The sequence below is a fragment of the Oratosquilla oratoria genome, chromosome 12, assembly GCF_046742065.1.
Source record: "Oratosquilla oratoria isolate Oo_2021 chromosome 12, ASM4674206v1, whole genome shotgun sequence".
Taxonomy (NCBI): Eukaryota; Metazoa; Arthropoda; class Malacostraca; order Stomatopoda; family Squillidae; genus Oratosquilla; species Oratosquilla oratoria.
Genome location: NC_134788.1, coordinates 69283927 through 69335731, shown reverse-complemented (window position 1 = coordinate 69335731; position 51805 = coordinate 69283927). Strand labels below are relative to the sequence as shown.

At 38.1% G+C, this 51805-nt stretch overlaps 1 protein-coding gene across 1 annotated transcript; it reads right to left on the bottom strand.

The window, feature by feature from the left end:
- Window positions 1-10777: 10777 nt before the first annotated feature.
- LOC143031984 (uncharacterized) lies at window positions 10778-21304 on the bottom strand. The gene is made up of 2 exons (XM_076196408.1): window positions 21207-21304; window positions 10778-14290 (listed from the first exon to the last, which is right to left on the bottom strand). The coding sequence occupies exon 2, from the start codon at window positions 13908-13910 to the stop codon at window positions 12642-12644; it is 1269 nt and encodes a 422-aa protein (XP_076052523.1). The 5' UTR covers window positions 13911-14290; window positions 21207-21304; the 3' UTR covers window positions 10778-12641.
- Window positions 21305-51805: the final 30501 nt, after the last annotated feature.

The window sequence follows — 51805 nt, the reverse complement described above, 5'->3', positions numbered from 1 at the left end:
CATGAGGGGGTGACCTAGGATGAGATGAATGGATGGGGTAAAAGGGGCTTTGGAGTAGAGGGAAATGTCTGTTGAGGAAGGACAAGAGAGGACAGAAGATAGGGGTGAATGGAGAATGGCTGTATATGGATGATGTTGTGATGTACGAGGTGGAATTGATGGGGGATGGGGGTGAGGGAGTATGTGTGAGAAAAATTTGACGCAACCTGAAAGGATTTCTTCCCGTCTTCTACTTTTCTGCATGAGGGGACAGAGAGGGGGATCGCCGATTTAATGAAGCGGCCTTGCTGTGTCTTGCGACACTGCTTCTGACCCAGGGCAATGGACAGGATACAGGGATGACCCGTCGACCAGGAGGTGCCAAGATATGAGGGAGGGAAGAAGGTGGTGGGGAGTGAAGTGTGATAGGGTTGAAATGGGTTGGAGTGGTTTTTATGTTGTTGGTTTTTTCTGCCTCCCTTATAAGGGGGGAAAAGCTTTTGGTATATATATGTGAAGGAGGATAGGGAGGGAAAGATAGCTGCAGTGGGAAATGCGAAGAAAATGAGAGTGATGAGTGAGGAAAATGGAAGAGAAATAAGGATGGATGAGGTGAAGGCAGCAGTTAAGATGATGAAAGCAGGTAAGGCACCTGGTCTGGATGGATGCCATGCAGAATGTCTGAAGAAAGGAGGTACAGTGATGGTGGACTGGTTGGTGAGGTTATTTAATGTCTGCTGGAGAGAAGGTAGAGTGCCAGAGGACTGGAGGAGTGCTTGTATAGTTCCATTTTACAAGGGAAAGGGGGACAAGTGTGAATGTAGTAGTTTCAGAGGGATTAGCTTGTTAAGTGTAGTTGGGAAGGCTTATGGGAGGATCTTGATTGAGAGGATTAGGAGAGGAACAGAGGGAGTAATTGGTGAGGAACAGTGTGGATTTAGGACAGGTAGAGGTTGTGTAGATCAGATTTTTGTGGTAAGACAGATATGTGAGAAAGCTATAGGAAAGGGGAAGGATGTTTTTTGGGCCTTTATGGATTTGGAAAAGGCTTACGATAGGGTAGACAGAAAGGCACTGTGGGAGGTTATGCGGATATATGGGATAGGAGGAAAGCTTTTGGGAGCTGTCAAGAGTTTTTATGAGAGTAGTAGAGCTTGTGTCAGGATTAGAAATGGAGAGAGTGAATGGTTTGCGGCAAATGTGGGACTTCGTCAGGGATGCGTTATATCACCCTGGCTGTTCAACTTATACATGGATGGGGTAGTGCGAGAGGTAAATGCAAGGGTAGTGGGTCAGGGATTGGAGATGGTTAAAGAAAATAGAGAAAAGTGGGAGGTGAGCCAGCTGTTGTTTGCGGACGACACTGCGGTTGTGGCAGGATCGGAGGAGGGATTGTGGAAGTTGGTGACAGAGTTTGGGAGAGTGTGTGATAGAAGAAAGCTGAAGATAAATGTGGATAAAATGTGATGAGATGTACAAGGGGTGAAAGTGGCAGTAATCTGGAAGTGAGTATTAAGGGAGAGCAACTGGAGGGAATGGATAGTTTTAGATACTTGGGTACAAATGTGGCAGGAAAAGGTGGAGTAAAGGTGGAGGTAGAAGGTAGATTGAGGAGAGCAACTGGAGGGAATGGATAGTTTTAGATACTTGGGTACAAATGTGGCAGGAAAAGGTGGAGTAAAGGTGGAGGTAGAAGGTAGATTGAGAGAAGCGAGTAAATGCCTTGGTGGATTAAAAAGTGTTATGAGGAATAGAAATTTGGGAATGGATGCTAAGAGGAGACTGTATGAAGGAGTGATTGTGCCAACAGCACTGTATGGAGCAGAAACATGGAACATAAGAGAGGAGGAGAGGAGTTTGAATGTGTTTGAGATGAAGTGTCTGAGAAGTATGATGGGGGTTACTAGGCTAGATAGAATGAGAAATGAGGAGGTGAGGAGGAGAACAGGGGTGGAAAGGGAGTTGGGAGATGGGGTTGATGAAAGAGTATTATGATGGTTTGGACACATGGAAAGAATGCGTGAAGAAAGACTAGTAAAAGAGGTATGGAAGGCAGATGTGGAGGGAGTGAACATGAGGGGACGTCCTAGGATGAGATTGATGGATGGGGTGAAGGGGGCTTTGGGGAAGAGGGGAATGTCTGTTGAGGAAGGACGGGAGAGGACAGAAGACAGGGGTGAATGGAGAATGGTTGTATATGGAAGATGTTGTGATGCATGAGGTGGAATGGACGGGGGGATGGGTAGTGAGGTAGTGTGTGTGAGAATTTTTTTTGACGCAGCCCGAAGGGATTTCTCCCCGTCCTCTCCTTTATATGGGGGGGACGGAGAGGGGGGGGTCGCCGATTTAATTAAGCGGCCTTGCTGTGGATGTGTTGTGTCTTGCGACACTGGTTTTGACCCAGGGCAGTGGGCAGGATGCAGGGATGACCCGTCATCTAGGAGGTGCTAAGATGAGAGGGAGGGTGGAGGGGTGGGGAGTGTATTCAGGGATGGAATGGGTGGGAATGATTTTATGCCTTTTCCTTTTTGGCTACCTCCCTAGTAAAGGAGAAAAAGCCTTGGTATATGTATATGTATGTATGTATGTTTTTATGTAACTATATATATATATTTTTTTTCTAATTTCAAGTCTCTACTTTTAATTCCTTTGTGGATGTGCGGCCGAACAAACCAGGGAAATGGAACCAAGGCACATAAGATGTAATGTATGCATGAATTAAATGTATACTACAGGGCTAGAAGGTCCGGCCGGGTGAGAGCCTACGAGTGTCGTCGTGGGCTGGGAGTGAAGGGAGGGCCACTTGAAGCCTGGAGATGTCGTGCCCGAGCCGACTTGCTGGAGAACTGACTGTCTCGGCAAGGCGCCGTCCTTTCAAAGGAGGCTGACGGGTCAGAGGAGTCCCCGGAGAGCTTTTACGAGTTTCTGATTGGCTGCTGACTGGGGCTAGTCGAGACCTCTTGCTAACTTCGGCGAGTATATAGCCCTAGCTCGGGTTGTGTGACGGCCAGTCTGGTTTTGACCAGCGCCGCGTCACCACACTATATCTATGTTTTATTTCTATCTTCTATTTCTATTTTCTACTTTTATTTTCAATATCAATTTTCTATTTCTATATGTGTTTTTCTATGTCTATTTTTACTTTTATGGTGCAGTTGTGATTGCTGACACGATAGAACAACTGCAGGTGGAGAGACGGAAGACAGGAGTAGAAAGAAATGGTCTAAAACGAAAAAACAACAACTAAAGTGATGTATGTAGGGCGCATAGAAGGAGGATATAGATATCACAGCTGGGATACTTCAGTGAAGGGTGACATGTGACTTGAAGAATAATGTCAAATTATAATTCCCAACTTCAAGCTTTATTCAACATTTTCCAACTTTAATGGGAGTGCTGTACTACTTGTAACTCACCTGATTTCTGTGGTTTCCCGTTTCTTTGGTTGTTTCTGCTTCACTTTTCAATTCCCCGACGCACTCACTTCTCTCACTCTACAATCTACCTTACCTAAACCCACTAGCTCTGCTAATCCTAATCATGCTAGAGTTCCACTTGCATCTTTTCGTTCCACACACACACATTGACGCACACACCGTCGTGCACCCTCCTTCCTACACCGGCCGTGACCTTTTGACCCCGTGCTAGGGGTGCCAACTGTGCACTCTATCTGCACTACATTTCACCACAAGTACCCAATCTGCAAAACGCGAAACAACGCCAACATTACGGAACCCAAGACATTTCCATTCTAACATTACAGTACACAATCTACAAATGAAACATTACCGTTACATTCCATAACCTAATGATTACAAAGGTGTTCCATTATTGTCATAGCATGCTCTCTCACAAACAAATCGTTACAGAGGTGCTTCATGATCATCATAATACATGTATGCATACATACTGTCATGGGTGCTTGCTTGGTTTGGCCTGAGTTAATGAAAAGTATGGAATTAAATTCGAGTCTAGGGGTAAATAAAGTTCCAGATCGGGAGCAAGGCCCATAACAATAAAGTGGAACGTATAGATAGTTTAGATAGATAAAGGTACATTCCGAGGAAAAGCTCTATTTGAGACTGGTTTTAAGTAAGGATTATAAAGATTAGGTAAGATAGAAGTCTGCACGAAACTTAAATAAACTATATTTACAACAAACGAAAATAAAGCTTTACTGTTTAACATTTACGAACATACACTTACAGTATTCTGAGGAATAACATAAATACACTCTCCAAATAAAGAAAACATACAATTCACAGATCACCGAGTCTTAACAAACATACATAATTCACACAAAATAAGAAATAACCCTATACAAGTTCGAAGAATCAGTTAATACTATACTTGAGAACAAAACTGCAGTACACCGATATTACAGCGACGAAGGGGTGAGACTAGGGGTTGAAGTCCACAAAGTAAAGGGTCAGAGTCCGTGTGTGAGGGGGGGGGGGTGGACAGCCGTTTTCCCTTTATATGCCCAAGGAAGGCGTGGCCAAGTGTTTCATGGCAAGGTTTGAACCCCAACATTGTGAGAACGTATAATGGCCACGAGTCATGTTCGAACCCGTTAGTAGTAGGCGGGCGATTTGAAAATGGTTCGATTCACGGTTGGCTATAACAATACACACAAAGTACCTCACACAAACACAAACTTCACATGAGAAACCTGGAAACACTGCACACCACACACAAATACCTTATACGACACATCACACCTAGACTTCACCGCATAGACTACTTGACAACTGCGCATCTCCCTCGGGTAGTGTACACGGAAAATCGTGTATGGCCGCGCAAATTTACAACGTATCGTTGTACAAGCTATGACTGATCGTGACCAGACGTGTCGCGATGTGTTGGATTCTGTCTAAGTACCACGGAAATGAGTTCGTCTATATCCAGTGGCAAGTGTAAGGAAAGGCAGCAGATTCTCAGTAGAGGTGCTATGGCTGGTCGGGTTCAATCCTTACTGTTTTTTTTTTCTGTAAACATGTTACATGCAGTTTTAATGTATATTCACATCTCCACCGAATGTATATAATGTTACCTGTTCCCCTCTCGCCGCCAAAATGGTTCCGCTACTCCAAGGAGTGTTTCGTCGCCCGGAACCAGAACAGGTCTCGTCCCTTATCTATCCAGTTGAATGTACATCCGCTTAGAGGAAACAACCCTCTATGCGTAATATACACATACAAGGATATCGCAAACAAAAAATACGACTACACGCACAAACATCTGCATAAGCTTTTTCTTGTACTGAAATTATTTTCATTTGTAACTCTTTCCTACTGCATCTTCTCATTTCAGTTTACCTGGCTTAACTAAAACTCCAATTTCTCTGTCAGTCCCTACGACTAAGCCTCCTACTCCCTTTCTAACTTTGTTGATTAAGTTGAATATCCCTGTGGTGTGAGTGTGAGTGTATGTGGCGCGGACGGGGACGGGCGGTTGGCATCCCCTCCCCCCATTGGGGGGAGGGGGTCAAAGGGCACGAGCGTTGGTATCCCCCTTCCCCGCAGAGGGAGGAGGGGGGGGGTTGCCCTCGCATCGGCGTAGGTGGACAGTGCCTGGGAAGGACTATCTAGGCTCCGCCGAGATTACCGTATCCACGAATGGAGACGAGCTGTTCAAGATGAACAGTATCACCCTAAGGCCGTTTGACGGCAATTGAGATGTCACTGTGTGGCTTCTGAAGGCGGAGTTGGTCGACGGGAGGGAGACGAAATGCGAAGGCGACCAGGAAATTGAAATGATAGTAGAGGGTATCCCGATACGACTAAGAGTGCTCGTCATCAGAACGATTCTAGAGGGAATTGATGTGGTGCTGGGAATGGATGGAATTACCCAGCATTGAGAAGTCACGCTCATCGATGGGCTCATAAGGATTGGAATGAGGCGGGACTCGGAAGGGAGGATGAAGACCCGACCGAGGCCGGGTGTGGACATAGGAGTGGCAGTGGGAGCCGCGGAGGGCGGTGCTGCCCCGAAGCTCGACCCTGTTTGTGAAGTGTCATACTGGCGACGATTTTGTAAACGTGTGTAGCGAGACCCTACGCAGGTGGCACCGAAGGAGGGGGGGGGGGCGTCCGCGGTTGTAGACTTGCGTGCGGCTTACCTGCAAATTGACGGGGGGAAGAAGCTATGGAAGTACCAGCTAGTAAAATACAAAGGGAGAACTTACTGCTTGACCAGACTGGATTTTGGGCTTAGCTCGGCCCCGAGGATCATGACGAGAATCCTGAAGACGGTACTGGAGAAGATTGAAACGATGAAGACGGGCACTGACTCGTACCTCGACGACGACATACTGGTGGACGATAGCGTAGTATCGTCGTCGAGCATTTGGCTCGGTACGAATTGTCAGCAAAGGAGCCGGAGCCGTTGCAGGGAGGAGCAGTGTTGGGACTGCGACTGGAAGGAACGGGGCCGGAAAGCTGATGTTCAAAACAGGGAACGAGATTCCGAAGGTGGCGGATGAAATGTGCAAATGAAAACTTTTCTCCCTTTGCGGTAAATTAGTGGGCCACTACCCGATCGCCGGTTGGCTCCTTACGGCGTGCAGCTACACAAAGAAGAGGTCGGGGTCGAAAGATTAGGGAGAGAAGATTGGGGGGGGGGGGCACATTCATATGCTTAATTCGACTTTCGTATAATTTATTTTTGATATTTGGAGTCAGCTTTGTGGCTCGCCATTGTACTGTTTCCAATCTGTCAATGTCTTTAATGAGATTTGGTGACCATACGGAAACAGTATATTCCAAATGTGGACGAACTAACGATTTATATAGTTTGTTAATGAGTGATGGACTTTTGAAGTAAAAAAAAAAATAGTGCAATCAGTCCTAGAATATTATTTGCCTAGATGATTTGAGATCGTTCCTGATAATTACGCTGAGATCCTTTTCTTTATGCACTTTTGTTAACGAAGTTCCAAATAATATGTAATCGTACCTACTGTTATTCTTAACTATGTGCATTACCTTGTGTTAAATTTCATTAACCATTTTTCAGACCATTGCTGTAGTTTATCTAAATCTTCTTGAATGTCTAATTGGTTTAAGTGGTCATTTGCCATTCCGCACATTTTTGTATCATCAGCAAACTTGGAGACAATAGGTTTTTGTCCGTGGTCTATATCTATATTTACTATGAATAGAAGTGGCCCAAGAACGGAACCCTGAGGAATTCCACTTATAACATTTTTCCATCTAGAAGTTTTGTTATTTAGAACAACTCTGTTTTTGATCATTCAATCAATTAATAGTCCAACTTAATAGGCTACCACTAATTCCGTGTGAAGCTAATTTAGTAAGTAGTCTTTCGTGGGGGACAGTATCAAAAGCTTTTGCAAAGTCTAGATATAATAAATCTACATTGTTTCTTTTGTCATAATTCGAGAGTATATTGTAGATTTCGTGTAAGTTAGTCACGCAAGAACGTTTCCATCTGAATCCATGCTGGCTATCATTTATCAAACAGTTACTTTCTAAATGATGTTCGATAGCATCTCTGATGATAGTTTCCATCATTTTTCCTACAATTGAAGTCAAACTTATAGGACCATAGTAATTTGGTTTCTTTTTGTCATTTTTTATATGGGAATAACATTAGCTAATTTCCATTCTCTTGGAACATCTCCGGATATTATGGATTTCTTGCAAATAGTTTCTAATGGAACAACAATCTCATTTTTCATTTCCTTTAAGATTCTTGGATGCCAACCGTCAGGCCCTGATGTTTTATTAGCTTTGAGTTTCTCGATACACCTTTCAATATTTTCTTTTGTTATATTTATCGTAGTAAGTTCACCCTAGACTTTTCACAGGTCTCAGTTTGGAGTTCATTTTAGTTTGTTTCGTTTAAGAATACTGAGCAAAATAGTTTAAAATATCACACTTTCTTTCATTTGAATATTCAAGTTGACCATCAGCAGATGATAGTGGGCCAATGTTATTCCTAATAACTTTTTTTTTTTTTATCTCTAATGTAACTATAAAATTCTTTGGGGTTCTCTTTGGATTTATCAGCCAAATTCATTTTGTATTGTTATTTACGTTTTTTTATTGTCTTTTTTTAATCTCTGTATTATTACATAACTTTGGTAGTCATTAGGTGCACCCGAGCACTTGTATTTCTTGTATGTCGGTTTCTTTTTAGCAATACTTTTTTCAGTTTCTTTGTCAAGCCATTTTAGGCGAGCCTGATTTGGGGGGCGTCTGTCCTTAAACAGGATGTAGGTATGAATTATCTTAGTAAGCGTATTTTGAAGCATTGCCCACATTTCATTTACAGGTCCTTCACCTAATTTTCCTCCCAATCTGTAAACTGGAGCTCCTGACGTAGTCCTATGAACCGAGCTTTACTGAAATCGGGAATTTTAGAAACTCAAGTATCTATTTTTCTAATTTTTTCAGCAGTTTGAATCTAAGTTGTGATCGCTACTTAAGATGATTTCACCCATTTCTACATCGGTTATCATGATTTCATGGCTAATGATCAATAGATCGAGTAAGTTTCCATGTCTTGTGGGTTCTTTTACATGCTGAACTAAGTAATTGTCTCCGAGAAAATCTATCAAGCGACTATTTATATGGCCATGTTCAAGAGTTATCCAATCAATGTCAGTAAAATTGAAATCATCCATTATCAATAAGTCCCGGTTGCAGAAACTAGACAGTTCTTGAAACAATATTTTGTTGTCTGCTAATGATAATGTTTTTGGCCTATATATTACACCTATGTAAATTTTTTGTCCATTTGTTTGGGTTAATTCTACTCACAAACTATCATATATCCTGTTTCATTTTCTCTATAACACATTGTTTTTTACGTGCAACAGAACACCTCCACCTTCTGGTTTCTATCTTCATAAAGGTATTTAACCCATTCAACTCCGATGACAAGATGTCTTGTCATTTGGTCAAATAAAACAAAAAATCATAAAACACCAAAATGTTTGATCAAACACCAGAAAAATATGACGTCAATCCTCGCTTCGCTGCGAGCGAAGCGAGGACTGACGTCATATTTTTCTGGTGTTTGATCAAACATTTTGGTGTTTTATGATTTTTTGTTTTATTTGACCAAATGACAAGACATCTTGTCATCGGAGTTGAATGGGTTAAATTCCGCAATATTAGATTCAGTTTCAAACTCTCCACCATTTAACCATGTCTTGGTTATTCCTATCATATTGAGATTTTCGCTTTTGACATACATCTGGATTTCTTGCAATTTGATCCTAATACTACGAGCATTAAAGTATATGGTTTAAAGAAACTCATGATTTTTCTTTTTGACATATTTTGTGTTTCAACATTGTGCCTTACATTATAATATAGTTCTTTATTGACATCTTGCTCTATGTTGACACTTGATCCTTCATTGACATTCAATGCCTCATGGACATTTGCCCCATCATTGGCATCTGGTCCCTCATAGTCATCCAATCTCTTATGTACACCTTCCCCCCTCCCACACTGGCCACCCTTTGTTCATTGGCATTCTGTCAGGCATCACTTCCTAAAGTGATCCTGTGCTCCAGTGACATTATATCCTAGAGTAATATTTTGTCCTCCGCTATCATTACATCCCTCGTGATATTTTGTCCTTTGATATTACGTCCTAATGTATTTCGTCCTCTGCCGACATTATATCCTAAAATTATATTTTGTCCTATATTGACATATTGTTCTACATTATTGCTATGGCCTACTCTGTTTCCCCAATACATTATTTCCCTTCCCTTTGAAGTTCTACACCAAAAAAGGAACTAGTTCATTACAAACTCCAACTGTACTCAAAAAGTTATAAACTAATTTTCATTAAATTTTGTGGAAAGGCATATCTTAGGCCAAGAAATGGGTTATTAGATTTTGAGATAGATTCGGATATGTATGAGGATATATATATATTTTTTTTTGTATCCCTGGCATTAATAGTATACAAATTTAGTTAATTTGATACAAAGTGGGCCCTGCTATCAAATACTGTATAATGTGGGCATAATCGTCTTTTTCGACTTTGTGACTCTTGACACTGGCATGTGTTCTCTAAATGCCATTTAGTGTAATATTTTATTGTGTATTAGGAATACGGTACCTCCTAAATTTGGCCTTTCATAAATAAGAAAAATTATTAGGGATACAGTGGAACCCTGCCATTAGTCTGCCTCTCTACTCGTACAACTCGTTATTCGTCCAACTTGTTCAAGTAAAATTCAACTCGTCATTCGTACGCTTGCCCCGCGATTCAGACAGCATCACCTTCTTGTTACTGGCCGCGCCACGCGGTCGCTTCAGCTCAGTCTCATGCTAGCTTTAACACGGTCCCTGTAGTGGTGGAAGATATTGTGTCCCTGGGGAAGTCCATGGGTTTGGATGTAGACAGTGATGATGTGTAGGAGTTGGTCGAAGACCACAAATTTAAAAATAGCTACAGATTACAACCATATCTGTGTGCACTACTTACCGAACATAGTTGTTGCCTTGTTTTGTTTCCTGTTACTTACTTTTCAATTGAAGCACAAAGTTGGGATGGATCTTTCCAACAGCTCCCTTTTATCTTAATTATTATGATTTTTTCTGCATTGCTTCAATGTTCCTCTACTATTCCAATGACTTTTAGTAGCCATTTTTTCATCAGTATATTCATTGCTCCTTTTGTTATTCTTGAAATGTAGGTTTCTGCAGGAAATAACAATGATTTTCTTTTCCAAATGCAATTTGAAACATAAAAAAAAAAACATTGAGATTGTATCAAGTATTCAGACTTTTTAATTTGAGGGTACAAAACTAATAACATGTTTCTTGATTTATTTCATTGGACTGAACTAGTACTGGTGAGCACACAAAAGATCTCCAAACTATGTGTAAAATTATGAAATTGTACACTTACATTTCAAAGGTCATTGACAGATTCTCAAAATCACATTCCTTTTGTTTTGAATTCATTGTTATGAAATTAAAGGATTAGTATCTTAAATTACAATATTTTGATTTAATTTTCAAAACCTTATGCACACACTTTTTTCCTTTGTACGCTAGTTGTGAAATGTGTGCACAAACGCATGCACAAATCTTATAGGGAATATTTTTCATCACGCAGGTCACACTGGAATGGCTTCTTTCCAGTATGAGATGATTGAGACCTCCTTTGTGAGAAAGCACAATCACACAGGTCACAGTGGAAAAGCTACTGTCCTGTATTTACCTAGTTGTTTTTTATGGGAGGAGAGCTATGCTTATAGTGACCTGCTTTTGTATCTTTCAGCATCCAGTTTGATCTTGTATAGTTTGAAACTTGTATAGTTTTTGCACTGTTTCTTTCATTGGGGGAAACCTGTCTCTCTGTCCTTGTTCCCAATTTTGTGAGTTTTCAATTGTGGGGGGATCACATGATATTTGAGGTGATTCTTTTGTGAGAAAGTTGCAGTGCACAGGAATGGCTTCTCTCCATTGTGGGTCCTCATAAGCATTGCGAGAGAACCCTTTTGTGAGAAAGTTGCACCACACATGTTGCACATGAGAGGCTTCTTTCCTGTGTGGGTCCTCATATGTTTTGTGAGAGATCTCTTCTGAAAGCTATATCATACAAGAATGGCTCTTCTCCATTGTGGGTCATTATGTACTGTCAAAGTCACACTGGATAGGCGTCTCTCCTGTGTGAGTCATCATATACTTTCTGAGATAACCCTTTTGTGTGAAAGCAGAATCGCACATGTCACATTGGAAAAGCTTCTCTCCTGTGTGCAAGATTCCCCTTACATGAGAAAGCAGAATCATACATGTCGCATTGGAAAGACTTGCCTCTTGTGTGGGTCCTCATATGCCGTGTAAGAGAACCCTTTTCTGAAAAAGTAGAATCACAGAACTCTTTTGTGGGAAAGTAGAATTGCACAGGTCACAGTGGAAAGACTTCTCTCCTGTGCGGGTCCTCATATGCTGTATGAGGGAACCCTTTACTGAGAAAACATAATAGCACAGCTCACACTGGAAAGGCCGCCCATCTGCAGGGGTCTTCAAATATTGTGTGAGAAACCTTTAATAAGAAACAAGGATTCACAAAGGTCATACTGGAAAGGCTTTTCTCCTGTGTGGATCATATGTTTTTTGAAGTGATTCTTTTGTGAAAAAGCTGCATCGCACAGGTAGCATCACAATGGCTTCTCTCCTGTGTGGGTTTGAGATTACCCTTATGTAAGAAATCAAATCCACACAGGTCACACTGGACAGGCTTCTCTTCTGTGTGGATCATCATATATTAGATTATCATTTTGTGAGAAAACAGAATCCGAGAGGTCACACAAGAATGGCTTCTATTCTGTGTGGTTCTTCATATGCTGTATGAGATTATTCTTATATGAGAAAACAGAACCACAAAGGTCACACTGGAAACGCTTCTCTTCGGTGTGGGTCTTCATGTGACGTGCAAGAGAACCCTTTTTGTGAGAAAGCAGAATCACACAGGTCACACTGGAAAGGCTTCTCTCCTGTGTGGGTTCTCATATGGTTCGTGAGACCATCCTTTTTTGAGAAAGCAGATTCACACAGGTCACACTAGAAAGCCTTCTCTACTGTGTGGGTCCTCATATGCCGTGTGAGATCACCCTTTTCTGAGAAAGCAGATTCACACAGGTCACACTGGAAAGGCTTCTCTCATGTGTGGATTCTCATATGCCGTGTGAGATTACCCTTTTCTGAGAAAGCAGAATCACACAGGTCACACTGGAAAGGCTTCTCTCCTGTGTGGGTCCTCATGTGACGTGCAAGAGAACCCTTTTCTGAGAAAGCAGAATCACACAGGTCACACTGGAAAGGCTTCTCTCCTGTGTGGGTCCTCATATGCTTAGTGAGAGAACCCTTTTCTGAGAAAGCAGAATTACACAGGTCACACTGGAAAGGCTTCTCTCCTGTGTGGGTCCTCATATGCTTAGTGAGGTTACCCTTTTCTGAGAAAGCTGAATCACACAGGTCACACTGGAAAGGCTTCTCTCCTGTGTGGGTCCTCATATGCTGTGTGAGAGAACCCTTTTGTGAGAAAGCAGAATCACACAGGTCACACTGGAAAGGTTTCTCTCCTGTGTGGGTCCTCATATGCTGTGTAAGATCACTCTTTTGTGAGAAAGCAGAATCACACAGGCCACATTGGAAAGGCTTCTCTCCTGTGTGGGTCCTCATATGCTGTGTGAGAGCACCCTTTTGTGAGAAAGCAGAATCACACAGGCCACACTGGAAAGGCTTCTCTCCTGTGTGGGTCCTCATATGCTGTGTGAGAGAACCAATTTGTGAGAAAGCGGATTCACACAGGTCACACTGGAAAGGCTTCTCTCCTGTGTGGGTCCTCATATGCTGTGTGAGAGAACCCTTTCGTGAGAAAGCAGAATCACACAGGTCACACTGGAAAGGCTTCTCTCCTGTGTGGGTCCTCATATGCTGTGTAAGAGAACCCTTTTCTGAGAAAGCAGAATTACACTGGAAAGGCTTCTCTCCTGTGTGGGTCCTCATATGCCGTATGAGATGACACTTTTCTGAGAAAGCAGAATCACACAGGCCACACTGGAAAGGCTTTTCTCCTGTGTGGGTTCTCATATGGTTCGTGAGACGACCTTTTTTTGAGAAAGCAGAATCACACAGGCCACATTGGAAAGGCTTCTCTCCTGTGTGGGTCCTCATATGCTGTGTGAGAGAACCCTTTCGTGAGAAAGCAGAATCACACAGGGCACACCGGAAAGGCTTCTCTCCTGTGGTGTGGGTCCTCATATGCTGTGTGAGAGAAACCTTTTCCAAGAAAGCAGAAACACACAGGTCACACACAAAAGGCTTCTCTCTTGTGTGCCTCCTTGCATGCTTTATGAGAGCATCCTTTTTTGAGAAAGCTGAATCACACAAGTCATACTGGAAAGGCTTCTCTTCTGTGTGGGCCATCAAGTGATTTTTAAGGTGACAGTTTTGTGTGAAAGCTTTATCTCACAGGTCACACTGGAATGGCTTTTCTCCAATATGGCTTATCATATAATCTTTGAAGCGGTTCTTTTGTCAGAAAGCTACGTTACACAGATCATATTGGAGAGGCTTCACTCCTGTGTGGCTCATCATATGCTTTGTAAGAGAACCCTTTTGTGAAAAGGCACAACTTTACAGGTCACAATGGAAAGGCTTCCCTCCAGTGTGGGTCAACATGTGATATCTAAAATGACTAGTGATATAATTGTGTCACAGATGTCACACCGGGTCCTTTTCATTGTATGACAAGTATGAAATCTGTAGATAGCTCTTCCAAAGGAGTGGTCATATTTGCCCTCATCCTGAAAAAATGTAATTACATTATTGACATCTATCTCTGAAAGTGTGCAATATATTCTAATAGGATAGTGGAAGTTTTGCGCACAAACTATTTCATACTCAAATTTGTACCTAAACCAACCATTCATATATGCCATGAACTATTATAAGATAGGGTGAAACACTAATAAATATGGAGCTATCATATATCTCATTCTACTTCTTCATTAGATATGAGGTGAAAATCATCCTATAGCTACATGCATACTCATTCCCACACAACCACAATGACTCAAATTTTGCCACAGCTTTTTTCATCATGTCATGAGATTTGGAAGTGGGCAATGGCCCAGCTGGCCACAACAGTTGTATCTTAATATAACTTCATAGCATACCATGTTTTGGCTCACAAGACCTGAATCTAAACCAATTCAAGGAGGGTTTATTCAGTTCATCTGACTCAAATAAGTGATGCAGGGCACATCGTTTAAGACACACAAACCACAATTTAGAATGGACGTCCAGAACGAGCTCTGGAGGAAACACCTAGGTGGTGTCATTCATACTGGGATAGGGGAGCTTTGTCTATCAAGTGACCGAAATGATATGTTAGAGTAAGTTCACTTAGTGGTTAAAGTATAAAATGGAGGATGATGAAGGTAGACAAAAATATAGTGAACCAACAAAGAAAAGACTAGAAGTAAGCAGGGTTGAATCATCATCAGGTGTCATCCCAAAAAAGAGTTACAACATGGTAACATCCAAGAGGAATCAAAGGTATGAAAATATAACATTTTCAGCGTTTCCAAGATTGGAATACTAGGAAGAGGTATAGATTTGGAAAGGGAAACAAGGTATAAAAATATACTAAATCAGGCAATTACAGAACTGATAAATGAAATTATAGATTTGAAAGCTGAATACAGGACAATGTATAAAGAAGTGAATGAGTTGAAAAAACAAAACGCTGAAACTAACAGGGAGCTTAATCATCTAAAAGAGGAATTAAACACAGCTAAAAGTGAGAATGAAAAAATAAAAAAGTAAGATACTAACAAAAATGAGGCTTTGAAAAAAGAAGTAAAAGAACAAATACAAGCAGTGACTGAGAAAGTTGGAGAAACCATAAAAGAGATAGATCTCCAACAAATAAAAAATCAATGGAAAGTGGAAGAAAACCAAAATATAACTTCTAAAGAAACTGTAAGACAAGTGGAAGAAAATGCAAAAGAAACAGTCATTAAAGTAATTAAAGAGAAAGAAAATTGGGCTAGACACAGTTGATAAAAAATGTGTGTAGTAGTTTATAGTATTGAAGAAAACCACAATGTAGATAGATACTTAAGAGAAAAAGAGAAAGAAATAGCAAAAGAAATTCTGAGATACAAGAGGAGGGGCAAGAAATGGAAAAGGAAATAGAGGAAGTGCATAGAATAAGACTATACCCTAAAGACAAAAATAGACCACTATAGATAAAAATAAGGTCTCAAATGACAGTGGAAGAAGTACTAACAAAAACAGTAAAGTTGGCAAAAAGTGAAAATTACAAGACTATATGGATATAAAAAAGAAATGAGCAATGAGGAATGAGAGGGAAAAGACACTAAAAAATGAAACAAATAAAAAAAAGAGAGAATAACAAGAGACCAAAAAGATTGAGTTTTTTTTTTAAGAGTACTGGACCTGAGGCTGAGAAAATGGTATAACAAAAAAAATCAAACACAGGAAACAAAAAAGGAGGATAATGGAAAAAATTAAAAATAATGTATACTAACATAGATGGCATGATTTCAGTACTAAATAAATTAAATAACTATCTGGCAGAAGAAAAACTGTATATAATGGAAATTGTGGAGATGGCATTACAAGGTCCACTACCACCAAATATTGTGGGACAAGGTTTATATAATCATTGGATAAAAAATAGAGAGGAGAAACAGGGTGGAGGAGTCATGTTTTTGACTAAGAAAGGCTTAAATGTGACAAAGATAACAGAAGGAAATAATAATGTGGAATTGATTATGATAAAAATTGAAAACAGTGACATAACAAGTAGAAATTTTGTAGTGATATATGTGCCCCTGAAAACATATTCCTGGACAGAGAGTGACCATTCCAAATTTTTGACACAGAAAACGTATTAAATGAAATACTGAAAGGAGGAAACTTAATAGTTATGGGTGACTAACTCTCGAGAAATATGTTAGGAGATGACAGTGAAAGGTGGAGAGGACCTTTGGGGAAATATACTACTGGGCATGGCCAATGAATACACAATAATTCAATGGGTAAAAGAAAATACCAGAGATAGAGGTAACGAAGAACCATCAGGACTAGACTTAATATTTACATCAGAGCCTGAAACTGTGGATAAAATGGAATACAAAACACCAATTGGGAAGTGACCACATACTTATCAAGTTCGAACTAAAAGAGGAAATTTGGGAAGAAATGGAAAACACAGAAAAGGAAGACTAATATACAACAAAACAGATTTTGAGAAACTCAGAAAATTCTTTCAAAACGTGAAGTGGGAAAACTTCTTTAATGAAGTAGATAAATATGTACCAAAACAAACACAGGAAAAGGTGTACATTAAATGCTGGTACAACAGAAAATGTAATGAGGCAAAAGATAGAAGAGACAAGTACATATCAACCTAAGAAATGGATATGTAAAAATATGCAGTGAAGAAAAAATAAATTATGTAAGAATCAACCTAAATTATTCTACAGATAATATGGTAAATTAAAAAATTAAAAAGGAAATACTGAAACTGCATCAAGAGAATGTGGAACGTTTAGATGTAGAAATGGCTGAAATTATGAACAAACATTTTAAATCTGTATTCACAAAAGAAAATACACACAATTGTCATGAAGGAAAGGGAGAAAGATCCCTCCCAATGAAAGAAACAATCGTGACACAGAAAGAAATAAGGGACCAAATAATAAATCTTGATGTCGGCAAATCACACGGTCTGGACAGAATTGCAAATTGGATACTAAAAGAATGTATAGATGAACTAACAGACAAAATATACAAAATAATAGATTGCTCACTCAAAGAAGGAAAGGTACCACAAGATTGGAAAAATGCTAATCAATATTGTCCCAATATATAAAGGAGACAAGGAAGACCCAACAAACTGTAGATCGGTCTCCCTTACAAGCACAAATGCTAAAATACGTGAAAAAGTTATCAAAAGTAGATGGACTAAACATCTGGAAGAAAGCAATATTCTGAATACAAAATAATTTGGCTTTAGACAAGGAAGATCATGTGCCACAAACTTGATTTGTTTTTATTAAAGGTTAATATAAGGCAAGAAAGGGATGGGTGGGCAGATTGTGCTTTCCTGGATTTACAAAAGGCATTTGATAAAGTACCACACAAAAAGCTATTAAGAAAACTTGAAACAACAGGTGCACAAGGAAAGTTATTGAAATGGATGGAAGATTTCTTGCATGAGAGAAAAATAAGGGTGGTACTTAGATATAAAAACCTGACATGGGAAGAAATGATAAATGGAGTCCCACAAGGCTCAGTATTAACTCTAATAATGTTTGCTATATATAAATGACATGGATGATGGTGTAGAATGTTATATGAACTTTAACCTCTCCCAGTTCCTTCCCTGTTGGCTTATATGTGCTCAGAGTGTGTGTCATGTTTGTACTTGAAAAAGCTTTAACAAGCGAAACGTAGTACTAATAAAGGTTTCGATCTCACAAGGTGTTTATATGAACTTCTTTGCAGATAATGCAAAACTACTAAAGTAATTACAGAAAAAGACTGTGAATCACTACAGAGAGACCTGGACAAAATCTGGGAATGGAGCCAAAAGTGGGAAATGAACTTCAGCATCAAGAAATGTAGTATAATAGAGTTTGGAAAAAGTAAAAAAAGAATATCAGGACAATATAAAATCTGTACAAAGGAAGTAAAAAAAAAATAGCTTTGAAAAGGATCTAGGAGTAATTATTAACAAAGCCACAGTCACCAGACAAGCATATAAACAAAATTGTTGGAGAAACCTACAATTTACTAAGATCAATAAAGGTGGCCTTTGACTACTTGGATGAGGTAATGATAAAGAAAATATTAGTCATACTGATAAGACCAAGATTGGAGTACACTGCAACACTATGGACGTCCAGTACAAAAATAAGAATAAAAAAGAAATTAGAAAGAACACAAAGAGCAATGACAAAGATGGCACCAACACTTTCAAAAATTGACATACAAACAAAAATTGTCTAAACCAACCCTGGAACAAAGAAGAGAAAGACATGTATTGGCCTTTTAATGAATTGTGGAAGGCATGGAAGTCCTTGTCAGAGAAGACTTATTAAAGTGCGATAAAAGAAAAACAAAAGGACATGAAAAGAAAATTGAAAATGATAGTTACAGAAGAAATCTGGAAAAAAAAAAAATAGTTTTCCACACAGAGTGGTGGATGTCTGGAACAAATTGGATAAAAAAAATAGTGTGTACAAAAACCATACAAGAATTTAGGAACAAACTAAATGCTGTGAGATACAGACAGGTCACTACAAACATAAATTTAAGTTAGGTCTTAGGATAGTTGCAGTACTGACTGGTTAGTGTACTGAGAGGCAATCTAAGGGTAAGGGCTAAGGTACCTATATATGCACTTTTAAATGTGATTGTACAGTTCTTTTAGCTGCATATGTATTACATTGCACATACATTACATTGATGGAACATGTTACAAGATAGGTGTTAGTAAGAATTGTATAAAAGGAAGGTCCTACATTGTTTTTTACATGCCCAGGTTATTTGTTGACCCATAAAACCTTCATATGTCAAGTTGCATGTCAATTGGGCTAGGGGTTTGGATTTTATAGATTATCTCTAAACTGACAATAGCTGCCATGACAACATGAAAGGTGTTAGTAAGCATAGTATAAAAGGAAGGTCCTACATTATTTCTGACATGCTCAGATGATTTGTTGACCCATGAAACCTTCACATGTCAAGTTGTATGTCAATTGGGCCTGGGGTTTGGATTTTATAGATGATTATCTCTAAATTAACAAAAGTTGCCATGGCAACATGATACGTGTTAGTCAGAACAGTATAAAATAAAGCTCCTACATTGTTTTGAAATGTTCTGATGATTTGTTAACCCATAAAACCTTCACATGCCAAGTTGCATGTCAATTGGGCTAGGGGTTTGGATTGTACTGATGATCATGTCTAAATTGACAACTTAATAGTTGCCATGAAAAGGCAAATTTGGTATGATGGAGATGTTCCACATTGTTTTTGACATGCTCATGTAATTTGTTGACCCATAAAGCCCAAGTATTCAAAATTTTAATAAAATTGGACCAGTGGTTTAGAGTTTATGTGCATTTCTTTACCAAAATCTTTACAAATTACCACCCTTAATTCTAACCTTCTGATATGGTAAAGTCTAGCAAAAAATTTGAGCTAAAAAAAATCATTTAAATAATCGTATCTCCCTTATATTTCAAGCTATTTCAAAAATCTAAAAAGTATTTTGTTTCTAATGAAATTGTCTTTTATATGCAACAATATATATATATTTTTTTTTTGTGCCCATACCTACCATGAAAAGGTAAATTTGGTATGATGGAGATGTTCCACATTGTTTTTGACATACTCTGGTGATTTGTTGACTCATAAAACCCAAGTACTTCAAATTTCAATAAGATTGGACCAGTGGTTTTGAGTTTATGTGAGCTTCTTTACCAAAAACTTTACAAATTACCACCCTTAATTCTAACCTTTTGTTATAGTATAGTATAGTCAAACCCAGGGGTTCCCAAAGTGGTCGACATCGATCCACAGGGATCAATGAGACCATCCAAGGGGTCGAAAGGGGGTCAGTAGATTGCTAGGGGGTCGAAAGGGGTCAGTAAATTACAATGGGGTCGAAAGGCAGTCTTTAAAATTAAATGGTTTGCATGAAATGATCCTGTTCTCATCCCATACTGAAAGAGTGAGAATAATCAACCAACTTAATGAAAAACCATGCCAGTTCACTCTGAGTTGAAAATCCTCTCCATTCTGTGCATGTCGGAAGAACCTCACATACACACAACCACATCGTGAATAAACATCAAGATGACGAGCTTGTGTAATATTATTGGCTTAAATATCACTTACAGTAATATAATAAAGAATATATAATATTACTCTTAAAGCTATTGGTAAATTATGAATATTTATTTTAAAATACTTATGTTTATGTATATGTAAAAGTATCTATTATTATTGGAACACCATCGCCTTGATGAATGTTGCCATTTGGCCCTTTTGTAATGGATCAAAATAAAAAAATAAATAAATACATAAAGAATAAACAAGTAGAATAAGTAAAATCCACAAACAAGAAAACTGTGACTATGGTACTTTAGAATTACCATAAGTGATTTATGAGACCAAACAAGAACTACAGTTAAGAATTAGAACAATATATCAACAACAAAAATTATAATCATAATGATGATAATAACACTATTGACAACTAAAACAACAATAATAATAATGATAATAACTATGATTATGATAATAATAATAATAATAGCATTAATAACAATAACACCAATAATAATAACAAACTGATATAAATCATGAATTAATAGGGGGGTCGATGAGCTGAAAAGTTTGGGAACCCCTGGTCTAGCCAAAAACTTGGGATAAAAAAATAATTCAAAAATTCGTACCTCCCTTATTTTTCAAGCTATTTAAAAAAAAAATAAAAAACATTTTGTTTCTAATGAAATGGTGTTCCATACGCAACAAGAATTTAAGAGCTAACAAAAATTGTGCCCGTACCTACCCTTACTCAGAATCATGAGAATGCCAAATGAGAATAGAAGAGTGGCAAATGCGAACGTACTACGAATGCACTAAGCTATCTTACCCCCATATCGCTGCACTTACGAATTGAAGAAGACACACTTGTTTCACCTGTACAAAGCAAAGCCACGATAACAAACTCAACGAATAGCTGAAGGAGTCCAACTCAATGTTTGACGGGCTATGACGTCATATGTAAACAAACAAGGTGGAGGTGTAAGTTTTTATAATATATCTTCTTTATTTCTCTATTTATATTTTCTGTTCTGTTTCATATTCTATATCTAAGCTTTAATAGATCTTTTGTATTTCCTATTTATTTATTACATATATACATTTTCATTTTATATATTTTTTTCATACATATATTTTCTGTGAGAAATGAGGAGAACGGTGGTGGAAGGGAAATTGTGAGATAGGGTGGATAAAAGTGTATTGGGATGGTTTGGACACATGGAAAGAATGAGTGAAGACAGACTAGTAAAAGAGGTGTGGAAGGAGTGAACATGAGGGGGTGACCTAGGATGAGATGGATGGATGGGGTAAAAGGGGCTTTGGAGTAGAGGGGAATGTCTGTTGAGGAAGGACAAGAGAGGACAGAAGATAGGGGTGAATGGAGAATGGTTGTATATGGATGATGTTGTGATGTACGAGGTGGAATGGATGGGGGATGGGGGTGAGGGAGCATGTGTGAGAAAAATTTGACGCAACCCGAAAGGATTTCTCCCCGTCTTCTACTTTTCTGCCTATTTAATGAAGCGGCCTTGCTGTGGATGTGCTGTGTCTTGCGACACTGCTTCTGACCTAGGGCAATGGACAGGATACAGGGATGACCCGTCATCCAGGAGGTGCCAAGATAAGAGGGAGGGAACAAGGTGGAGGGGAGTGAGGTGTGATAGGGTTGAAATGGGTGGGAGTGGTTTTTATGCCTTTTTTTCTGCCTCCCTTATAACGAGGGAAAAAAGTTTTTGGTATATATATATATATATATATATATATATATATATATATATATATATATATATATATGTGTGTGTGTGTGTATGTATGTATGTTTTCATGTCACTATCTTTATTATTTCTATTCTCTGATTTCAAGTCTCTACTTTTAATTCTATTGTGGATGTGCGGCCGGACAAACCAGGGAAATGGAACCAAGGCACACAAGATGTAATGCATGCATAAATTGAATATATACTACAGGGCTAGAAGGTCCGGCCGGGTGAAAGCCTACGAGTGTCGTCGTGGGCTGGGAGTGAAGGGAGGGCCACTTGAAGCCTGGAGATGTCGTGCCCGAGCCGACTTACATAAGAACATAAGAAATAAAGGAGACTGCAAAAGACCATAAGGCCTACACTAGGCAGCTCCGTATCCATCACCACCTGTCGTCCCCATCCATAAAGTTGTCTAATCGTTTTTTAAAACAACTGATAGTTTCAGCGCTTACTACGTGGTTACTAAGTTTATTCCATTCATCGACCACCCTATTTGTAAACCAATTCTTGCCTATTACCTTCTTAAATCTAAATTTGTCCAGTTTATACCCATTACTGCGAGTCCTGCCCTGTTGTTTTATTATGATGACCTTGTTTGCATCACCCTTGTTATAGCCTTTGATCCACTTGAACACTTCTATTAGATCACCCCGCACTCTGCGTCTTTCCAGAGAGTGTAAGTTTAGGTGCCTAAGCCTCTCTTCGTAAGGCAAATTTCCGAGTCCTTGTATCATTTTGGTCATTCTTCTCTGTACTGATTCTAGTGAATTTATGTCCATTTTGTAGAACGGAGACCAAAACTGTACCGCATAGTCCAGGATGGGTCTAACTATTGCTAGATAGAGTTTGATAATTACCTCTGCACTTCTATTTGTTACCGACCTAGCAATGAAGCCTAATGCTCTGTTTGCTATATTTCTGTCGCTAATGCACTGCTTCCTGGTTTTAAGGTCCGGACTCACCAGAACTCCCAAGTCCCTCTCGCACTCAGATTTTTCTAAAAACGTGTCATCTAAGTTGTATCTATTTTCGGGGTTGTGTAGCCCTACGTTTAACACGCTACACTTAGAGATATTGAAGTTCATTTGCCATTTCACCGACCATGTTAACAGTTTATCAAGATCATCCTGCAGAATCTGGGCGTCTTCTCCTGACCTAATTAGGCGTCCTATTTTAGTGTCGTCCGCAAACTTACTAACATCACTATTTAACCCATCGTCTAAGTCGTTTATATACATAATGAACAATAAGGGACCCAAAACCGAGCCCTGGGGGACCCCGCTAGTAACATTGCCCCACCTAGATTTTATTCCATTTATGGTGACCCGCTGTTTTCTGTTACTAATCCAAGCTCTAATCCATTCTAACACTTTTCCTCCTATGCCATGGGCTTTGATTTTATTTAGTAGTCTCTGGTGTGGCACTTTGTCGAACGCTTTGCTAAAGTCAAGGTAAATAACATCGTAATTTTCATTGTTGTCTGACGCCTTATATACCTTAGTGTAAAAGGATAGAAGATTAGTCACGCATGACTTACCTTTGGAGAAACCATGCTGTGAATCACGAATTAAATTATGCCCTTCAATGTGTTCTCTGAGTCTATTTACTATTATTGATTCAAGCATCTTTCCTATAACCGACGTCAAACTGATTGGCCTGTAGTTGCATATGGTCGATCTATCTCCCTTCTTAAAAACAGGAACAACGTTTGCCTGCCTCCAAGCAGTTGGAACAGAACCAGTGTCTACCGATTTATTGAATATTTCAGTTAACCGGTCGCAGATTTCAAATCTACACTCCTTAAGCATTCTTGGAAAAATTTCGTCCGGACCCGGAGATTTTGTAGCTTTAAGTCTGTCAATCTGCTTGATAACTTCTTCTTTACTAATGCTGATATTAGTTAGGCTATTTTCTTCATCCCCTCTGAAAATCGGATCACAGTCAGGTACTTTATCTAACCTCTCATTAGTAAACACCGATAGAAAATAATTGTTAAACTCCTCACTCATTTTTTCTTCCGATTCTATCATGACATTTTCATCGTTTTTAATTGGTCCTATTCTTTCTTTATTTTTTGTTCTATAGAGGTGAAAGAAACCCTTTGGGTTGGATTTTGCTTGACTGGCAACCTTGATTTCATAATTACGTTTCGCTGAACGTGTATTCCTTTTAACCAGCTTTGCCATTTCGTTATATCTTGATCTAAGGTGTGATTCCCCGTTTTTTATTTTTACGTAAAGTCCTCTTTTAATTCCGATCTCATGTTTCAATCTGTCCGTCATCCATTTGGGAGTATTACTATTTTTTCGTATTGACTTTAGGGGGATAAATGTGTTTTGTGCATTAATAATTAGATCTGCCAGATTGCTATACATCTCATCCAAAGTACTGACCTGATTTTTGGGCCGTCGCCCCGAATCGACCTGACCCAAGGCACGCGCATCACTCTCTTTGACCCAGACCTGACTTAAGGTATGCGTAGTTCTCTCTTTGACCCAGACCTGACCCAAGGTACGCGTATCCTCCTTGACCCACTCCTGATTATCAGCCCCGCAACGAGAATCAAGAATGTTTGAAACGTCCGGATTGTTTTTCGTATTCAATTTCAAATAGGTTTTTATATTGTCAAAGTTTGCTTTCCTGAAGTCTGGTACTTGAACGTTATTTGTACTTTTTATTTTTTCCCAAATAATATTAAATCTTATTTCTTGATGATCGCTAAAGCCTAGACTATCGCCCACTATTATGCTGCTAATTTGGTGCTCATTATTTGTTAGAATTAAGTCCAGGGTATTTTGTCCCCTCGTAGGATCGGTAATCATTTGTTTTAGGAAATTATCCTGCACCACATCTAGGAATTGTTTCGCTTCATGATCTCCTATTAAAGTTTCCCAGTCAATGTTTCTATAGTTAAAATCTCCCATGATTACAACGTTTTTGTACTGGGACGCTCTGTGAATTTCATGAATTAGGGAATCAGTCTGCTCAATGCTAAGGTTAGGAGGTCTATACAAGACGCCAATAATAACTTTCTTATTCTTGCCTATAATCTCTACCCAAATAGATTCCGTACAGTCCTCTTCCTTAATCGAATTGTTGATAATACAGTTTAATGTATTTTTAACGAAAAGTGCTACACCTCCCCCATTCCTGCCGACCCTATCCTTATGAAAAAACTTATATCCTTCTATTTCGATTTCCGGAAGGAAATGTTTATCAGCCATGTTGATCCAGGATTCAGTAATGGCTATAATATCGAAATTTTCTACGCATGCTTTACCTCGCAGCAAATCAATTTTGTTAATTATGCTCCTACTATTTGTATAGTAAACTTTAAGTTTATCTTCCCTCCACCTGCTTTGGTGATTTTTTGTACAGTCCTCTAAGTTGTTTCTATTTCCTAAACTATATTCCGATACTTCCCCCCCTACTCCCACATAATCTACCCGAAAAAAACCCTGTAGGATGCCTACTTCTCGCTCAAGGGATTCAGCAAGGAGCCGAAATCCTTTGGGAGACAAGTGCACTCCGTCCCTTGTGTATAGGTGATTCTTACCATAAAAGCGGTCCCAGTTGTCGACAAATGCCCATCCATTAGCCTTACAATGTTTTGCCAGCCTGCAATTCATTGCAATAGCCCTGGAATGCCACATGCCTCCAACTCTACGCCTCGGAAGGATTCCACATACTACAGGAACACCTCCCCTATTTCTGATCTTGTCTAGCGCATCTCGGTACCGCGCAAATAATTCCTCACTCCCTACCTTACCTATATCATTTCCTCCGGCACTTAAGCAAACTACTGGGTCCTTTCCTTCCCCTACTAGACACTCTTCAATCCTATCTCTAACATCACCTATGCCCGCGCCGGGGAAACACACCTGCGTCCTATGCTTCCTATCTTTGTCGCAGAAAACCCTGTCTAAATACCTCACTTGACTGTCTCCTACTACCAAAATCTTACCTGTGGGCAGGGATCCAGCGTCTGCCCTTTTCTTCTTCTCTTTGATTTCATTAGTTCCTTCTTCCTGCAGATTTGCCAGCACTTGAAACGAGTTTTTGCATTTCAGTGGGGCTGGTGAGGAATTTTTTCCACTTTTCCGCATCTTATTTCTCACCGTATTCCATCCATGCTCATCGCTAATATTGCCTTCCGTATCATGGGCCTTCGAGCGGAGAACTCGATTCTCCTCCTTAAGGCACTTAACAGCATCCTCCAAGGCTTCAATTCTACTAAATAGAGATTGTACCTCTTCGGCGCTGAACACAGTGACACATTCACTCGCCATATCGCTAACTGAAGCAGCTACCCGGTTTGACCTGACCTGAGTGACGACTACTTGCTAGTGAACTGACTGTCTCGGCAAGGCGCCGTCCTTTCAAAGGAGGCTGACGGGTCAGATGGGTCCCCGGAGAGCTTTTACGAGTTTCTGATTGGCTGCTGACTGGGGATAGTCGAGACGTCTTGCTAACTTCGGCGAATATATAGGCCTAGCTCGGTTGTGTGACGGCCAGTCTGGTTTTGACCAGCGCCACGTCACCACACTATAAGTTTTATTTCTATCTTCTATTTCTATCGTCTACTTTTATTTTCAATGTCAATTTTCTATTTCTAGTTGATGATAGCAAATACAGTGTTTCGGAAGAAAGTCAAGCATAAGTACACATGGGAGAGGGTAGTGGATGGAAGGATGGTAGATAGAGCGTTGATGGACTATGTAGTGGTAAATAGGATTATGATAGGAAGAGTTAAGGATGTACATACCCAAGATCCACATCAATAACAGACCCTACTACAAAGTTAGATTTATGGTCCCTCTTGTGCCAGGACCAATCAAAAGTCACATCCACATTTATTTTTTCACCAACCAAACCACCCTCTTTCTTCAATTTATGTTCATAGACTTTATTTCTACACACTTTTAGAATTTTATCTGTATTATCTAGAGCAATCTTCGTAATAGATTTTGCATAACGAATGTACGTTGCTTGGGTAAATGTACGAAGATTCAGAAAAGAAATAAGTTTATCTGCTCCATCATAACCTACTCCCAATAACATCATACAGTAAACGAGCATACAGGTTAGAGGATATTATTTTTCACCATTTTTCATCTCAGGTTTTTTGCAAGTATTGTCAAATATGATGTGTCCACATTCACATTTTACTGTATAATAAATATCTATCTGGTGGTGGATAAATTTTATGTTCACCTCACTGCCACCACAAACCTTACACACAACATTCTTGACTAAATCTGTTATGTCATCCTTAGAAGTAATAATATTTTCTCCTTTTACACTATTTAGATTCACTGTATCAGTCTCTAAAACCAAACTTTTTCATTTTGTGCACTAGATGGCTCAGCAGATTTAGCCACATCCACAGAAAAACCTCACTTTCTTTAGCTTTCTCGCCTTCTCTCTCGCTATTTCAATATTTTTATGTCTCTGGCGTATATGTTTCTTCACTTTAGGCATTGTTCTAAATTATATCAATCACTGGAAGCTAAATATTTACAAAAATAAGGCAAAATAAAGGGTGAAAGCACGCAATAATTAACTTTGAAAGCACTCTAGACATATGACACGTGACTGATGGCCTCTGTTTGAGGCTAATCAGATCAGACGGGTAAAGGAAAACATGCCAGATAGCACCAGACTGTTGAACTAAGTAATATCATAAAAAAAATAACGATTATCGTAAAAAGACGGCGTAAGAAACAGAATAACAGTTATGCTACAATTAAATGTCCGTATGTAAACAAACCACGCCCAGGCCCTTTACCCCGTCTGGGGTGTTGGCTGCTTGTTATTGTGGCAAAGTAGCATGCAGTCGATACTTTAGGGTCTATATAGGGCGCCCCTACGGACCAGAGCCACACATCATTTTGTCTATGATAGAGGAAAACTCAGTTCATAGAGAAATGATGACACTTTTTATACTACGACTGTCCCTCCGTTATGCTGTCCCCCAACCCCTTATTGCTGTCCTGTACCATTTCTCTGAGTATTCTTTTTCTGTGGTGGGAAAATTCCCTGTGGTGGGGGAAAAGAATACTGCCACCAAGTATTCCCACTTGGATCGTAAGAGGCGAGAAGAAAGGGACGGGGATTGGGACTAGGCATCCTTCTCCTTGTAGCCCCACAGGGCACATTCCTAAAAGTAAAAGCAAAGGCATAAGCGGGTCTGGAAGTTCTCGGACCAGCACCCTAAGGTTTGGGTCTTTTAATGTGCGTGGATGTGGTACAGATGGGAGTAAAAGGGAAGAGATAGGTAGTATGTTTGTGAGAAGAAAGATGGATGTGTTGGCTTTGAGTGAAACTAAGCTGAACGGGAAGGGCGATTATAAGTTTGGGAGTGTAAGTGGGAGGTTATCAGGAGTGAAGAGAGGGCGAGGGAGGGAAGGGGTGGCTATACTAGTAAGTGAAGAGATAGGTAAACGTGTAGTGGAGTGGAAGGAGGTTTCCTCAAGGATAATGTGGATGAAGGTGAAACTGGGAAAGGAGATGTGGGTTTTTGTAAGTGCATATGGGCCTGGAAATGAGAAGAGTGTAGAAGAAAGGGAGGCCTTTTGGATAGATTTAAATAAGTGCATAGAGGGTTTAAGGAGAAGTGTAAATGTAATAGTACTGGGAGACCTTAACGCTAGGGTAGGGAAGGATCCAATTGATGGAGTGGTTGGGAAATGTGGAGTTCCAGGAAAAAATCGTAGTGGAGAGTTGATGGTGGAAATGTGTCTAGAAAGAGAGTTGATGATAGCAAATACAGTGTTTCGGAAGAAAGTCAAGCATAAGTACACATGGGAGAGGGTGGTGGATGGAAGGGTGGTAGATAGAGCTTTAATGGACTATGTAGTGGTAAATAGGATTATGATAGGAAGAGTTAAGGATGTACATGTGCTAAGGGGAGAGGGTGGGGGAATATCAGATCCTTTCCTGGTGGAAGGTAAGTTGAGAGTGGAGGACAGATGGAGAAAGAGGAAAGGGACAAAAGGTAGGGAGGTGCTTAGAGTGAACTCTTTAAATGAAGAGGAAAAGGAGAAGGAGTACAAGAAGAAGCTGAAGGAGGAGTGGGAGGGAGTGAAGGATAGAGTAGAGGTAGGTGTGGAGGAGGAATGGGGATGGTTCAAGGAGGGAGTCACAAAGTGTGCAAAGATGGTGTGTGGAACAAGAAGGAGAGGAAGAAATAGAAGGAAGGGTAGTGAATGGTGGGATGAGGAAATGAAGAAGGCTGTAGAAGAGAAGAAGCGAGCTTACACAGATTGGTTACAAAATAGGACGAGGGAGTCATATGAGACGTACAAAGAAAAGAATTGCCATTCTTGTCCTTCACACCACGTTCTGGTAGGACTCCCTCTCGTACGAAAGTCCTCTCTGCCCCCGTATCCACTACCATCTCCACTTGGCGTCCATTAATACTCCCTGTCACCTTGATGGCGTCGGACACCGCCACCTGACGACACCTTAGATGGCTTGGGGCGCCCGAGTGCTCTGCTGGGAAGGTGCCCCGGCCCCCAGCTGCTTCAAGTTTCCCGCCGACGGCGTCACCCCATTTTGCTGGCGGCACTTAGGGGAACTGTGTCCTCGTATCGCACAATTCCAGCAGCAGGGCTCGAACACCGCTCGCATTCCGTCCTCCAGCGACCGTGCCCTCCTCTTGCAGTCGTGCTTTTTGTGACCTACCTGACCACAGTTGAAGCACGATCCTTTGAAAGGCTTGGAGCTCACCTTCCCACCAGGTTGAGATGTCTTGCCACTTGCCTGCGCACGCCTGGCCCACGCACAGCTCGGGCGACGCTTCCACGCGTCGCTGGAAGGGGGAGCAGCAGAGCTGACGCTCATGAGAAAGGCTTCAAACTCCGCTGCCCTTGCCAAAGCCTCTCTCACGTTCTTGGGCGCAGCCTGCTTCACGTGTATTTGTAACTGCCTATCGTGAAGAGCGTCCACGAACCAGTCCTTGGCCAACATATCTACGGTGTCCTCCGTGGCCATGGGGGTAAGCGCCCCTCACTAGCGCTTCCACGTCCTGCGCTAGTAAGGGAAGGGCCTCGTCCTTCCCTCGCCTCCTCGTCCTCAGTTGAGCCCGGTACACCTCCGGTTGCCGCCTCCTGCCGAAGCGACTCCGGAAAGCCCCAGCCACACTGTCGTAACATCGCAGTTGCAAGGGGGTTAAGTGCTCCAGCACTTCCAACGCCTGCCCTTTCAGCACACTCACCAGCTGAAAGGCCTTCTCTTCCTGTGACCAACTTTGACGAGCTGCAACCACATCATACTGTGCCTGGTATACGTCCCAAGACACTTTCCCGTCATATTCAATCACCTTCTTCTCCTTCTCGTACCGCGTGACCTCACCACCTCCACAGGCTCCCCGGGGTTGCAGTTCAACTGAACGACTCCCCAGACGTCTCCCTGTGAGGTCGTTCCCCTGGTTCACGTGGCAACAATCGCCTCTCGGCTGTAGAGACGCCAGTGGCGGCGAGAGGCTACGAGGAGGTGAGGGTGGAGGTGAAGGTGGTGGGGTGATTGTGCTAACTGCTACGCGACGCTCACCAACATTGCCCCATGTCACGGTATCGAGATTTGCTGCAATCTCCCCATTCTCCTGTCTCACCAAAACCGCCTCCAGTGTCGATACCCTGTCAAGACACGTCTGCATGTGCTCACGGTACCTCTCTTCTATTGCTTCCATCTCCTCCTTAACCTCTTCTTTCACTGCCACCACTTCCTCCTTAACTTCTTCCTGTATTGCCACTACCTCTTCCTTAACCTCCTCTTTCACACGGTGGTACACGTCGTCAGTATACTGGTTAGCACGTGTTTCTAACGATCCCATGTTCTCCCCCATAATAGCTCTCAGTTCCTCTTTCACTTCAGTCATGACCTGTTTTTGTTGGTCCATTTGGATCGCAAGCATATCTGCCATGACCTGTTGTTGCTGTTTCAACATCTCGGCCACTGAGCGTTGTGCCAAGAGCAACACCGACTGAGGAAATACATGTTCTGTAGCCTCTCGGTGCAACACCGTGTCATCCCCACATTCACTCGACGCCACGACACTCGACTCTTGCTTCCCCTCGATTTCTATGTCTTTATTATCACCGGTGACATCCATGATCACTTGAGTCACTTATCACTTCAATATCGAATCACTTATCACTTCGATATCAAGTCACTTATCACTTCAACCTGATCCCACTTCTGACGCCATTTGTTACGTACCGCATGGAAATTAACTCACCTTTTTCTATTGCACATGGGCGTGATCATTTATGCCACGAGTTAAATACAGAAACTCCGATGACAAGATGTCTTGTCATTTGGTCAAATAAAACAAAAAATCATAAAACACCAAAATGTTTGATCAAACACCAGAAAAATATGACGTCAGTCCTCGCTTCGCTCGCAGCGAAGCGAGGACTGACGTCATATTTTTCTGGTGTTTGATCAAACATTTTGGTGTTTTATGATTTTTTGTTTTATTTGACCAAATGACAAGACATCTTGTCATCGGAGTTGAATCTCCCGCCTACAATTGTACGGGTCAGGGAAAGGCAGGAGTGTCACTTTCTTCACTTTATTCTGACTAACGAACATGAGGACTTTACACGTGTGTTCAACACCAATACTAGGCTTACTCTGCTGCTATGCGAGGCAGTGTTGCCACTGTGATCTATGCTAGTTCCCACAAATGAGCGAGTTTTTTTCCGACAAAATTCCCACAAGGAAATCTGAATTCCCACATTTTTTTCCCACAAAAAAAGAAGGAATTATTATAAACACAAATAAGTTCATTGCAACAAATATTCAATAAAATTCTACACAAAAATAATGGTAAGCAGTTTAAACATGATAGGTTGAAAGTTACAGTAACTTAAAGTTTACTTTTGTATGAAAGATATAATTCAGAATAAAGATAAAGTATTGTCTTTTGCATTGAAATTAAGTTTTAATGATTTCTTCTAAAACTGCATTGAAAATATTAGAAAAATTGTTTTCAAAATATAATTTCATTATATGTCTACTTCCAAATAAACAATGTCTTGATTTTCTCGTGTGTTTTTTTTTCAGCCTTAGCAAAAAAGTTCTTTAACCTATTCAACTCCGATGACAAGATGTCTTGTCATTTGGTCAAATAAAACAAAAAATCATAAAACACCAAAATGTTTGATCAAACACCAGAAAAATATGACGTCAGTCCTCGCTTCGCTCGCAGCGAAGCGAGGACTGACGTCATATTTTTCTGGTGTTTGATCAAACATTTTGGTGTTTTATGATTTTTTGTTTTATTTGACCAAATGACAAGACATCTTGTCATCGGAGTTTAATGGGTTAATATGTCTTCAGTGGGAATAAAGTCAACACAGGTGACCCTTGAAGAGACGAGCCATACCTAATTTGCAAAATAGCCTCAACAGATCGTACACTAAATTTGTTCCTTACTTTTGAGTGCACGATGTTCATAACCGAAAATACCCTTTCCACATTTGCATTTGAGACAGGCAAAGACAACAATGCCAAGGCGAAGCCAGAAATATTAGGGAACTTCCGGTTACCTGCAGAATCTAGTTTTTCATATACCTCTGCCCAAATTGCAACACTGCTTTCCAAACATGATTTTGGCCATTGCTCAAGGTTAAGTACACCCCATTCATTTTCTAGTTCATCTATATCTCTGACTATAGATCTGTACCTGGAAGCAATAGTTGCAATAGAACCCTTGATTTGAGAAGTGGCTACACGAGGATGCAATTTCTATAAAAGAAGTAGGGTGTCAACATTATCTGGCAGGCGCAGCTGCATTTGATTAATCAACTCAAGTACAAACTCTTCACATTTCTCTTTGACGTTAATCAACTGTTTATCGGTGGTACAAGAGTCTGCAAATGTGTTGAATTCATAACCAAAATTGATAGCATTCAACGGCAAAATATAATTCTGAAATTTTAAAGAAGGGAGATCTTCTTTGGCACATTTTGATAAGTGACCTGATTCTACCACCATATGCATATTACGATACATATCGATCAGGTCTTCAGTAAGTTTAGCTACCTCAACATTTTGCCCTTGGAAAAGTGTGTTGACTCTCACCACCTCCTTAAGTACTTTCCGAACATATATAAGGTACAACTTATTATGAGGATCATTGTATGCTTGGATTAGTTGTTTTGCTGTGTAGCAACGCTCACTTGTTTCGCACATTTCAAAATGCAGTTTTAGGGAGTCCCATTGATCAAGCAAGGATAACACTGATTGCCTCCAAACGGGACAACCAAGGTGTGCTACCTAACCCAGGCACTTTCTTGGGTACACGATCCTTAAGAACTTTATGCAACTCTGTATATTTGTTGATCCTATTTGGACTATTAGAGAACGATGTGTGTCTCTGTAACTAAAAAATCAAGAACAGTGGGGAGGTTTTCACATGCCTTACTTGCAGCTAGATGCAGGGAATGACACACACATCTAATAGGAATTATTTCAGGGTTGTCATTCTTCAATAATGTTATGAGTGAGTGATGACGACCTACCATTGAATTTGCCCCATCTGTGCCTATACCTATCAATTTGTTAACATCTAATCCATCTTACATCGAACAGTTTTTGATAGATATATAAATGGTGTCTGCTTTTGCATCCCTTAGAGGTTCTAAACGGTAAAAGGTGTCCACCATTCACTTCCAGATCCATAAAAGCCCAAAAAACATCCTTCCCCTTTCCTATAGCTTTCTCACATATCTGTCTTACCACAAAGATCTGATCTACACAACCTCTACCTGTCCTAAATCCACACTGTTCCTCACCAATTACTCCTTCTGTTCCTCTCCTAATCCTCTCAATCAAGATCCTCCCATAAGCCTTTCCAACTACACTTAACAAGCTAATCCCTCTGAAACTACTACATTCACACTTGTCCCCTTTTCCCTTGTAAAGAGGAACTATACAGGCACTCCTCCAGTCCTCCGGCACTCTACCCTCTCTCCAGCAAACATTAAATAACCTCACCAACCAGTCCACCATCACTGTACCTCCCTTTTTCAGACATTCTGCATGGCATCCATCCAGACCAGGTGCCTTACCTGCTTTCATCATCTTAACAACTGCCTTCACCTCATCCTTCCTTATTTCTCCTCCATTCTCCTCACTCATCACTCTCATTTTCTTCGCATTTCCCACTGCAGCTATCTTTCCTTCCCTATCCTCCTTCACATTTAGCAACTCCCTAAAATATTCTGCCCATCTTCCCCTTACTGCCTTCTCTTCCATTATCATCTCTCCATCTGCACCTTTTACTTTTTCTTCTCTACTTGATTCGCCTCCTCTTCCTCTCTTAATTTCTTTCCAAAACATCTTTTTATTACTTTCAAAATTTTCTGTCATACTCTTACCCCATTTCACATCTACTCACCTCTTTGCCTCCTTTACCTTTTGCTTTACTTCTCTTTTCTTTTCTTTGTACCTCTCATATGACTCCCTCGTCCTATTTTGTAACCAATCTGTGAAAGCTCGCTTCTTCTCTTCTACAACATTCTTTGTTTCCTCATCCCACCATTCACTACCCTTCCTTCTATTTCCCCCTGTCCTTCGTGTTCCACACACCACCCTTGCACACTTTATGACTCCCTCCTTGAACCATCCCCATTCTTCCTCCACACCTAGCTCTACTCTATCCTTTACTCCCTCCCACTCCTCCTTCAGCTTCTTTCCGTACTCCTTCTCCTTTTCCTTTTCGTTCAAAGAGTTCACTCTAAGAATCTCCCCACCTTTTGTCCCTTTCCTCTTTCTCCATCTACCCTCCACTCAACTTACCTTCCACCAAAAAATGATCTGATATTCCCCCACCCTCTCCCCTTAGCACATATACATCCTTAACTCTTCCTATCATAATCCTATTTACCACTACTGTACATAATCTATTAGCCCTCTATCTACCACCCTTCCATCCACCACCCTCTCCCATGTGTACTTATGCTTGACTTTCTTCCGAAACACTGTATTTGCTATGATCAACTCTCTTTCTAGACACATTTCCACCATCAACTCTCCACTACGATTCTTTCCTAGAACTCCACATTTCCCAACCACTCCATCGATTGGACCATTTCCTACCCTAGCATTAAGGTCTCCCAGTACTATTACATTTACATTTCTCCCTAAATCCTCTATGCACTCATTTAGATCAATCCAAAAGGCCTCCCTTTCTTCTACACTCTTCTCACTACCAGGTCCATATGCACATACAAAAACCCACATCTCCATTCCCAGTTTCACCTTTATCCAAATTATCATTGAGGAAACCTCCTTCCACTCCACTACACGTTTACCTATCTCTTCACTTACTAGTATAGCCACCCCTTCCCTCCCTCGCCCTCTCTTCACTCCTGATAACCTCCCACTTACACTCCCAAACTTACACTCACCTAATTTAGTTAATTCAGTTAAAACCTAGCCTACCTAATGTATTTCCCAATAGTGACAATTGACAAATGAGCCACGAAGTCTATAAGTGGTCCGAATCAGCCATTGCTAGCGAGGGCCGAATGAACCACGAAAATTAACACAATTTCTGATTGTTAGTGTGGCCTATAGTACTTGAAGAAAAATTCGTCCCACCCCCATTTTTAATCATGTGTTCTATTTTTCTGTATAGGTCATGGATCGCTTCCTAATTCCCCACAAGAGGCAACAAGTTAATGACGACGATCAAGAACCATGTACTTCTATTTCTACTGAAAATCCGGAGTTGGAAGAGAAGGTGGATGATGACAGTACCCAGAAAAACACAAGACGTCCTCCAGGGCCGAACATCAGCCTGCTGCCAGATAGTGGGCCTACCTGTCCTGATTTGAAGAAATATCCTTCACACATGCAAAGTGGTCAGACAAGACCATTCAATAAAAGATGGCACCAACAATATTCTTGACTTGAATATTCCGTGGTCAAAGATGCAGCTTACTGTTTTGCGTGTCGTCATTTTACAACTTCCCATCTTGGTCGAGGTGAACAACCATTCATCCACAACGGATTCAAGAATTGGAAGAAGGAAACCATGTCTCTGAAGGCTCATGATACTTCAGCTTGTCCTAAATTTGCAATGCAAGATTGGGGAGAATTCATATTGCAGAAAGTTACAGGGGCAACAATTTATCAAGCCATTGATGCCGGGCATGCCAAGACAGTGGTGGATAATTAATCGGCGGTACATTAAAGCAGTTATTGATGTACTTCTCTATACAGCATGTCAAAATGTTGCCCAGAGAGGGGGATGAGTCCGACAATCGAGGAAACTTTTTGGAACTACTTAATGTGCTAGCCAAGTATGATCATACAATTGCAAAAAAAAAAAAAAAAGTTAACGGTCCGGGGAATGCGAAATATACTCACCACGATATACAGAATGAATGATTTGAAATAATGGCAGGTATGATCAGAAAGGAGATAAGTGATGAGGTGAAACAAGCAGTGCACTTTGCCATCATGGTGGACGAAACGAAGGATACAGCGAAGAAGGAGCAGATCTCTATTGCTGTGAGGTATCTCCATGATCAGGAACTTCATGAAGAATTCTTGGATTTCACACCAGCTGAAGGCCTTGATGCAAAATTGTTACTCCAGAAGATAAAAGAAACTTTACCCAAATATAAAATTGACCACAATACCTGTGTCGGTCAGTGCTATGATGGAGCGGCAGTTATGTCGGGTTGCACCAATGGGGTCCAAGAAAGGTTCAGAAGAGATGTGTAAACAATATAAGGTTAATCTCTGAGTTTTTCGTCACAATCCAATCACTGTACAATTTTTTCTCCTCGTCGGTGGTGTATCAGGAATTTCTAAAATTCCAAAATGAGCTGAACCAGAAAGACTACACATAGAACTCAAACGATTATCGGACACCAGATAGGCATGCCAACACACAGCCTGCCAAGCTGTTAAGAGGACCTTACCTGACATCGTTGCAACCCTAAAACATTTCATGGAAGGGGGAAATGTGGACAGGGCCAGTGGAGCAAGGTCACTCACTGCCCTTCTGGATCACCATTTTGTGACGAATCTGGTGTTCATGGAGAGTTTGCTGCATTTGACGAAAACCTTGTCAGATCAACTCCAGTCCCCCGATCTCCAGCTTGCCTCAGCAGTTGATTTGGTTGAAGCAGTGATGTCTAGTCTCACAGAGATGAGAAACGAAGAGAGCTGGGAGCAACTACGAAATCATGCTGAAGAATTGTGCCAGACTGTAGGGATTTGCAGACAACTTATGTCAGAGTGAAATGCTATCCTCCTAAAATTTTGGATGTATTTAGAAATGGATTCATCATCCAGCTCTAATATTTTTAAATTACTATTGTAATCATTAACATTAATTATAATGAAATCCATAAAAAGGTCTTTATTCGTCAACAAACACATGTAAACTATGTAAACATGTAAACTACTTATTGGAGTATCTGCCCTCAACCCCAATCATCCAACCTTTTTGAACAAGGAAAAGCTATCAGGAATGGCTGCAAATTACGGGGTGGAGGACAAAGATCTATCCGTAGAGCTGCACCAACTAAGAAGGTTGATTGCCAGAAAGCAGGAGCAGGGAATGGAAGTGGACACACCTATGCAACTTGCCATCATGCTCCAACCGTGCAAGGATACATTCATAGATTTGTATAAGATAGTGCGTATTAGTGTTACTCTTCCAGTTAACTCAGCATCATGTGAAAGAAGCTTTTCGTGCCTAAAGCAACTGAAAACCTACTTGTGTAACAGTAGAGGCGACAAACGTACCAGTAATCTTGGAGTATTAAACGTCAATTTCCAAAGAGCAAAGATGTTAGACAGGGATATGATTATCGATGCATTTGCTGCCAACCATAGGAATAGGCGTATCATTTTAAAGTAGGTGGAACGATGTATTTCCTGAGATATATCATCGTTGGTTTCTCTTTTTTTTTTTTTTTTAACTTTATCTGTTTATGGTTGAAATCCATGAAATGTCAAAACATCAAGGATTTACTGGCTTTTTCATATGAAGGACACTGAATGAAGAAAACATGTATTTCTATCTGTTTTTAAAACTATTCTTAAGGAACAACTTGCAATTAAGTTTAGCAAGAGGATTACATTTTTGTTATCGAAATATGTAAATAGTTTCTAGGGAAGTGCTTATGTTTCAGAAGTGTTTGTTCAGCTATATATGAATTTAATTTTCATTCATATAAATGTTTTACAAACCGTAAAACCTTTTTGTTTTTATTTATATTTTTGTTTATTCGACAATTGAAGAAATATAGCCTACTTCAAGTAATGTTTCACGAAGCAATTTATGCTACATGGGTTAAAAGGGTGATTAGATGCTAACGCGGAAATCATAGTACTATAAGCCCCCCAAAAAATTTGCTCAGCCCCCCCCCCTAACCTCCCCAACTAAAAATTCCTGGCGCCGCCGCTGTTCATGTTAGTCAATTTTGACGTTTTTTTTTTTCTAGCCTAGCTTGTATTATGACAATCTTTTCCTAGTTATAATATGTCATTTTTTGTGAGGACCACAGTGGAAATAAGTCTTTTGACTTTCTGTGCCATCCTCGGATATACAATTGTATTTACTATGTCTTACATGTATTGTATGTTATTGTATATATGATTGAATCCGAATAAAATAAAATAAAATAAAATAAAATCAAACCAGCTACTCAATACATGGAACATGTAACTTATACATATGAGTTTGTTGTCTTCTGCGCATGGGCCGTGACGGCATGGGTAGAGATTGGTAGATAAAAAAAGACAAAAAAAGAAGAAAATTAAACAACGAATTCAACATTAAATAACAAAGAAAAGAGAGAAAGAAAGAAAAGAAGGTAAAAAATAATTTTGAATCTTAGGTTAATCGTTGGTCATCTTCGGGTTTGTTGTCTTTTGCGCATGCGCCGTGACGTCATGGGCTTTGGTAGATAATAAAAAAAAAAAAGAGAGAGAAAACGAGGAAAAGAGAGAAAGGAGAAAGAATGAGAATGAGTTGATTTTGAATTTTAGGTTAATCGTTTGTCGTCCGTCTTCGGGTTTGTTGTTTTCTTTGGCGCATGCAACGTGACGTCATGGACGGGGATTGATAGATAAAAATATTATAGAATATACAATCAAAAAAGAAAAAAGGAGAGAGAGAGAGAGAGAGAAAAAGAAAACGGATAGATTGATAGATAAAAAAGATAAAACAAAAAAAGATAAAATTAATTCTTTGTTTTCTTTTCTTCTCTTTTCTTTGTTATTTAATCAAAAATAACAAAGGAAAGAGAGAAAGAAAAGAAAACAAAGATTTAATTTTGAAAGAATCGTTGGTCGTCTTCGAGTTTGTTGTCTTTTGCGCATGCGCCGTGACGTCATGGGCAGATATTGGTAGATAAAAAAGAGATTAAAAAAAGAAGAAAATTAAACAACGAATTCAAAATTGAATAACAAAGAAAAGAGAGAAAGAGAGAAAGAAAAGAAGGAGAAAGAATTAATTTTGAATTTTAGGTTAATCGTTGGTCGTCTTCGGGTTTGTTGTCTTTTGCGCATGCGCCGTGACGTCATGGGCAGAGATTGGTAGATAAAAAAAAAGAAGAAAACGAAGAAAAGAGAGAAAAAGAGAAAGAAAGAAGGAGAAAGAATGAGTTAATTTTGAATTTTAGGTTAATTGTTTGTCGTCCGTCTTCGGGTTTGTTGTTGTTTTCTTTTGCGCATGCGACGTGACGTCATGGACGGCGATTGATAGATAAAAGAATTGTAAAACATAAGATTAAAAAAGGAGAGAGAGAGAGAGAGAGAGAGAAAGAAAATAAGGACAAATAATTTTGAGCTTTAGGATCGTTAGTCTTCAGGTTTGTTGTCTTTTGCGCATGCGCCGTGACGTCATGGGCAGAGATTGGTAGATAAAAAAATATATAAACAAGAAAATTAAATAACGAATAAATTGATATATAAAAAAGATAAAACATATAATTAAATAACAAAGAAAAGAGAGAAAGAAAAGAAAACAAAGAATTAATTTTGTAAGAATTAATCGTTGGTCGTCTTCGAGTTTGTCTTTTGCGCATGTGCCGTGACGTCATGGGCAGAGATTGGTAGATAAAAAAGAGATAAAAAAGAAGAAAATTAAACAACGAATTCAACATTAAATAACAAAGAAAAGAGATAAAGAGAGAAAGAAAAGGAGAAAGAATTAATTTTTAATTTTAGGCTAATCGTTGGTGTTGTCTTTTACGCATGCGCCGTGACGTAGATTGGTAGATAAAAAAAAAAAAAAAAGAGAAAACGAAGAATAGACAAAGAAAAAAGGAGAAAAATGAGTTAATTTTGAATTTTAGGTTAATCGTTTGTCGTCCGTCTTCGGGTTTGTTGTTGTTTTCTTTTGTGCATGCGACGTGACGTCATGGACGGCGATTGATAGATAGAAAATGATAAGAAATAAAATTACAAAAAGAGAGAGAGAGAGAAAGAAAGAGAGAGAGAGAGAGAGAGAGAGAGATTAGAAGGAAAAATAATTAATTTTGAATTTTAGGATCATTAGTCTTTTGCGCATGCACCGTGACGTCATGGGCAGAGATTGGTAGATGAAAAAAAAAGATAAACAAGAAAATTAAATAAGGAATAGATTGGTAGATAAAAAAGATAAAACGTAACAGAAAAAAGAGAGAAAAGAAAACAAAGAATTTTGAAAGAATCGTTGGTCTTTTTTATTATTATCATTATTATTATTATTATTATTATTATTATTATTATTATTATTATTATTATTATTATTATTATTATCATTATTATTATTATTATTCTCAAGGGACAAAAACACGCCTTTACGGTTTTTTTTAGAAAAAAATATATAGATTTCATGTGTGAAGGATCCTAGTCCATGTGAGGAAATTTTGACGGTATTTCTGTCCCGTTGAAGGATTTTTTTACGCGAACAGGACTAAAAATATACAATTTTTCTGCCAAAACATCGACATAGAAAACCAAAATCGACGTCATTTTTGCCTAGTGTGTAGATGGAAATCGATGGTATTTTTGCCTTGTGTGAAGATGGAAATCGACGTCATTTTTGTCTAGTATGAAGGAGGAAGTCGACGGTATTTTTGCCTAGTGCGAAGATAAAAATCGACGTCATTTTTGCCTAGTGTGAAGATGGAAATCGACGTCATTTTTGCCTAGTGTGAAGATGGAAATCGACGGCAGTTTTGCCTAGTGTTAAGATGGAAATCGACGTCAATTTTGCCTAGTGTGAACATGAAAATCAACGTTATTTTTTCTTAGTGTGAAGATGGAAATCGACGTTATTTTTGCCTAGTGTGAGGATGGAAATCGACGTCATTTTTGCCTAGTGTGAAGATGGAAATCGACGGCAGTTTTGCCTAGTGTTAAGATGGAAATCGACGTCAATTTTGCCTAGTGTGAACATGAAAATCAACGTTATTTTTTCTTAGTGTGAAGATGGAAATCGACGTTATTTTTGCCTAGTGTGAGGATGGAAATCGACGTCATTTTTGCCTAGTGTGAAGATGGAAATCGACGGCAGTTTTGCCTAGTATGAACATGGAAATCAACGGTATTTTTGCCCAGTGTGGAAATAAAAATCGACGGCGTTTTTACTTGGTTTGAAGATGGAAATCGCCTAGTGACGTGAAAGGGAATCAAGATGGAACGAAATTTTCAGTTCAGCAATTGGCCTTACGTAACACTGAACGAAAAATTCTGAGAAAGCCCTTAAACACGTGGAGAAAAAAATGTTTTCAGAATAGAGAAAAGACGATGAATTTTGACAATTGTGATCTTACTGAGCGAAACATTCTGAGAAAATCCTTGTGTAATGTAGAGAGAAACTTTAAAATATGGAAAAGACGATGAATTTTGACAATTGACACTGAGCGAAACATTGAGAAAACCTAGAGAATTTTTTTTTAAAAGACGATGAATTTTAAAGTGTTCATGAACGAAACATTCTGAGAAATCCCTTAAACACGTGGAGAGAAAAATGTTTTAGATATATAGAAAAGAATATTTTTGACAATTGTATTCATATTAACACTGAGCAAAACATTCTGAGAAAATCCTTATACACTTGTAAAGAAAATATGTAGAAAATACGATAAATTTGGAAAATTATGTGCAGTTTATCACTGAGCGAAATATTCTTAGAAAATCCTTAAACACGTATAGAGAATTTTCTTTATATAGAAAGGATGATGAATTTTGAAAAAAATTATATTAACACTGAGCGAAACATTCTGAGAAAACCTAGAGAAAAATCTTTTAAAATATAGAGAATACGATGAATTGTGAAAAGTGTTCATATTAACTGAGTGAGATTTTTTTTTAAGATATAGAAAAGATGATTTTCGACAATTCTGTTCATATCAACACTGAGCGAAACATTCTGAGAAAATCCTTAAACACTTGTAGAGAAAATGTAAAAAATACTCCTATAGAAAATACGATGAATTTTGACAATTATGTTTATTTTAACACTGAGCGGAACGTTCTGACAATTGTGTTCAAATTGATACAGAACAGAAAATTCTTAAACACGTGGATTTTTTTTTAAATATAGAAAATACGATAAAAATTGACAATTGTGTTCATATTAATACTGAGCGAAACACTCTGAGAAAATCCTTAAACAAGTGTAGAGATTTTTTTATGTAGAAAAGGCGATGAATTTTGAAAAAAAAATCATATTAACACTGAGCGAAACATTCTGAGAAAACATTGAGAAAAGCTTTTTAAAAATATAGAAAAGACGATAAATTTTGAAGTGTTCATATTAACACTGAAAGACACATTCTGAGAAAGGAGAGAAAAATGCTTTAGAGATATAGAAAAGATGATTTTCGACAATTGTGTTCATATCAACACTGAGCGAAATATTCTGAGAAAATCCTTAAACACTTGTAGAGAAAATATGAAAAATACTCGTGTAGAAAATACGATATATTTTGACAATTATGTTCATTTTAACACTGAGCGAAACATTCTGACAATTGTGTGCATATTGAGCAAAACATTCTGAAAAAATCCTTAAACAAATGTAGATATTTTTTAAATATAGAAAAAACGATGCTTTTTTTCATATTAACACTGAGCGAAACATTCTGAGAGAACCTAGAGAAAAACTTTTTAAAAATATAGAAGAGACGAAGAATTTTGAAAACTGTTCGTATTAACAATGAACGAAACATTCTGAGAAAACCCTTATATACATGGAGAAAAAATCTTTTAAGATGATTTTTGACAATTGTGTTCATAATAAAACTGAGCGAAACATTAAGAAAATCCACTTGTTGAGAAAATATGAAACATAATCGTATAGAAAATACGATAATTTTTGACAATTATGTTTATTCTAACATTGAGCGGAACGTTCTGACAATTGTGTTCAAATTGATACAGAACAGAAAATTCTTGAACACGTGAATTTTTTTTTTAATATAGAAAATACGATAAACTTTGACAATTATCTTTGTATTAATACTGAGCGAAACACTCTGAGAAAATCCTTAAACACGTGTAGACATTTTTTATGTAGAAAAGGCGATGAATTTTGAAAAAAAAATCATATTAACACTAAACGAAACATTCTGAGAAAACCTAAAGAAAAGCTTTTTAAAAATATAGAAAAGACGATGAATTTTGAAAACTGGCCATATTAACACTGAACGAAACATTCTTAGAAAGGAGAGAAAAATGTTTTAAAGATATAGAAAAGATAATTTTTGACAATTGTGTTCATATCTACACTGAGCGAAACATTCTGAGGAAATCCTTAAATACTTATAGAGAAAATATGAAAAATACTCGTATAGAAAATACGATAAATTTTTACAATTATGTTCATTTTAACACTGAGCGAAACATTCTGACAATTGTATTCATATTGAGCGAAACATTCTGAGAAAATCCTTAAGTGTAGAGATTTTTTAAATGTAGAAAAGACGATGAATTTTTATTTTTCCCCCATATTAACACTGAGCGAAACATTCTGAGAGAACCTAGAGAAAAACTTTTTAGCAATATAGAAAAGACGATGAATTTTGAAAAGTGTTCGTATTAACACTGAACGAAACATTCTGAGAAAACCCTTAAACACGTGGAGAAAAATTATTTTAAGATGATTTTTGACAATTGTGCTCATATCAAAACTGAGCGAAACATTCTGAGAAAATCCTTAAATATTAGTAGAGAAAATATGAAAAATACTCGTATAGAAAATACGATAATTTTTGACAATTATATTTATTTTAACACTGAGCGGAACGTTCTGACAATTGTGTTCAAATTGATACAGAACAGAAAATTCTTAAACACGTGGATTTTTTTTTTTTTTTTATACAGACAATACGATAAATTTTGACAATTGTGTTCGTATTAATAGTGAGCGAAACACTCTGAGAAAATCCTTAAACACGTGTAGAGATTTTTTTATGTAGAAAAGGCGATGAATTTTGAAAATATCATATTAACACTGAGCGAAACATTCTGAGAAAACCTAGAGAAAAGATTTCTAAAAATATAGAAAAGACGATGAATATTGAAAAGTGTTCCTATTAACACTGAACGAAACATTCTGAAAAAGGAGAGAAAATGCTTGAAAGAAAAGATGACTTTTGACAATTGTGTTCATATTATAACTGAGCGAAACATTCTGAGAAAACCCTTAAATACTTGTAGAGAAAATATGAAAAATACTCGCATAGAAAATACGATATATTTTGACAATTTTGTTCATTTTAATACTAAGCGAAACATTCTGACAAATGTGTTCATATTGAGCGAAATATTCTGAGAAAATCTTTAAACAAGTGTAGAGATTTTTAAAATTATTTTTTTCCATATTAACACTGAGCGAAACATTCTGAGAGAACCTAGAGATAAACTGTTTAGAAATTTAGAAAAGAAGATGATTTTTGACAATTGTGTCCATATTAAAACTGAGCGAAACATTCTGAGAAAATCCTTAAACACTTGTAGAGAAAATATGAAAAATACTCGTGTAGAAAATACGATAAATTTGGAAAATTACGTTTATTTTAACAATGAGCGGAACGTTCTGACAACTGTGTTCAAATTGATACAGAACAGAAAATTCTTAAACACGTGGAAAAAAAAATTAATACAGAAAATACGATAAATTTTGACAACTGTGTTCGTATTAATACTGAGGGAAACACTGAGAAAATCCTTCAACACGTGTAGACATTTTTTATGTAGAAAAGGCGGTCAACTTTGAAAAAAAAATCATATTAACACTGAGCGAAACATTCTGAGAAAACATAGAGAAAAGCTTTTTAAAAGTATAGAAAAGATGATGAATTTTGAAAAGTGTTCCTTATAACACTGAACGAAACATTCTGAGAAAGGAGAGAAAAGTGCTTGAAAGAAAAGATGACTTTTGACAATTGTGTTCATACTAAAACTGAGCGAAACATTCTGAGAAAACCCTTAATTACTTGTAGAGAAAATATGAAAAATACTCGTGTAGAAAATACGATAAATTTGGCCAGTTATATTCATTTTAACACTGAGCGAAACATTCTGACAATTGTGTTCATATTGAGCGAAACATTCTGAGAAAATCTTTAAACAAGTATAGAGATTTTTTAAATGTAGAAGAGACGATAATTTTGTTTCCATATTAACACTGAGCGAAACATTCTGAGAGAACCTAAAGAAAAACTTTTTAAAAATATAGAAAAGACGATGAATTTTAAAAAATGTTCGTATTAACACTGAACGAAACATTCTGAGAAAACCCTAAACATGTGGAGAAAATGCCTTTAAGATGATTTTTGACAATTGTGTTCATATCAAAACTGAGCGAAACATTCTGAGAAAATCCTTAAACACTTGTACAGAAAATATGGAAAATACTCGTATGGAAAATACGATAATTTTTGACAATTTTGTTTATTTTGACACTGAGCGGAACGATCTGACAGTGTTCAAATTGATACTGAACAGAAAATTCTTAACCACGTGTAAAAAAAAATTAATATAGAAAATACGATAAATTTTGACAATTGTGTTCGTATTAATACTGAGCGAAGTTCTCTGAGAAAATCCTTGAACACGTGTCAAGATTTTTTATATAGAAAAGGTGATGAATTTTGAAGAAAAAAATCATATTAACACTGAGCGCAACATTCTGAGAAACCTAGAGAAAATATTTTTAATAATATAGAAAAGACGATGAATTTTGAAAAGTGTTCATATTAACACTGAACGAAATATTCTGAGAATGGAGAGAAAAATGCTCTAAAGATATAGAAAATATGATTTTTGACAATTGTGTTCATATCAACACTGAGCGAACACTGAGCGAAACATTCTGAGAAAATCCTTAAACACTTGTAGAGAAAATATGAAAAAAATACTCGTATAGAAAATACGATAAATTTTTACAATTATGTTCATTTTAACACTGAACAAAACATTCTGACAATTGTGTTTATATTGAGCGAAACATTCTGAGAAAATCCTTAAACAAGTGTAGAGATATTTTAAATGTAGAAAAGACGATCATTTTTTTTTTCATATTAACACTGAGCGAAACATTCTGAGAGAACCTAGAGAAAAACTTTTTAAAAATATAGAAAAGATGATGAATTTTGAAAAGTGTTCGTATTAACACTGAAGAAAACATTCTGTGAAAACCTTTAAACACGTGGAGAAAAATGTTTTTAAGATGATTTTTGACAATTGTGTTCATATCAAAACTGAGCGAAACATTCTGAGAAAATCCTTAAACACTTGTAGAGAAAATATGAAAAATACTCGTATAGAAAATACGATAATTTTTTGACAATTATGTTTATTTTAACACTGAGCGGAACGTTCTGACAATTGTGTTGAAATTGATACATAACAGAAAATTCTTAAACACGTGGAATTTTTTTCTAATATAGAAAATACGATAAATTTTGAGCGAAACACTCTGAGAAAATCCTTAAACACGTGTAGAGATTTTTTATGTAGAAAAGGCGATGAATTTTGAAAAAAAAATCATATTAACACTGAGCGAAACATTCTGAGAAAACATAGAGAAAAGCTTTTTAAAAATATAGAAAAGACGATGAATTTTGAAAAGTGTTCATATTAACACTGAACGAAACATTCTGAGAAAGGAGAGAAAAATGCTTTAAAGATATAGAAAAGATGATTTTTGACAATTGTGTTCATATCAACACTGAGCGAAACATTCTGAGAAAATCCTTAAACACTTGTAGAGAAAATATGAAAAATACTCGTATAGAAAATACGATAAATTTTGACAATTATGTTCATTTTAACACTGAGCGAAACATTCTGACAATTGTGTTCATATTGAGCGAAACATTCTGAGAAAATCCTTAAACAAGTGTAGAGATTTTTTAAATGTAGAAAAGACCATGAATTTTTATTTTTTCCATATTAACACTGAGCGAAACATTCTGAGAGAACCTAGAGAATTTTTTTTTATAGAAAAGACGATGAATTTTGAAAAGTGTTCGTATTAACACTGAACGAAACATTCTGAGAAACCTTTAAACACGTGGAGAAAAATGCTTTTAAGAGCATTTTTGACAATTGTGTTCATATCAAAACTGAGCGAAACATTCTGAGAAAATCCTTAAACACTTGTAGAGAAAATATGAAAAATACTCGTATAGAAAATACGATAATTTTTGACAATTATGTTTATTTTAACACTGAGCGGAACGTTCTGACAATTGTGTTCAGATTAATACAGAATAGAAAATTCATAAATACTTGGATTTTTTTTCTAATATACGATTAATTTTGACAATTTTTTTCTAATATACGATAAACTTTGACAATTTCTTTTTCTAATATACGATAAACTTTGACAATTGTGTTCGTATTAATACTGAGCGAAACACTCTGAGAAAATCCTTGAACACGTGTAGAGATTTTATGTAGAAAAGGCGATGAATTTTGAAAAAAAAAAAACATATTAACACTGAGCGAAACATTCTGAGAAAACAGAAAAGTTCTTTAAAAATATAGAAAAGACGATGAATTTTGAAAAGTGTTCATATTAACACTGGACGAAACATTCTGAGAAAGGAGAGGAATATGCTTTAAAGATATAGAAAAGATGATTTTTGACAATTGTGTTCATATTAACACTGAGCGAAACAATCTGAGAAAATCCCTAAACACTTGTAGAGAAAATAATTATGAAAAATACTTGTATAGAAAATACGATACATTTTGACAATTATGTTCATTTTAACACTGAGCGAAACATTCTGACAATTGGTTTCATATTGACACTGAACGAAACAGTCTGAGAAAATTCTTAAACACGTGGAGAGAATTTTTTTTTTTTTAAATGTAGAAAATACGGTAAATTTTGACAATTGTGTACATATCAACACTGAGCGAAACATTCTGAGAAAATCCTTAAATACGTGTAGAGATTTTTGTTTTATGTAGAGAAGACGATGAGTTTTGATTTTTTTTATTAACACTGAGCGAAACATTCTGAGAAAACCTAGAGAAAAGCTTTTTAGAAATATAAAAAGACGATGATTTTTGAAAACTGTTCATATACACTGAAAGAAACATTTTGAGAAAACCCTTGATCACGAGAAAAAAAATGCTTTAAAGATGAAAGGAGGATTTTTGACAATTGTGTTCCTATCAACACCGAGCGAAACATTCTGAGAAAATCTTTAAACACTTGTAGAGAAAATATGAAAAATACTCGTATAGAAAATACGATATATTCTGACAATTATCTTAATTTTAACACTGAGCGAAACATTCTGACAATTGTGTTCATATTGGCACTGAACGAAACATTCTGAGAGAATTCTTAAACACATGGAGAGAATTTTTTTTTTTTTAAACATAGAAAATACGATAAATTTGGACAACTGTGTTCATATTAACACTTAGCGAAACATTCTGAGAAAATCCTTAAACACGTGCGGAGAATTTCTTAAATGTAGAAAAGACGCTCAATTTTGAAAATTGTTTTCATAGCGAAACATTCTCAGAAAACCTAGAGAATTTTTTTTTACATAGAAAATACGATGAATTTTGAAAAGTGTTCAAATTAACACTGAAAGTAATATTCTGAGAAAAGCCCATCTTCCCCTCACCGCCTTCTCTTCCATTATCATCTCTCCATCTGCACCTTTTACCTTTTCTTCTCTACTTGATTTGCCTCCTCTTCCTCTCTTAATTTCTTTCCAAAACATCTTTTTATTACTTTCAAAATTTTCTGTCATACTCTTACCCCACTTCACATCTGCTCTCCTCTTTGCCTCCTTTACCTTTTTCTTTACTTCTCTTTTCTTTTCTTTGTACGTCTCATATGACTCCCTCGTCCTATTTTGTAACCAATCTGTGTAAGCTCGCTTCTTCTCTTCTACAACCTTCTTCATTTCCTCATCCCACCATTCACTACCCTTCCTTCTATTTCCTCCTGTCCTTCTTGTTCCACACACCATCTATGCACTCCCTCCTTGAACCATCCCCATTCCTCCTCCACACCTACCTCTACTCTATCCTTCACTCTCTCCCACTCCTCCTTCAGCTTCTTCTTGTATTCCTTCTCCTTTTCCTCGTCATTTAAAGAGTTCACTCTAAGCACCTCCCTACCTTTTTGTCCCTTTCCTCTTTCTCCATCTGTCCTCCACTCTCAACTTACCTTCCACCAGAAAATGATCTGATATTCCCCCACCCTCTCCCCTTAGCACATGTACATCCTTAACTCTTCCTATCATAGTCCTATTTACCACTACATAGTCCATTAAAGCTCTATCTACCACCCTTCCCTCCACCACCCTCTCCCATGTGTACTTATGCTTGACTTTCTTCCGAAACACTGTATTTGCCGTGTGCGGACAATTAGCCGACAGACAATTGACCGACAGACAGTTAGCCGACAGACAATTCGCCGACAGGACAATTGGTCGATAAGACAATTGACCGACAGACAATTGGCCGACAGGAAAGGAAAAAAATTCAAAGCTAAAAACATAATATTCATGGTTACTATACTAAACTACTTATTTTTAAAATCATTATACTAAACTACTTATTGTTAAGATTGTTATTCTAAACCAATTATTGCTGATATCGTTATGCTAAACAACTACTTTTGAAATCGTTATGCTAAACCACTTATTTTCAAATGCTTTTCCAGAACAAACTTTACCAAGTTTATTTTTCCAAGCCCTTCAGTATCAGTCATGGAGTTCATCAAAACGGAACGGGGAGGCAAAAAACTTCTTTTCGAGGGATACGCCTACATTATTGATAAAACCAGAGAATCAAAAACGTATTGGAGATGTGCTAATCGTAATAACTGCAATGCAAGATTGACTACGATCGACAAAGTAATTAGCAGAACTCCTTCTGAACACTCCCATCCACCAACTCCTATTGAAAATCGAGCTTTAAAAGTTAAAGAAGAAATAAAGCTTATTGCGGCCCAATCTGAGGAAATGCCGAGCTCTATTATTGATAGTGCAACTTCAGATATCCCTGTGACCATTGCTGGAGCTTTACCAAAAAAGGACTCTCTCAAACGTACAGTGCGACGGAAGAGACCCGCTCTTAAAGAAGATGAGCTATATAAGACTCCGAGAGGTGATAATTTTTTACTCTTTGAAAATGAAGAGGTTTCTATTTTCGGAACTTTGAAAAATCTGGAAATCTTATCCAAGAAAAGTGAGTGGTTCTGCGACGGGACTTTTGACTCTGCACCTTTGGGTAAGCAGCTATAATCGATCCATGCGCTAATTACTGAAAATAAAACGGTGCCGCTACTTTATTGCGTGACAAACAGTAAATCTGAAGCGGATTATGATTTAATATTTAACTTCATTAAAGAAGGAAGAAATGTAAATGTGACCTCAATTACAGTAGACTTTGAAAAAGCAGCTATAAACTCCATTAAACGCAATTTTCCTCACGTTTCTATTTATGGCTGTTTTTTTTTTCACTTTGGACAGTGTTTGTGGCGCAAGATATAAAATATGGGTTTACAATCGTGGTACAACGACCGAGAAAATGCATTTAGTGTAAAACAGCTGCAAGCACTAGCTTTCGTACCACCTGATGATGTGCCTTTTTTGTTTGAACAATTTATTAATTCTTTAGATGCACAAACTGATGAAATTTTGGAAGATTTCTTGTCTTATTTTGAGTGTACATGGCTAGGAATCGTGCAGCGTGGTAGATGTAGACGACCTTTATTCGACATTTTGTTATGGTCGTGTCACTACAGAGTGCTGAACGATCTGCCGAAAACCAACAACTCGCTGGAAGAGTAAATGTCCATCACCCTAACTTATCATAATTAATTCAAAAGCTCAGGATTGAGCAATCAAGCACAGAAATTCTAATAGAACAGGCATTTTCAGGAGCTGATGTTTCAAGGGAAAACAAAAAATACATTCGTGTTAAGGAAAGACTGAAAAAACTTGTACTCAACTATGACGTCGAAGATGGTTTGCAATTTTTAAGAGCTTGTGCACACAATCTTATCAATTAATCGTTTTTCTAAATTTTTGAGATGAATATTATGTTTTTATCTTTTAATTTGTTCCCTTTTATTTTGATCTTTTAATTCGTTTTTTTTTATCAATCTTTTGTACTATTATAAAGTCTTTTTATGTAAGTTTTAATTTGTTTTAATAAAGCGTTTATGTAT

What these genes read in the sequence shown, in the direction of transcription:
- LOC143031984 (XM_076196408.1), bottom strand. Translation starts at nt 13,910, where the DNA reads ATGGCCCACACAGAAGAGAAGCCTTTCCAGTATGACTTGTGTGATTCA.